Source organism: Parambassis ranga, chromosome 2, assembly GCF_900634625.1.
Source record: "Parambassis ranga chromosome 2, fParRan2.1, whole genome shotgun sequence".
Classification (NCBI taxonomy): domain Eukaryota; kingdom Metazoa; phylum Chordata; class Actinopteri; family Ambassidae; genus Parambassis; species Parambassis ranga.
In genome coordinates, this window is record NC_041023.1 from 17,587,541 (window position 1) to 17,648,488 (window position 60,948).

The 60,948-nt window shown below is 40.2% G+C and overlaps 3 protein-coding genes across 6 annotated transcripts; 1 reads left to right on the forward strand and 2 right to left on the reverse strand.

Annotated features, from left to right (window-relative positions):
* Positions 1–3,708: 3,708 nt before the first annotated feature.
* On the reverse strand, positions 3,709–29,584 carry LOC114448247 (septin-7). 2 transcript variants are annotated; one of them, XM_028425089.1, is made up of 15 exons: positions 29,438–29,584; positions 24,677–24,678; positions 23,581–23,683; positions 18,622–18,728; positions 12,325–12,425; positions 12,114–12,248; positions 10,410–10,527; positions 9,408–9,500; positions 9,156–9,252; positions 6,939–6,990; positions 6,464–6,589; positions 6,061–6,081; positions 4,974–5,109; positions 4,743–4,888; positions 3,709–4,669 (listed from the first exon to the last, which is right to left on the reverse strand). In XM_028425089.1, exons 1-15 carry the CDS (start codon positions 29,565–29,567, stop codon positions 4,633–4,635), a joined length of 1,404 nt encoding a protein of 467 aa, XP_028280890.1. In that variant the 5' UTR covers positions 29,568–29,584; the 3' UTR covers positions 3,709–4,632. The 2 variants fall into 2 exon arrangements, with proteins under 2 accessions (XP_028280890.1, XP_028280899.1); XM_028425098.1 differs by lacking the exon at positions 6,061–6,081.
* Positions 29,585–32,343: 2,759 nt separating this feature from the next.
* asns (asparagine synthetase) lies at positions 32,344–49,268 on the forward strand. Of its 3 annotated transcripts, XM_028399324.1 has the most exons (13): positions 32,344–32,436; positions 33,402–33,657; positions 35,483–35,720; positions 35,799–35,984; positions 37,417–37,518; positions 37,590–37,717; positions 37,791–37,917; positions 38,274–38,380; positions 38,748–38,848; positions 39,281–39,362; positions 39,444–39,599; positions 41,463–41,678; positions 49,157–49,268. In XM_028399324.1, the coding sequence occupies exons 2-12, from the start codon at positions 33,409–33,411 to the stop codon at positions 41,670–41,672; spliced, it is 1,686 nt and encodes a 561-aa protein (XP_028255125.1). In that variant the 5' UTR covers positions 32,344–32,436; positions 33,402–33,408; the 3' UTR covers positions 41,673–41,678; positions 49,157–49,268. The 3 variants fall into 3 exon arrangements, with proteins under 3 accessions (XP_028255125.1, XP_028255124.1, XP_028255126.1); XM_028399323.1 differs by lacking the exon at positions 49,157–49,268 and having other exon boundaries at positions 41,463–42,879; XM_028399325.1 differs by lacking the exon at positions 49,157–49,268 and having other exon boundaries at positions 32,360–32,446; positions 41,463–42,879.
* On the reverse strand, positions 43,493–47,438 carry tac1 (tachykinin precursor 1). Its single transcript, XM_028399326.1, has 5 exons — positions 46,998–47,438; positions 46,243–46,345; positions 46,122–46,145; positions 43,662–43,718; positions 43,493–43,570 (listed from the first exon to the last, which is right to left on the reverse strand). Exons 1-5 carry the CDS (start codon positions 47,115–47,117, stop codon positions 43,524–43,526), a joined length of 351 nt encoding a protein of 116 aa, XP_028255127.1. The 5' UTR covers positions 47,118–47,438; the 3' UTR covers positions 43,493–43,523.
* Positions 49,269–60,948: the final 11,680 nt, after the last annotated feature.

The window sequence follows — 60,948 nt, forward strand, 5'->3', positions numbered from 1 at the left end:
CTGTAATGTTAAACTAGGTACCACTGCCCTGCACTGACAGGCAAGACAGTGTGCAGAGAGTCATCAGTGTAACATGATTCTGTAGTAGTAAAAGGACAAGCTGCTGCCTACATCATAGCTCTATTTACAGGCAGGGTACCCCATGGCATACATACTGGACATTGCCACCTTTGCCACCTCTTATGCAACATGGGTCAAATGGAAATCTCAAGCACAGGTACGATCTATTGAAATAAACAAGAGAGGATCGAAGGAGAGCGAGAATCCTCGCAACAGGGTCAAATGGAAAAGACAAATGACTCTATGATCCAAATCAGTTATGAGGATTCAGATTCTATGATGATAAACCTCCAAAGAGAATGCAAGGATTTGTGTCCTCTGATGGTATCATTCTGTGGCTGTAGTCTAGTAAACAACAGGGGAGGGGTCCTGGGGGTTGCTAGTAAAATTTCATGGTCTCACTTGTCCTGAGTTGTCCTGAGCCCGATAAAAAAAAAAAAACAGCTGATATTTGAGAAGATAGGCCCCTTGATTTTTCCTGTAGCCCACACTAAAACTTGTGATTTTTACATTTACACTTAGATGTTTCAGATCATCACACTAATTTCAATATTAGACAAAAATAACACAAGTAAACACAAAATACAGTTTGTAAACACTAACTGAACTGGGTCAATGTTAAAAATTAAACAAACTTAAAACAAGGGCTAATAAGGAGCAGAATTTGACGGGATCCATACTGCACAATAGAGGCTGGTATATGAAAGGTAGTGCAAACCTACAGAGAACAGGGTGCTTTGGAGGCCCCCCAGGCAGAGTTAGGTTTGTGAACACTTGCTGTCTTGTCATGTGGGCTGATGCAAGAGGTTTGACTGTACATTTTTCCAATTGGCTGATAGTGTCTTCACCTGGTGGAAGCTGGCCAATCAACAGGAAGAGGGGCCCAAAGCAGACAAGCTGTCAGACTGGGAGGGTTGTGGCGTGATGCAGCAGTACAGCAATCCGTGTGTGTGTGTGTACTGCACAAAGCAGCTCTGGGTCCAAAGAGTCCAACTTCTGTTTGAACAAGTCAGGGGAGGAACGCACATTTAAGCCTATGTCAATTGTTTAAATCTTTGAATCTAGAATTGACACAGATTGGTTTGATAGTGTAAGATTCATAATATAGACTTTGAGTGGACCTTTAAATGATCTAAATTGTCAGACTTCCTGATTTGTCCTAACTTCATCTCCTACTGTTTACTAAAGTGAGAAGAATGCAGTTTTTTGCAGACCATGAGGGTTGCACAAAAAGTTGTTAAGCGGTACAGTCTGGGCTGTGAAGAACATCCTGTTTTATCATGACACACTGTTCCTGTTTCCTAGCAACATGCAGATGATATTAATATTTAAAGGTGTCCTCTCCAGTAGCTTTAATTGTAGTTCGGGAGAAAGAAACCAACCATCACTAGTGCATAATGAATCATGGCATAATTAAGCCCACTAAGGATGCACCTTTAGTGAAAGGAAGATGAGTGAAATCAGCCATTCAAGTGACACTAACCTTGTAGAAAACATGATGTCATTGATTTAGTCCTTTGCTTTTTAACTAGCATATGTCCTGCACAATGTAAGGGCGATAGTAATAAATGTACACAATCAATCGAAAAAAGTGAGAGCACTGGGCCAGCCAACAAATCAGTCTCCACCCTAAAATAAATAAAAGGTAGCAATATTAAGCTGCTGAGCACAGCATTAACAATGACACCCTCCCTGCCTCTTCCTTGCTGCAGTACTACAGTTATACCACCTACTCTTCTGGGAGGAATGCTCTGATCTGTACATTGGAGAAACTAAACAACCACCCCACAGAAGAATGTCACAGCACAAGAGAGCCACCTCCATAGGACAAGACTCAGCTGTTCACCTCCACCTCAAAGAGAAAGGACACTCCTCTGAGGACAACAATGTTCACATTTTAGACAGAGAGGAGAGACAGTTTAAAAGAGGTCTCAAGGTAGACGTCTATGTTAAGTTGGAAAAACCTTCTCTTAACAGAGGTGGTGGTCTGAGACATTACCTTTCTACCACATACAATACAGCTTCCATCCATTCCCAGGAAGTTAAACTCACATGTGTCCAGTAAGAACAATGGGCTGTCAACATGTCCCACCACCACAGCCCCCCTGTAGTCACATAGTGGTCATTGGACACACCAGACAGTCAGACCAACACAGGTAACTATGAAGACCTTTAGAGCTATTGTTTGCGGGTTTCACACAGACCCACGCACTGAGGTCCTCCACCCCACATGAATCATGTTTCCCCACCAAACAGTTAGAATTGATGAAGCTGCTGGAGGAGCAGAGAAACATATTCAAGAAAACTTTACAAGTCCAGTTACCTCACTTCAACCTTTTTAATGAAAACCACCTGGATGACTGAGAACAGGACATGCAGACACAAAGCACACCTTTTGTCCAACTTTCATAAATTTGAGATTTGCTTCTTTTTTTAATTACAGACAGAACACAGCTGCCAAGTCAGATCTTACCCTAAACCCCTTCAACACTCACTTTACCATGACCTCTAGTATCTTTTCGTTTTTCATTCACAAAAGCCCACTTACATGCTCTAAAAGCTTCCACATGTGTTTAGGAGCTCTGGAACTTGGGTGCAACACACCTCCAAAGGAACAATCCAACAAGGGCCAACAAGAACTGAAAAGCTTCCCGAAGAATGTCTTGTTAATCCCCACAGACCAACTCCTCCTTAAAAAAAAACTTCCTTTTAAACCCCATTAGGAACCCACAGTGGTCTGTAGCTACCAACCCAAGTTGCAAAACCACTATTATAAACCCATCTGCTGCTGTTTCCTAGATTACACTAAAATCTTCAGTCAGGCCAAGCTGCACTGTATTTCAGCCTCAAACATGGCCTGTTCAGGTTAGAAAGTAGGGCTTTTCAGTGTGTCAAAGGTAATGACAACACACGGCGATGGGGAGTCTATTGCTCAGCATATGAGGGTTTCAAGTTCAGCAGGATAAAAACAGCTGGGTTATGCTTAAAGTCCAGAGACACTGATAAGGAATGCTGTTCAAACAGGCAAGGGAAGTCCCTGTGTCTGTGTGTAGTGTTTTGCTGCCACCTGCAGGCCACAAAAGAAAAGTTCAGTTCAGTGTTGAATTACTCTCACGCTGATGCTTTCCCCGTTTCTACTGCTGCCCTCATCCTACATAACACGTCTTGAATTGTATGCCACAAAATATTGTGTGTTTAGATGTTGTTTCTGGAGCCATCTCACCATCATTCACATGTAATCTTCTCCAGCTGTGCGCAACTCATCCAAATCCTTTAAACATTGCATTGTGGGAATAAAAAAAAATCCTGCATTCCATCTCATTGGAACGCCAAGGGTTTTGGATTATGCTGATGCTTGTTTTGTGTGTTCATTCAAATACAGCTATAAAACACAAAAGTGTGGCAACATTGTGCGGAGGACATTTCTCTTATTTCATGTCTTCGTTAGAAGCCCTGACCTCAACCTCATTCTGCACATCTGGGATGAACTGGGACGCTGACCGAAACCTCACTAATGCCTGGAGCCGGGTTCCAATGTCTAGGTTGTTTTGGGGGCCCTGAAACCAGAAGAGCGGAGGCGGTTAACAGTTTAATCATATGTTTGGCAACTGCATTACAGTCATGTGATGTTAAGTCAGCAAAGATTTGTTTGTTTTTTTCCCATCACAATTTTATTATGTGACTTTGTACAATAAAAACAGAACATGGCAAAAAAAAAGAACAGTGCTAAATGTGATGTTTAAGAAAGCCGATCCAGATCCAGCTTTTGCATCTATCGACATCTAACACGGGTATTTCCGCAAAACACCGACCCTTCGAAGAATATTCTGCTGGGAAACTTTTTTTTGGTACAGATTCTGCAAAATTCATGTAGCAGTTACTGTCTTTTGTTACACTCAGCATGAGTGAGGTCAGGAATATATATTTGGTTTCCAAGAGCAGGGCTAGAAAACACCAGCTATAATAATAAAAAAAATTCTATAAGAGGGCAAGTGTAAAAGAAAGAAGATAAAAACATGTCGCACATACATTTGAAGTTAAACACTGTGGTTTGGAGGTTATACCATTTACATGAAAGGAGTTGGAGGAGCATAATGTTTTGGGGAAGAAACTGATACTAGTACTAAGTAAGTGAACCGAGAGATACTTATATATATATATATAAAAAAAAATACAGTGCCTGAGGTGAGCCTCACGCTGGTCTGACGATGCACAGGGAGATGGCTGACCTTTCTTTGTTTTTTGGCATTAAAAGGATGTAGTACAGAACAGTGCAGCATCCAACATTCCCAAAGTAGAAGAAGAGAAGAGGGCAGCACGACTGGACTCTGAACTTCAGCGTCAATGTACTTGTTTTAACGAGCAGTGACCCCGAGAACAGTCGAGCCAATGCAGACAGATAAAAACTGGAGGTTAAATCCAGAGTCCAGACGAGTGCTGCCCCCTAGTTTCCACTTGATTATTACACAGTAAGGTGGTCAAACAGCAGATGTAGTTGATCCGCAAATGTTCCGACAATCGAAGCTGGCAGATAATATTACATTGTAACATTGGGGAAGTCCTGCAGAGTTATTAAAATATCTTCTTCTTTTTGTTCTTTTCCAAGGTCCTGTGAAAAGAGAAGAGGTGTCAGTGACATATTCGGTTCATCTGTGATCTGTCACGTGTGGTGTTGGGTTTACCTGGAGACGTCTAATTTCTGCTGTTCCAGAATCCTTTGCTGGGCCTCCCAGCTGCTCTTCTCGTCCTCATGCTGACGGCGCTTGTCCTCCAGTTCTTTGTGCTGGGCCTCCAGGTTCTTTTTCATCTGCTCGTGGCGTCTCTGGAGCTGCAAGGGTGGGGAGGTAAAGTCGGAGGTTAACATAGTGTTTAAAAGAACAACAACACTTTAAAAAAAAAAAATCTTAGTTTACCTCAGCCTCAGAGTCTCTGAGCTTCTGGAGCTTCTCTTTGACCTTCATCTCAAACACTTGCTCCATTTCTTGTTCCATCTTCTTCATCTTGGCCACATGATCCCGTCGCTCCTCCTCCATCTGAGCGAGAGGACTCCTGGAGACACACAGCAGTGTTCACACAAGACAGTACACACCATAGACATGCTACACATTGCCTCCCTCCACCCGCTATTACAGCCCTGCAGAGACATGACAAAGGAAAGAGGCAGGATCAGGGGAAGGATGAAAGGTCTGGGTTGTTTTCCTTCTGTGCTGGTCTGACACCTTCATGCTAATCATTTACAGTTATGCTGTGCATGTTTTTCCGCTGCATAAAGTATGGGTCACAGTGTAATCCAGTTATAATCTGTTTTGGCATTAACAAGAGCTGAAGTCATGGTTTTGTTTCCTGTTTGTGGGAAGGGGTGATCAAGGCTGATCACAAGTTCATCTGACAAAAAAGTCACTATCCATGCCAGGGATTTAATATAAAGTTAGTGTTGTAATGTTTCTAAGGGACAAGTTGACCATATATGAACATTATCGCCTGTCCAGTTCCCACATTATCCCTCACGTTACAATTATGGAGCACTACTTAAAAAAAAAAGAAAGATAGAATTTATTATAATTATCTCAACTCAATGTAAAGGCATTATAGTTTTGTTTTCTTTTTTTTCCCCAGGGAGCTGCAGGACTACACAGTGGGCTCCTGTTCTTGTTTTAATAACATTAGTGAATTCATCTTAGCACAGAGCATGACCTTTCCAGTTCCCAAGCTTTTAATCTAGTCTAACTGAAAGATTAATTTGCAGGGCCTGCGTAGTATTTAGCCATTAGCTGCATGAAAACTGCATTGTAAATTCTCCCAAAGAGATGTAACTGCAAAGCAAGTATACACAAAGCAAGGAACACAATGTCACTGATTAGCTGTATCTTTGTATATTAAAATCACAACTTTAAAACAAAAAAGCTTTAATTTTATAAAACGTATGAATTGCAGGAGAACAGGAAAAGGAGAAATGAAACTGGTAAAAGAGAGGTCATGGAGAAGTGAAGTCACACTTACATGCCGTCAGCCGTGTCAGGTCTAAAAACAAACAAATGTACAAACACTTAGCATGCTGCCATAAACCATGCATTAGCTTGTGAGATTGTGCTCGTGGTTACTTGACGGCTGCAGCCAGTGGATTAGGAGTCAGATGGTGCTTCGGTTAGTGCTGTCAGATTAGACACAACTGATACTGGTAGCTAGTTAGTGGAGGAGTGGGGGTTAGAGCTGGCGTGTTTGGGTTTAAAGGTTTGGCCTGCTTTAGTGACAGCTTGCTGGCTTTAATCTGTTGGCGTCTCACTGCGGACTCAAAGGTGAGCCATTTTGGGTTTACAAAAACCAGCAGCCAGATCGCCGTTTCCCATCAGTTAACAATATTTCTGTGTGTGTGCCACTGTGTGTTCAGTGCTGACGAACTCACTTGGTTAGCTGTCCCTTGTTCTTATGGTTGTCCACTCCGTTGTAGGTGACGGCAGCCAGTTTCCTGCTGCGGTAGTTTTCATAGTGAACGTTGTTTGTCACGTCCTTCAGGTCTTGCATGTGAGTCCTAGAAAACATTTATAAATAAATAACCAGATTTACTCTCTAATTAAAAAAATCCATAAAAAAGCCACTGCTATGGATGCAACATACACTGACACTTTGGGCAAAATAATTGATTTCTTTACTGAGTACACATGATGATGTATCGCAGTCCTGCATCACCCTGTTTGGTTTAAAGTCCCTGTACTGATGTTATTACTTACATTTATGTCAGAGGTGGCTTTTACTTCAGTAGAATATACAGGACATCATTTGAATGTAACAGATTAGTGAAAAAATTCTAAAAATAGCAAACCGCATGCATTTAGGCCCATCACATCCTGTTCTGAAGAGGATGTGTGTTTCTTCCTCACCTGATGAGCATGTTGCGGAGGATGGTGAAATCACAGTGCTCCCCGTTTTCCACTGAAAGAAAAGACAAACGGGTCCTCAGAGAGGATAGTGCTCCTAACCTTGCTTTAAATAAACCTAGTATAATCACTGTCACAGTTAGTAACTGATGGGTCAAAAATGAAGCAGGAAGTCAGGCTGTAAAATGTAATGAATGTTTACAATGGAAAGTTGGGGTGACTTTGTTTCCCCTTCAAACTAAGTGTTACTGACATGGTTTGTTCACAACCTCTTTGCCACCACATCATCAATGAAGACCCAATACAGAGATTTATCATGGTAACAGGTGCTGAAAAAGGAGGTCTGCCTACTTTTCCTTTGGACAAGTACAGTACAGTCATAAGGTGAGCTTTAACTTATGTTTTATTAAAAAATGTAATGCAGCTACAGCAGCAAAGAAGAGAGGTTGTGTAGAAGAAAATTTGGTTAATTAATTAACCAAATGTGCATGTGTAACTTTAGTGTTTAATCACTGAAAACTTAAAATATCACTGCTGAAAACTGCTGAAATATTTAACCTAAAATGTATTTTCAGGTAGGTGCAGCTCTTGGTAGTTTAAAAACCTATGTGGCAGCAGCTGATGATGATAAATTATGCAAATACTATTCAAGCAGTTAGACCTTATTTACAGGTAAAAATTACTAGAGTGCCCTACGTTAAACTCCACCATATAGGGAGAGTAGTGAGTGAGTGGGGGATTTCAGACACAGCCAGGGTATCTTGAACACAAACCTGCTCCTCACCAGATCATGTTCACAGCCTAAGTAACCATGGTAACAGACTTTAAGCATAAGTTACCTCACATCAGGAAGTTTTAAAAAAGTCTTAAAAGTTTAAAAGTTATGATTTTTTTAAGTCCATATTTACCCCTAATTTTGGATTTGCCAAAGGACTCTATACACTTAAACTTATTTCCTTCCTTACTTCCTACCTTTGAGCAGCAATGTGTGGATGGCTGTAGTACCACAAACTCTCAGTTGGGGCATCACATGCTGCTTTCTCTGTCCCTCCCATCAGTGAAGCTCACCACACTCCTCTGAGGTTTCTCTGTGGTAGAGTAACTTGCATAGCTTCTCAGGGACCTTGCCCTTTCTCTCTCTCTCTCTCTCTCTACCCCGCCCTCTCCATATTTACGCTGACATGGAGCCAAAAACATTTTTGGTATTCCAAAGCCTGCTCCCCGTGGACAGCAATCCCTGGCAGCCAACCGGTTTAATAGTAGCACTCCTACAAGTTGTCCAATTGGTCGTTCTGTGCTCAGAGCTTTTTTTTTTCTTTCTTAGACAACAAGAGAATCTTTCTGATCTGGAATGTTCCCTGCGATTCATTTGATACAGTATACATGTCTGAGCTCGGCCACAGTCACGGTGTCCTCTTGACTTTAATGTCATTTTTGATGTCTCGCCGCAATGTAACTGCAACTTCCTGTGTCGTGTCGCATGGGGCTTTCATATCCTGTGCTGAAGAAAAGTGTGTTTCTCACTTAGGTTCAATATGTCATCAGTTTTCTGTCATATTATTTGTCTCACTGGCTGTTGTGTTTTCTTCACACAGCAGATGTGATGAGTAGTTTAACTTGGCACTACATGCCACAAAGACGAGCAAAAATGCCTACATTCAAGAAGCTTTTGTTTGCATAAAATTAATCATCTTAATGGAATCATTACACCTGAGGCTCACATGATACCCCACCTTGTCTGACTTTCAATATAAAAGTGGTTGTTTCCACTTGCTATACTGCAAAGAACTACTGCCTTGTTTTAGGCTTGTTGACGACAATGAGAGGTGAACAGATTGGCTGAAGCTAAGGATAGACAGATGCTTTATCCAATTACCTGGTTTGTAGATTTTATTATTATTATTATTATTATTGCTTTATACAAGAAATTGGCATGCCTAGATTAGAGATAATATGGCTAAGACTAGGGATGCATAATATTGTCATAACAACTTTTGCCATTTAAAATGAAACATCAGCCATCAATAAAAAAAACTCACATGAATTGTGTTACTGCTTTCCAAACCATCCACACATGATGCCTGCTCAATAATCTAATAAAACTGTGGAAACAGTTGTGCTATTGCACATGCCTCTGTGTGTGTGTGTGTGAGAGACACAGGCAGTCCGTTGTAGCTGATCAATTTACAGGCTGGAATCAGTTGACCTCTGACCACTCACCTTCAGCCACACCCCAGGGGTACTGCCTCCCACGGACTCGCTTTCCATTGACCTCAATAATGGTATTGCTACCAACCACAGCCAGCGGTAAACGATCCTGCAGAGAGGAGGGAGGGAACTGAGGAACTGTTGCATAGCTCGTGCACAATGGCTAAAAATACACTGTAGGCCGTGGATGTGCAAAAACGTGCACAGAAGCACTGCATGTAACCCTGCTTCATGCTTCATGGATGTTCTGTGAATGGGACTGACCTTGATTTTCCTAACTAACTTCATCTCCTCCTCATCGTCCGTCTCTGGGAACTCGTAGATTTTGATTTTGTGCTCCTGGATTTCTTTCATGATCTACACGTCAGAGGAGAGAGGGAGCACGGTGAAACGGAAAATCAACAAGAGAAGCGAGGACAACTGGGCAGAAACATCAACAGAGAGGAGGTTTGATACACACAAGAGGAGAAATCTACCCGTTTATAAAAACACACATACAGCCAATGACCATATACACTGGAGTGACAGCAAACTATACAACAAAAGCAAGTCTTAAAATAATTACATGTTCTGATTATATAAAGCAAGCGGCTGTATATGAACATTGCCAGTGTACACACATGATTAATGAAGCACATGCATTGTTTCCATCAGTACTTGCTGATGCTGTGGCAAAGCAGGGGAAAATTTGGCTGAGCTTTTGACTGCAAATCAGCATCTTGTTATAGCTGATCACAAGCCTCAATAGATTACTTTGCTGAGGAAACGAGAGCTAAAAGGAATGGGATACTGACATGCAGTTTGGAGAAAACACCAACCCAATGGAAGCCTCTAGTGTCAATGAAACAAACAGAACAGCCCTGGCCTTACAATTCTGATACTGGTATTTGTATAGATGGATATAGACATGATTGAAGCAAGGCATCTGGACTTGTAGAGTCACATCCAAGCAGCTTCATTTCTGAGATGGATATAGTTTCACAAAAGCTACAGTAAAGGCTAACCTTTAATGTTCTGAGACAAAAGAATGTACAATTATTTAATTTAGGATTTGATCATAAGTTAATAATATATACTCCCTTCTAAATATTACAATTAACACATTACTGGTAATAGAAAGTAATTCAATTACTTACTGGAGTAATACAAAAACTGTACATCACCACAGTTGTCATCTAGTTATTCAGTCACAATGAAATAATGCAGTCAATGGTATGTGAACAAACCAGCAAATTTTACGCAGTAACAACACACACGCGCACACACCTGTTTCTTGAACTGTTGGCACTCCTCAGGAGTCATTGTGTCAGCTTTGGCGATGAGGGGGATGATGTTTACTTTTTCGTGTAACCGCTTCATAAATTCAATATCGAGTGGCTTCAGTCTGGAGAAAAAAAAAAGCAGAGAGACAGTTTAGAGGTTAGTGTGGGAGTGAGGGGTAAAGGTTACAATGAAGAGCTCTGGTTCAGGTGGAGCTGGAGGGCTGCTTGACCTCACACTGCACATCTGGATGGACTAAATGGCACTGTAAATCTGTCCATCCTTGCTTGACTGTTCAAAAATATAGCACAACGCTGTCTACTTTGCTCATAGAATGATGCACTCTTTGACATTGAAGCCTGAGATGTGTGTAATCTTCTTTTGTCCTGTGTGAGTGTTACAAGTTATTCTTGGCTATTTTCACATTCATGGTGGTTTATGTAATCTTACTGTACCATCAGTTTCTATTGTTTCCATCTGTGAGGGTTAAGCTGCAGGCAAATATTTGGATTGGGTGGATTTCAGAAGGGTGAGGTCCACTCAACACCAAACCTCTCAGTTATCCCACATATGGATCTTTGATGAAGTCTTATCACACCCAAAAGACAGAAATATTCCGACATGTAGCAGAACAGTGAGAAAATATTTAAACAGTTAATACTATGTTATCATTATTATTAACACATCCACAGGCTACATATCGAGATGTTAAAGGCTGAGTAATGGCTACTATGGTTGCAGTCATATTTACTTGATCAACAATCTACATCAAATCCAAAGAATCAAGATAATATACAGTGCAGCTTCACACATGCTGCACTGTATATTACCTATAATGTAACACTGTCTTTACATTAGGCTCCTCCTGCCTGGTAAAAATACACATCTTAAGAACACATGTCTTTGACTTCACCTCACCTGACTGTGAATTTGTTAAAATGGTGTTTGGATGGTACACACAAACACTCACAGCTTTAGAGCAGATGTTAGAAATGAACAGGACCGTGTGGAGCTATTCATTTGCCCAGAGAGCCGACAAGTCTACCGCACAGGGTCACTGTGAGCCAACAGGCTAAACAAGCACTGGACTGCAAAACCACCAGATCACACAGTGTAGCCAGGCGTGTGAAAAACTCTGTGCGTCTGTTTGGCAGCGGCCGAGACACAGATGGGAGAAATGAGGTCTCCAGGTCAGTCAGCTCAGGGCAGATTATACCAGCGATATTCCTGCCTTGTAGGAGGCGACAGGCAGAACCGGTGAGACCTGGACTACTTAACAGCTGGCCAGAGAGGGGGAGAGAAACGGCTCAAGTCTGCAACAATGTTTAAAGCTGAGCCCAAGACCCAACTTATTTTTGGCACTGTTCGCCTGTCATCCTTCATTTTGCAAAAATATTAACACAATGTGGGCATTATTAGCTATAATAACATGACTCAGCCCAAGCTATGCTGTTGTGAATTGACAGACATTTGAGTAGTAACTGACTCACAACATTAAGGGCTTTTCCGTTTCATGTCTGGGTATATCTATCAGGGTTTCCCACAGTGCTTTACAGTTAGGGCGCCTTGGCAACAAATGCCCTCCACCTTGACTACATCCCTCCGGAAAACAAAATTCTGCTGTATCCACACATGCATAGACAGTAAAATAAGGCTGCATCACGATGATGTCCTATTTCCACAAATCAAGTGATCAGCAGTGGCACCTACCCATGTCCAGAGGGAGCAATAAAATAGAGGCAGCAGTGCACTCTGCTGTCTGGCATCTGTCGTCTGTTGACCCGTGACTCCGCGTTGAGGTAATCCTCAAACTTGCTATCAATGTGATCGATGACTGGCTGCCAGCTGAGAAGGACATAATCGATGTTAAGCAAACAATTAAAAATTCATAGTTTAGTGTATTAACTGCTGTCGAACTTACCAGTTGCTGTTGTCCACAGCGTCACCAAAGCCAGGGGTGTCAACGATGGTGAGCAGAAGCTGTACTCCTCCTTCTTTTATCAGCACCTTTGACTGCTCAACCTGCAACCACCAAGAATGTTGACAGAAATAAGTCAGGGCATGCGTAAGGTCAGTACAGATTAGGGGTGAAACAGTTCACACAATCCACAGTTTTGTTTGCATCACAGGTCTGAGGTCACAGTTCGGTTTAGATTGTTGAGGTTTTTTTCCAATACTGGAAATACCACAGATAAGAAAAAAACATATAGCCTTGCTGCTGTTGCCCCTCTGAACATTTTATTCTGTCACTGTTTGTGTTGTGCTTCAGAGGGACTTCACCACTTAACTAACCATCGATGATCTGGCAACCTAACACTGAGGCCCCATGCTGTTTGATATGTGTGAAGATCAAATATAATAAAAACCCTTTTCAATATAAGGCATGGCTGCTGCCTACTACAAAGACAGCAGGACAGAGATAAAACAGCTCTACAAACTGGACACATAAGGTCTGTTGAAGAGAGGATGTAGTGGAATGGGCTGCAGTTCGAGATGACTTTGAACAAATCAAAGGCAAATATGGCCAAAGCTAGACTTTGATCTGCATGGGGTTAAGGCAGAACTTGTTATGAGCAAATTAACTTTGATTTAATCAGCAGATCTGAACCAGACCCCTGCATCAAAATCTCAGAGATAAGAAGCAGTCAGTATGGCTGAGGTCAATCCATATTCATACAGCAACTAACAGACACTAAGCTTCCAAGAAAAAAAACAGATGGAGTGGAGCCTGACTGCGTGAACATAAATTTTTGAGATGCAGCAACTGTGTGGTGAAGATGTACAGATGTTGAATACTTTCCCTGTGGGTAGGCCACATTTCAGTTAAACTGAGCAGAAACCTTACACTTAAGCAGCACCACAGAACGCCTGTGGTATGCTCGCTGACTGGAGCTGGCATGTCGGTTACTATAGGTTCTCATAATGCAGCAAAAGAGTAAAAGTAAGCTAAAAGTAGACATACAGAGATAGGTAAAAAAACCCCACTGCTCTGATATTATTATCATCCATGACAATAGAGCTCATCCAAGGCACAATCTATTCACTGCAAGTTTATATATTGCTAGCAGACTTGACTCAAACCAAACGGGTTGTTTTAGGCCACAAAATTCAAACAATTCTCACAAGTATAATTTCCGTTTCTCAACTCGGACGCTTTAATTTGGCATAAAATAAAGGAACTGAAATTACATTTTATATCCTTTGCTAAAAATATATAATTATTTACTTATTTAATCTTACTAATTACTATATATAATGTAGTGTAATACTGCATGATCTAATTTCCATGACTGGCAATGACTGCAATATCAATTCTAACATTGCTATTTGAGGGCAGCAGTATGTATGGAATATCAAGTTATGGAATTATGTCACAAGACTTTGTTCACTGTTGTTATTTTTTAAAAAAAAAAATTTTTTTAAATACACAAAATGTTACAGAGCTAAATTCTGCAGCAAAGCCTTTATAGCAGCTCTTAACCCCATGACCCCCACCCACCACTAACCAGCATTTGTCATGGACTGGAATCTGACATGCACTGGCTGGTTGTCTTTAAAATGACCTCTGCCCTCTAGAGCTTGGCTACTGGGAGGCTGCACTGACCAAACAGACTTTGAACAAGTGACCACCTTGCATTTAGTGCAAGTTTAACTGAAACACTATAGTATACTTCTTTAACTTTCAAAATGCATAAACATTTTCTTAGAATATCTGACATCTTGGTTTAATGTGAAATATATAATTATCCATAATCCTCCAAAATTCATAATGTAGCATATAATAATATATTATATTATATAAAGTAAAGTAAAATAAAATAAAGAAAAAAGATGCAGATTGAAAACCTGCGTGTCACATTTCGAGACACCACAACAATGTTTTCTTCTTCTACTGCATAACGAGATGAGTCAAGCTACAGACATTCCTACTACTGAGACAGGCTGCTCACAGACAGTAAGCTCATGGGAATAAGGACATTAATGCTAGCACAGTACTGCAAAATCCTTTAATGTGATACAGCGTGACTGTACTGTAGCAAAACAAACTACATGTGACGCAGTCAGTGTCAACTAATATACTTTACATCCTGTAAATATTTGTTCTGGTCTACAGTCTCATCATCTGCAGCTTAATTAGTGTATTTCTTATTCTGACCCATAGTCATTTGGAGTTAATTGTTTGGCATGAGGATTTCAATGAAGAGGACTGGCGATTGTTTTGGTTTTGTCAGGATCACTCAACTTGATGCTCTCACTTGATGCCCGTCTATGTTCTACTTCCTGCATAAGGGATGTTATCACTAACAAAAAGCGTGAGTTAAAATTATTAACTGAAAATAACCTAGTCTTTATCTGATCCTGTATTTGTATAGCAATCAAAGAAAATAACATGAAGTTATTTCTATTTGTATTCTATTTAATTTAGTGCAGTGCTGTCATTTTAGCACTGCTGGTTCCCTCGTTCTAAAGTAAATAGTTTTGAATGTGTGTCTAGCAGTCAAGTAGATTTTTGGTGAAGCCACTGGGGTCAACTAAGGGTTATGTGTCTTGCTTAAGGACAGATTGGCATGCAGCATGGGGATCGTTCTGCCAGCTTCATGGTCAGTGGGCAACTACTTAACTACCTGAGCCACACTCTAAACCTTTGTTGGTCACAGTTTATTTTCTGCAAAACCTCATTGATATTGATCTTAATTTCTAATGGCAGGAAAATATGAGCAGTAAGGCCAGTCGCTTCTTGCCATCCCACTATCAGGCAGCTGTCATAACTATATCAGACATACCCATAACTGCTGATATTTAAGACCACTACAGTCACTTGTGTACTTTTAACACTGGCGTGTCCACTGATCTATGACAAACTAGAATAAAGCTACACTGCAATGTATGACAACATGTCTCTCTTTTTAATAAAGATAAAAAAAATCCACTGAAGATAAAGTGACTTCCTGATATAAAAAGCAGGGCATGTCTGTGCATTGGCAAGACAAGCCTGAGCCAGCACACATGGCTTATTTCTGGCTAATCACCAAGCCCTTGTGCTCATATGCTCTTAATAACTATGAACATCAGAGACGTCTGCCCACACCTTTATCAGCTGTAGTTAACACGTAGTATCACTCCTTTTTTAAAAAAATCATGACCTGGATTCTGTTACACACAGCATTCTTTAGAGTTTCATCACATTCTTTGGCTCTGCTTGGGAAAAAAAGTGGCCACAATTATTTGAAATTTAATTAGCCTGTGGTTCCTGGAGAGAGAAAGAGGCGCATTCTGTTCTCTGTAATAATCATCTAAATGGTTGCAAGGATAAACAATAAGCAATAGGAACTTCGAGCTCAAGGAAATATTCTAGCCCTGGGAGCCAAGAGAAGCATGTGCACACAGTCTAAATCTCATTTAAACTTTTAATAAGAGCAGAGGAGGTGTAATGGGCAGGAGAACAAATTAGAAGCTGCAGTGGGGTGAGGGCAGACTGAGCCCCTCAGTGTGTTGCCAGGGATTAGAGGATTTAGAGCATGCGGTAGATCAGAGGGAACAGGTGAGGAGAAGATCCTCAACATGCAGCTGATCTGATGCTCTACAACCCAAACTGTACCATTAGAGTTAATCACAACAGGCTCTGTAGAGGATCCAGGAGTCTGCTGGAGCTCCGTTCACACCAACAGTATCGACTTACACTCTTCAAAAGGAAGCTCAAGTGAAACTATGCAGCTGTGCGCTCTATTTGAGAAAACTGCCAAACCCTTATCCTCGACTGTCACTGCAAACAGCATCAAAGTTTAAAGTTTCCTAAACAAAGGCCTCACACATTCAGTGTAAGGCCTGGTAGCAAGCTATGCAAAGTCTTGGCAGTCACACCTGCAGCTTTGATGTCTGGTACTGCTTAATCTGACATGACCATGATTCAACATACAGAGGACTGAGGATGCCTTTAACATATAAGATTGTAAACAGATGTCTGGTAAAGAGAAATCCTCAGACGGTGATGAGTCTGGAACGGACCCGATATCTGACTAATAATCTAAAATATATGTGTGTTACAGGGCTTAGTGATAACTCGTGTTCTTAAGGTATATTAAAATATTTTCACAAGAGAAAAGTCACAAGAGTCACTGACGTTTTATTAACAGTTCGTGTGTTCTCGGAACTTGCTATAAAAAGTATTTCTTCCTTTTTTGCTATCTACGATTTTAATTTCTCTGTTATTTGCAGTGTTTATAAGATTCAAATTTGTGTTGATTTACATATACAGATATGAGACGGCACACAAATGCATTTTAGATTAATCAGATATCAGCAGTGGCAGTTGCACTGCGTTATCAACAAATGTGGACTGGAGACTGAACAGGGTATTCCATGTGCAATCTGAGGGGTGAAATGTCCCTTTAAATTATGTTATGATGTCAAGTGAGCATTGGTTGCTTCACCATTAGATCAGGGGTTAAAATAGGGTCAAAATTGCTATTAAGAAGAGGTGTCAGATTACCACTACCAGAGCATGTATGAAGTTGCAATCTAGTCAAGCTTTCTGCTATGGAATGAGGAGGGGTGGAGCACTGTGCAGGCACGTGCCTTCTTTTATCAAAACATCATCCCAGGAAGTTGTCTACTTGTTTGGAAAGGTACACACACAGCAGACACAGGAAGTACAGCGCCAGTCAATTCTTATCTGGTAAACTGAAGCAGCTCTGAGGCTTACGGTGCATCAAAGCTACGTTTAGTTTAATTTTAAGCATCAGTCATTGTCATGACCTGTGATGTAAGACTGGAGATCATAATTTTGATGTGAATTAGTCCAAAAAAAAAAAAGTAGGGCAGACTAGCCTCCACACTCTGCTTCCTAAAACAATAATACAGGCAAATAATGTTCAGAGAATATTAAAAAAAATGTGATCTAGACAATCTTAGTGGAAGGAGAAAACTGTAACAAGTTTGGCTTTTAGCTTAGGTTTCTCTACATTCTTATAATTTTATCAATCTGGAGACAATCCACAAATAAACATCCAAGTATGGGCTGTGGCTAAGTGGAGAGACTAAGGATGCAAATTATTCTGAGTGCATTAGAGGGCTAATAAGCATTGATAATCAACTATCTCACTTGACAGGGACTCTAAACATGTGGTTAAATGTTTTTAATAGGGTGGAATGTGTGCATGCACAGACAGTTATCTTTCAGATCATGTCCAGTACGTGCAATTCAGGAAAAACACGAGCACCCCTCCCTTTTTCTGAGAGAAAAAAAAATCTCTCACTTGAGAGAAGACACAAGGAAATCTATAGTGTTTACAGAGATGTTTGTATCCAATCAAGAATAACCCCTGGCCATCACAGCTAAACATTATGTTACAACGAGCACACAGTCTTCTATAAAGCTACTTACATATGACACCTTAACTTAAACTCTTTCTCACTGATAGTCCTTTCAATACACAACAACATAGATCAATTAAACATACAAAGAAGAGAGAATTTCTTCTAACTCCTTTGCCAACAGATGTATCCTCTCATACAGAGCAGTCGATCAATGGTATGGTGTTCTACACACAGGCACAGGCATGCTCAAAGTAGCCATCCTGATACATCTATTTAAAATCAGATATGCCCTCAGCGCCTTTGAAGGCACAACATTTCTGCAGATATTGTCATGACATCAGTGGATATTTATTGCATCCAAAATGGCAGTCAAAAAGAATCCACTCAAGAAATTCCATGTAGATGAAGTAATCGCCTCAAAACTTGTTGATTGTGATGGTGTTAACAACAGTGTTAGAGGAACAGATTACAATAAGTAACCTTTTGTGGGCAAGTGTTCCAAATAAGAGCAACATTCTCATAAATCTAATCTAATTGGCTAATTGGAAACTGTAACGCAACACAACAACTATCATTTGGCAAAACAGATAAACTGGTTACACTGTCAACGACACATGGGCGGCGACTGTTCATAGCAACCTCTGACAAAACAAGATCTCACACGGCAATTGCTTAGTTTGTGGCTGTAAGAGAAACAGACTTATGGCACACCTGTGTTATAGCAGCCTCAGGCACTGACACCTGAACTGGCTGGAGTCTGGGTGAAGGACACCCATCATGCTTTAATACACAGGAGAAAGCATTGCTCTTGGTCTGCTAATAATCAATATAATTATACCGAATTCATGAGATTGTGGCGGTGGAGTGTGTATTCTTATAGAGATAGAGAAAAGAATGTTACCTGTACAGTTTTTTTGATTCTGTGAGAAGGACCTGGGTATTCAGGAGAGTACAAGTCTGTCAGAAAGAGCGAGTTGATCAGCGTCGACTTCCCCAGACCAGATTCCCCTGCAAGACAAAGACAGGGGCCAGAGTGAGTGGTTGAGAGTGAGCTCAGGAAATGCATTACACGCTATACTTGTTTTCTAATCCTCTTTTTCATGCAAGACTGAGGTGCAACATGACATAACCTCTACATGTTTATCTCTTTCATTTCCAAAGTTGTCTTTTGCTGTTGGACATTCTTCACATTTTTCAGATTCAGACATTTAGAACAGGAAATGGGTGGAAGTTTTGTCCTCACAAATTCTTTTCCTGTCTACTCAGACAATTGTAGAAAATGGTAGTCTCTGCTAAACAGCAGGTTCAAAAGCAATCAGGCTACATTACTTCCAAATACCAGCAACTAAGGGAAATGCCCATGATCGGGTCAAGTGATCAAATTCAGTCAGTGTCACCAGACCCTCTGCCGCAGGAAAAAAAAAGTAATAACTCCTTGGTGCTTATTGGTAAAAATCAACATTGTGTTTCATTTCCTTTCAAGCTGGGAATGCTGGGATTGTTAATTGTGCCAATGCTAGTCTTGATGACAGCATCAAGTTTGTTTTTGACGTTAGAAGTTTCCTAAATACTAAACTACCTCTTGCCTCTTGCTTACTTTCAAAGATCCTGAGCAGAATGTTGTTCCTAACATGCAATTTTTTGTTGATTGAATGCAGCTTTTGTCATAACCTGCAATGAACTCTTCTGAAAGTGTCGGCCTTGTGCTACGGTGTCATCCCAGATGATTCTGTTTAACAAACCATGTCCATTAGGTTGTTTCGATTTAGAGATAAGCAATCCCTCCGTAGAAAGTTGTTGGCTCCTCTGTGTCCTCCATCATGCATTCGCTCTGACCATAGTAATGCATGAAGTATTCCAGCACTATTAAACAGTCCAAAATGCAGCATAAATCATATATTTGGCACCAAAAATCCACTAAACTAAAAGTTGAGAGATGCATATAATCTGCAACACCAGGGTTTCCTGCAGTGCTGTATAGTTGGGGTGGCCACCCTGACAACAAATGCCCCTCGCCTTAACTCAATCCCCTTGAAAAAAAATAAATCTGGAAGATGCTAATTATCCGGTAACTGGATAACAAAAAACTGTTGTAGACTAAATTCATCTAAACTAAACATTTGAATAGTGTCCTATCAACTGCTTGCCCATATGCTGATTCATTAAGACAGGCTATATGCAATTTGTCTAGTTTCTTGTCAAGGCTACTGGCTACTGGCTTTCTGCTATGTTTGACAACTGCACATGGTTTTCTCTAGTGTACAGTAATAGATGGGATAAAGCAAGCAAAAATATTAGGGTACCTTGTTCAAAGAAGCCAGCCACCCCCAAAACCTCCACCCTCCGGGGTTACACACCAGCACCCACCCGCAGTCACCACCTTGACTAACCAATTTTCTGCAGGGAAACCCAGGACAGTGTGGGTAAAAGAATCTCAACCTGTGTGGTTTCATGAATACTGACTCACAACTGGTTCCAGCTTGTGATTACTGCTTTACATCACTGAAAATGTAATATTTTGGAGAGGGTGTTAGCTAGAATGGCTTAATAGACAAACACTATTGACAAAAACAGACATAGCCAAACAGGAAACCTGGCAAGCCAATACTATAAGCAGTGTGCCTGTTAAGACTGGGGTGAGTGAAAGGCAACAAGGAGCTGCTCAACAAAAGCTCCAGTGTGAGCGAAGAGGCAGTCGAACGCCAGCCTGGCACTAGAGCCAAAAAGCTGCTCCTGACCTTTTGCAAGTGGCCAGGGCCAATATGGGGCACTGCTGCCAACGACTCAGCCACTCAGCGCCCCATGAATAATGAGAAGCACGGCGAGATGAAGAAAACCCTGCACAAAAGGATCCTTCACTCAACACTCTCTCAGAGTCATAAATATTTTCCTAAGATGGCAGAGCCACATTTATCTTGTAACAGAAAGGTTTCAGCGATTATAACTGGACTGTGATGAAAAACAAAAACATTTCTTCAAGGCTAAAAGGGAACAGAGCTCTGTTATGTAGTGGAAGCTGATGAGTACTGAGGGGGGAGGCTGTGGTTTTGAGCTAACTGTGGATGAAATGCATGTGATAAAAATGTCAGCTTGATTTAGTAAAGCTCAGAGACGATAAGAACAGCAGGACTAAAGAGTTGGTGAGTGCCAGGTCCAAGCCCATGGCCATGAGGAGTGGGAAAATAAGGAGCTCCGGTTACACCAAAACACCCAACACATCAAGTTCAACGTTATGATGGAGGTGGTGGTGGGTTGAGTGAAGATGCTGATCATGCTTGGTCCAAGATGTGGGTGTCTGTTTGGATGTGAGGGAGCGATCATGACTCCGAGCAATGGAAATCTGATCAGATGATAATTGGCTTTGACTGACAAATATGACAAATATTCTCTGGCTGCTCTGAGAATCCCGCTTACCCAACACAGGAAATCCCACAACACTGGCTTATAGCAACCAACTGCAAAAAAAAAGAAGCAAAGAGCAAGTTTCATAAAAAAACAAAACAAAAAGAAAGAAAGCTAAGCTGTGTGAGTCATGTGTTTGGTGTGGATTCAGCAGCACTACTTTGAATGTGGCTAGTTGTGAATATTAGTTCTCTTGACATGGCAAAAGAAGTCCATGTGTATTACACAGAATTGGGTGATACAATTGACTGGAAAGCAAATCCTGTTTAATTTAGAGCAAATCATAACAGCTGTTTTGCTTTGCAGAAATGTCTTCTGAAGTTGAAGCTAGCCATGGACTGATTCTTGATATCTTTAAATAGGACAGCGAGCTACTGCAGAGTTTCATCGCTCTCAGTCAGAAGAAGTAGTTTCAGTGATAGTGGTGTTCATGTCTTGTATAGAAATCCTCTAACAACCAACCAGTATGACGGTCTGCTACATGATCAAGAGGGAAGTTGTTTCAGTGGCCCAGTGCTGTTTAACACAACCAGTGTGAGCTACTTTTAGACAAGGGAACTACATGTTTACTCAGTGCCAGCTTCTTTCTTCAGAAATGCTATATGAATCAGGGACTCTACAACTGTTTATATCCAGTTGATTAAGTCTAGTCAGGAAAAAATGGACACCGCCTGAGCTTTATGATATGCTCCCTTCATGGTGAATGCCGGTGGAATTATCTGGCAAACAGAGTTTTAACAGGATGTGCATCTATTACAATCCTTCATGCCAGCTATAATTGAACTGGTATTAATGAAGCTATTCAGCAGCACCAGAGGAGGGCCACTCATGGCGGGCTGGCCCAACAGACCGAGGCCCGTTGGCTCGCTCAGCAGTCAGCTCACTTCCTTTAAAGGAAATTTCCAGCAGCTGTGTAAACCATGGGGGTTTATTCAAAGGCACTTCCCACTGCAAGCAAGAGGCTGGTGGAGGGGAAGCAGCAAGAGTTTTGACTTGTGAGAGGGAGACCGCATTAGGTTAATTCATTTGGCAGGCCTTCCAAGATAGTGGGTTGCTACTGTGCAGGTGAGCTGAAAAGAGGCCTGTTGGTATATGACAGGGATGAAATTCGGCAGGTTCAACATTATGGCCTGAAAGCATTCATCTTCTCCCCAATGCTGTGTTTATGAATGGGGCTTTCCCTTCCAGTAAAAGTTTAACAAGTCTCGAGCATGACTAAATTGTTACATTTATCTGTTAGCAAAGCCATCAATCCTCCACCCCTTTCCCCAACTTTCTGTGGCAGATTCCTCCTGTTGTTTATTCTGTCTTAAAAGATTACAACAGAGCTCATTCAGCGCTCTGTCAGCCAGGCCCTAACACAATGAGCTCCGGCTGCAGTGGCCAACATCAAGGTCACATCCTGCCAACATACAAATCACTACCAAATATTGACTTTGACCAGCAAATGGCTCCGGCCTACTTTCACTTGCCTGCTGACGATCACTATCCCCCCGCAGCCATGCCAGCACTGATGTATACACTCTCCATAGTACAAGACTTCCTTCATCAGAGTCAAAACCACTCTTCAGAAAGCTATGAGCCTGGTCCCTGTCTTACGTTTCATTTCCTGCGAGTGCTGTAACGTCTAATAAAATGGGCCCTAAATTACACTGGAAACAAGTGCCTCTAAATACCTTGATGCCCCATAAATTCCATGACGGTGGGTCCCAAGTGGGTAGATGTGTTTTATAACACACACATCAGTGGCTCAAACAACACAGGGAGAAGCACTGACTATCTGATGCCTACTCCATCATGACAAGTGTGCGACTTTGCAAATAACTCTGCTGTTCTAATTACACGCTGCACAGAAAATTGCTACATAACAGCCTTTTTCCTTAGAGTGCACAGCGGGGGGAAACTCCAGGGCGTGACTGCATGAGCGAAGCCAGGAGGGAGGAGGGCACTGATTTCCATGGAGATGGGCTTTTGAGCCCTGGAGGCAGGTATATAAGCCATGAACCCAGGAACGGATGTGACATCATGAAGGCATTCTGGGCTGCTTCCTGCTCAGGTAGTGCTAGGCAGTGTGTGAGCATGGAAAGGAAGGTTTCCATGCGTGCGCCACCACGCCAATAAGCCACTCAGGCCTTCGACTTTGGCTGCGTAAATGGAATGACAGGAAAACCTCCTCCCTCCACACAGTCCAAGAGACACACACAAGCTACAGTAGCGAGACAAATGTACTGCTGAATGGCAAACATTTGTTTTAAATATGGTTTCCCAGAGTCCCCCATGAATGAAACCAACTCTAATGCATGTGGGCGGCCATGTGCTAGCGCTTTTACATTTATGTGAAATTTAATACATGAACACGTAAGGACAGAGACACAAGATTTAATGCTGCTGGGGTATGTACACATAATATCTTTTGAGACACTTGAACAGAAAACAGCGCTTAAAGAGACTTACTCACCCACAACCATGAGTGTGAACTCGAAGCCTCTCTTCACAGATTTTCTGTAAACTTGGTTGGGTAGATTTGCAAAGCCCACATAGCCCTCCAAGTTCTTCTGTTGCTGCAGACCAAAAATAAACATAGCTGAAACCCTTCTCCAACCAGACTGCACTGGAAAATGAGCACGGATAGTGGCATTTGCTGGTTCAGATCTCAGAAACACTTGAGACTTTTAAGCCACTAAATAATACTGTGGTGCCACAAAAACAAAACAAATACATTGTGGTTGCATGAACGGCCGATGTCTGGTTGTTATGAAAGGCAGAATAAAAGGTCCATTCAAGATTCATGTCTTTAGGGGAAGCAGAATTGTTTCAATATAACAACGCTGGTCAGGGATGATTTAAATAAGAGTGTATGTCCAAAATTAGCTACTTTTTCTCCCCTGTGAAAACATTTTTACCAGACAAAAGAAAATGTATAACGCAAACACATAGGCCTATAAAATCACCACTAAAATCCCTCTTTCCACAATGGAAAGAGTGAAAGCCATCTGAAGAGCAACACCCCCTAACCCCTGTAATTCTCTGCTCTTTTCTTTGAGCTTTGTATCCATTTATTTTGCCAATTTAAAAGAAAACTTATTTATTGGCAGCCCTTCTTTTTCATATGCTCATGGTGTACAGAATGTTTGTTGATTTCCAGACTAATTTGTTTGTCTTTTGGTTTGTTCTGCTAGCTGTTACAGACATTATCCTGTAATTTGAAGAAGATTAAAATCTCTCCCAGAATGATGATTTAAATTACCAAGGTCCACAGGGAATATGTTATCATCCCCCTCGAATCATAATGTTAATTCCAACCACTGGATTCAAAGACTAAAAAAAGATCATAAAGGCAAACAAAAACTGCATTTCTTAAGCATTTGGCCACAAGAGATCTTTATTCAGGGTGCAGAGTAATAAGCAGCAGAGTACTTACAGCTGGGTGGAAAGCAGCCCAGTTGTCAGGATGACAGAATGGTGACATGGGAAGGGAGCAGTCGAAGTAGGTCCAGAAGGCAGGAAGAAATCCAAACAGAAGAGAAAAAGGGAGTTAGCACATTGTAAATGACAGCTGTTTGAATTCAGCCTGCTACCTCGTAATACAGTAGATTGAATAAATTGACCAATTTACACAAAGACAGGAAATATCGATCCGGCTCACTGCGTTACTCATAAGCACAATGGAAATGTCTTGAATAGTCTTCAACAACAGATGTAAAAAACAGATGTGCTATGAATCTTCAACACAGGTTTCACTCCTTTTTTTTTTTTTACAAGTCTCCATTTTCCAGTTAACAGGTAGTAAAGATCCAGCTATATAGGCCTTCCCTAATTAGAACAGCAACCACATAATTCCATTTTAAATTACTTATTACATTGACAAATTTAGTTGGGAGAAGTTAAAACCTCTCTTAACTAATTACTACAGGACACAATCATTTAATAGTTAAAATCCTTTAATGCAATTTCCCCATTGTGGGACTAATAAAGGTTTCTTAATTGAACAAAGCATATAAAAGCAGATCTCTGATTAAGCATACAACTATACATCACCTTTGTGGTAAATGATATTTAAACAAAGAATAACAGCCTAATCTGCCCAATGGAAATATTATTTATTATGTGCTATGATTTAGGGCACATTTAAGTAAAAATGAAGTCTGTTAGGAGTAGTACCAACATGGCAACTTACACTGAAGGCCGTGGAAAACAACATGGAATAAAAACTTCACCAACGTCACTAATTGTTTGGTCAACCGTTGCACTCTGCACTAATGACCTGTATCGCTACAGCATCACTGATGCAGTCAGTGATCAACACAGTTAAGCCTATACTGCATAATATCCTGTCAGCTCTTCCTTACTAAGTACTGTAATGTGTTTTTTTATTATTACAGTCAGCTTACACTTGTTTTGTCATACTAATAAGTGGGAAGACCTATTAAATGTCTGCTCTAGTGAAGAAGAAAACTAAAACAGCAATCTAGAATCATTCTGTAAAACAACACTGATCTTTAATTTTGAGTTATGACTGGTCTGCTTTTGTGGAAAATTTCTGTAAGAAATCCAAAAAAACTGATTCATTGTCCGGTTTGTTTGTAATGTTTTTTCTGCTGCTGTTCTACAGTATGAGTGAAAACATGCACTAGTGTGTGACATGTTCCAGTCGCAGGTTAATTTGCACAGACACATTTTTTAACTTGAAATAATCACTGATGTGACTTTTCTGAACTTATTTGTCCTGTTTAATTTTAATGTTGATATGCTGCACTCCTTTGTGACCTTAAGATAAGAACATTTGAAGGACAAAGTTACTTTAACTTTTTGCTTCATTATTATTTTGAAGCAGTGTGTGCATTGTGCATCTGTTATCAATACATATTTCAAACATGGCTGGTTTGTGCCTAATCACTACTTACCAGCTTAACCTGTTAAAATGAAGTAGTTAACTTGACTGATGATTTGTCGGTATCATTTTAGAACAATGTGGCGATTTAGAGTCAAAAACATGTAAGTGCAATTGTCATCAATTAATCATCAAATTAATCGTTATCGGGTAAATGCCACAATTAACCATGAATTATTTTTTGCGCCCAATCGCCCCACCCCTACTAACCACCTAACTTTCTCAGGGGGAAACCCTGCAAAGTACAAACTCTGATTTGAAGAAAGGCATCATTGCAACAGACTGCTCACACATTACTGCAGACCTACAGTAGATTAATTGTACAGTGTATATATGAGCTGTCATCAGTTAATCTCAGCGTTTAAGATGATGCATCCTAACACTGGTCTTACTGTACACATACATGCACATTTCTGACAGGCTACCGGGCCTCCTGGCTGACATCCCAAGGCCCTTTCCCCAAAGTTTCCTGTTCTGCAGACAGTTGACGAACAGCAGAGCAGTCAAACATGCAGCCTGAAACAATGTGCAAATGCTGAAAGCATAACCTCATCTCTGATGTGAATGGAAAGACGCTGACAGGATATTTTAGTGTGCAAAGCTGTGCACTTCCATATACATTTCATAAAAAGAAACCCACAGACTGTGCTGCTGTCTTCTGGTGTTTTGTGGGCGAGGTGCTGCTATCAGCAGTGAAAATGTCACATACACTCAAATGGATTTCAATTTCTGAGTATGCATACACACAAAAACAGACAATATGCTGAATCACCACAATAAAAACTGGTGGAATTTGTTTGTGCACTAAACATAGGCACTGTAAAAAGTAAGCAAAACCATTGTTTTACAACCTACTGACTAAGAACGAGGTGTTAACCCAGAGGAAGTAAAAGCTGATTATATTGTAGGTACACTATTGTAAGAGCTGGAACGGATGACATGACTAGTGTAACAGAAAAACGAAATCAGGGCAGGAAAAAAAATGCAGCAAAGACAGACAGTAAAATGCACTGTTCACTTAGTTTGTTTGTTGAACTGCCGGAAACAATGTGGTGAACCTCACGGAAGCAGGGGTTACAAAGAAGTCCAACCAGAATTCAACAGCCCTGCTGAGGACAGCACTGCTTTCTGACAACCCCCTTCCCACGACCTTAGGAGAGCTCAGGCATTTCATGCATCATCCCATACTATTATTCTTCCTAAAAAAACATGGCTGTTGATGTGACTTGGCTCTATCCACACTGAAAAATGTCCCAGATTAGATTTTTACCTCACATGGGAATAAATAGAGTTTCATTTTAAGAGAGGAAGATTTAGCAGTAAATTCCAACAAACTTCCCCTAGTAAGTCTAGGCTATGCTTTCAGCTTTGCAATATTTCAAACCATAAATGTAAAGAGGGATATTCCACAAACTTGAAACTATTTTTATTCTAAATGTGTAGCCTCAAGATGTGTGTGTTCTGTAAAGCTCCTTTCAAAAGGCAACTAGAAAATGACGACAGACATACATAAAATCCATTATGCTTTCTGATGAACATTCCTTCTTTCCAAACCATTGTGTGCCATCTGACATGATTCTCCTGTTTATTATGATATGCTGCACCTGTGTGCCACATAAAAACCACTTGTGTGGCAGTGACAGGTGCAGCTATTCAGCAGGTAACGCATAAAACCAGCAGCTAGAAGTTAACTGCTGCTTTGCAAGCAGCTGTTCCTGATGTGATGAATGCTGCTTTTCCGGTAGCTTAGCTAGCTGGGCTACATATTGCAGGCTTTTGTTCACTGCAACGAGTCAGTGGGACAAATGCTGTTTTGCAACTGTGTGTGTTCTTCTATGACACATTAAATATCTAAATCAACATATAAATCAATAAGAAGCAAGATTCAATCTAATTATAAAACAGAACATTAAATCAAATCTAGAATGCATGCATCTGAACAGAAACACAACTTATTTAAATATATAGCTGACACTATTACATTGACTATAAGAGATGGCAAGGTTCTGCAGTCTTTGTCCCATAAACATCTCAAACACCTAAGACATATGTTAACACTAGAACAATTCTCCTACAACCTCTGCTGCTCATAACCATGACTCTATTACACTAAAACAAACTGAGAGCGGACTCAGCTCAGTCATCATAGTTTCTTCCCCCTGGAATTTGACTGCCGTGCCATCTGACACTCTGTCAGACTGGCAGAGTGCCTGACCTGCCCATCTGTGCTATGTCAATGCCACTATGCAAACACCACAGACTAAACGTCACTTGGCTCCAATGTTATTCCCATGGTAGTCTTAGATGTTTAATTACCCATTATGTTAAGGCAATCTAGAGCTCAAAAACATACTTATATGCATAGTGCTTTCCTGCTATGGACCAGAGGCAAACACATTAAGAGAAACTGCATGATCAGACATATAAAAACATATTACTACACCCTGTTTCCCACCCATAAGCCTAACAGGCATTACATCCACACGCATTGCTCAAAGGAAAACTATTCCTGTGCCAGTTGATGAAGTAATGCACCTGACAACCACACTGGGATAAGCTGCTGTTTGTAGGTACAGTATTGCAGACTGACCTGTTTCACCACCTGGTAGGATAATCAGTCTTTCACCTCACAACCAGTTAATCAGCCATATTTCGGGTTAAAAATAAAAATAAATAAAGAATCACTCTAAGATATGAATATTAAAGCTCTTCTCGTGCAACTAACAATCTTAATTATGGGACCATTTACTCATGACAAAACTACAGGAAATGCCAGGCTAGCGTAAACCAACTGTAGTATTGTTAAACGTGTTATGTGCGACTTCCTAGGCAAACTCCATTCATAAATCTAAAGATTATAATGTACAATATTAAAGCTGTCTCATTACAGTGATTTTTTTAGCGTATTCGGCAATATGTTTGTTTTTTCCCCCTAATTAGGCACACTGTTAAAAACCAGACAAAATAAAAACAGTAAACTTTAACTTTTATACATGTTTTCCGTTTAACACGTAACATTTGCCTTGGTTGGAGCATGTGAGCGGTAGCGACCAGCGTGAATTGATTTTATAAAATACGTGCCAAAATTTACAACTAACGAAAAACCAAATATACCGGAAGACTGCAGCAATTTCCGCGGTATGCACATATGGTGGCAGAAGAAGAGTGAAATGTAAAACTATTCGATTTTTTACACGAAGTTTGGTTTGCGCTTCTCCGTGAAAATAAGATACCCAGGCTAGGTTAGCATACCAACACCGACTGACCATTCCCGAGCAGGGTACCAATGTATTTCTACGCATTTTTGTTTTACTTACACAGAAACTCGTTTGCTACTCGTGAGCCAGACTAAAGTTACGTTAGTCCGCGTTCAACTTTTCAAACGGAAGAGGACAATGAAGGTGTAAAAAGTGTAGAAACTCACCCATTATGCCGCCGTTCCCGTCTGCTTCGCTGACCAATGCTTCTCCGCTTGACATTCCCTCTCTCAAACTCGGTACACAACTTTGTGAAGTCGTAATAGTAGTAGTAGTGGTGGTGGTGCCTAGTGGCATACGCACATTATTGGACGTAATGGCATGTGATTGACGCGAGTACGTTAAAGCAAAGTGCGTACGTACTCCTTAGAGAATAGCGCCGGTGAAATGTCGCGAGATTTCACGGGAAACCAAAAACTTGAGGTATCTAAAATATACTTGTAATTAGGACAACGACAACTAAACCAGTATGCTACAAGGAATTGTTTGCAAAAAATAGACAGAATTATTTGAAGATTATGATATTTAATCTTCAAATAATAACACATAAAACATAAGTGCTGGCTTAGTACGGTGACCTATCGTGCTGAATAGAACTGGCGTCTCCTAGGAAAAGAGCAAGTCAACAGTGCCATCTACTGGGTATCTATAATAGTTGCATGTGTGTCGAGCTAATACTGCTTTAAATAATCCTACTTTTCCTACCCTTTTATCACAATTTTATTGTTATATTTCTATACATATAAATTGTTTGTCTAAGGTTAATGCCACAGGAAAAAAAATTTGAAAATAAAATAAAAAGTAATGTAATAAATGACTACCATAAAAAACTCAGTGCAACCCCAACAAATTAAAAGAGAAAATCAATTTCTCCATAGAAACAAACTGTGACAAATATATACAATTAATCATTATGCAAGTGTTTTTATTTGATTTATCAGATGAATCATAATTCTTTTATATTAGCCATTTACTTCAAGACTTGTTTTGGAAGCCTTAATCCAAATTTAGCGACTTTGCTGTAAAATCTAGTGGAAAAACAGCACTCTCTGCTGGTGTATTGCTTTATTGCTGATTATCACTGACAACTCATGCTCAGCTGGTTATATAGATCAGACTTTCTAAAAAAAATTCTAACGTAAATATATTATTGTCCTTTCCCCAGGGTCATTTCAAAATTCATACTTGGCAGTTAATCTTATTCTTTGATAGCAGAGCCTGTTCACTTACAGTCGCACATCAAATTACACAAGAGCAGTCTAAACAGTTAAATAAAACTCATTTTACTGTACTGTAGTCTAAAATGATTTAACCCCCTGTACAGAATTCCTCATAAGGGCACACATTTGTATATCAGGTGTGATCTCAAGCACAGCTGATGTAGACAATGAAGCCCTTGATTGGTTGCATCAGGTGTGCTTGAGACACATCAAATACCAAGACTGTTGACGGTGATGTTTGATTACATGTTAGAAATATGTCAAATATGAGAATTGACTTATTGCCACCAGAGTTCTGGTGAGACAGGTGGTCAAAAATCTTGAACTGACTGCAAACGACCTGCAACAAGACCTGGTGGCAGCAGACACTGAGGTTTCAGTTTCCACAGTAAGGCACATATTAAACACTGAGGGGCTCCGTGCCTGAACTCCATGATGTCCACAACTACTGATCAAAAAGCACAAGAGAAGTCGGCTCCAGTTTGCTGGAGACCTCATGCAGATCGGTCTGAAAGAGTGAAAATGAAAGTTAATAATGTGTTCTCTAAAAGGACAGGAATAGGAAACTAATACATGTTAAATTGATTAGTTTATTATTTATATTAAATAAATTTATTTTTTGAAAGAGCCTTTCAAAACAGTTACACATTACTTTAAAGAACATCAAACAGGAAGAGTACATGACAGTGCATGTGGTGTACAACAGGTTGCCAAGTGATGCAACCTTGCAGTGGCATTGCAGTTGACAAAAGTTGACAGTTAACAAAGAATCAAACTGCCTGCCTAATATCTTTCAAAATAAGTGTTGGCATTAAGCAATTTTTCAATTTCAAATAAATAAATTTTGTGGAATTGGTGATAGAAGCAGAAATGCAAATAATAAACAGTGGACATAACAGTCAGAGTAAATCATTGTTTTATTAAATTTATTGATAAAACAAAACACTAACGAAGTATAAAAAATGCAGAAAATCTAAATTGTATTTTTGACAAAAACCACGTATATTAATATATCATATATTAAGTTTGCATAAAGCATCTTAAAGTTTTAGGTTACACAATGATACTGTATCATAGGCATAGCTACCATTATATCAGATTGCTTGTGAAAAAGTCCACTTGATTCATATGAGAATAACCTCACCGCTGAATCCACTCCACGTTTTCCTGGTTACCACAGCGCTACAATACCGTTACTATAATAACGGAGCTAATAAAGCCAGTGGCTTTCTTCGAGCGAGCGTAACACAGTGCAAAGAGAACCGTCAGTGCTGGTCGAAGCTGGAGGAGGTAACGTCAGTGTCATCCCACGTCCAATTCATGCTAAAGCCTTACTGTTTTGTCACATGGCCCCAGGTGACGTTAACGCCTGCTCGTATTCTTATCAGCAAGAATAAATTAAATGTAATGGACCGTCAGGACACAGTGGTGCATTATATGAACAGGGACACACTGTAATCTGTTAGTGTAGTGCCACCAGTATGGTTGACAAAACTGTTGTTTCACTTGGAATTAGTTTCTATATGTCACTGTTTCTTAAAATCAATGAGTTTTTGTTGAATCTGTCTCTGAAATAGTCATTGAGTTAAGCGTTTACTTCTGTAGGTAAAATAGGTGTTTAACAACCTGTTAAAATCCGCAGGAAATTGCAATTACTTCATATTATTATATTTCACAATATACTATTATACTTTTTTTTCACCACAGAAGACCCCCCCCCACCCCCCACACATTTTTAATGCTTCCTACGCCCCTGTACTGTATATTAATATTGGCAACCTTCTTGCTAGTTGCGGAAAAGCACTTTTATTTTGAAGACGCAATCACTTCCGGTATACGTCTCGCTCGTGAGACTTTACGAGATCAACTGTTGCATCAGTGTCAACTAAACGGTGTATGGTTTCTACCAGCATTTACAAGGAAGTCATTTAAAAAAAACACACACGGTAAGATTTGGTACGATTTTTAATGCTAATTGTTAACACTTAGCTCGGACTAAAAGTCTTTGTTATTCTGTTTACATAATATTTAAGGCGCAGTGGTTATAATTGGGTTTTGGATAAAAAAAAAATCTCTTTTTTTTTAATCATCATTGGTTTTAACATGTGCGTAACTGCAGAATAGAGTTTGGTTCGTACTACAATTTCGTGCTAATATCTACTAAAAATCGGCATGAATTTCCAAACTCCATCTTAGTTCGGAGACAAGAGACTTATCCTTACATTACTTCATTGACGTTGCCAACCTGCGACCGCATCGGCGAGGACCACCATCGTGAACCGGAGGATGCTGGTGTTAAGTCAAATTTGACTCAAGCACTTTTTTAACGTTGTAAAAAACGACACAGGTTTGTGCCGAATTGAACAATATAGTGTAATGACGCGTGAGAGATGTTTAACCACGCTGTTACTTATTATCTGTCCGTTGTGGCTAATCACATTTTTTAATTCTTAGTATATTTAAATGGACCTCGGCTGTAGAAGCATCCATACCGCATTAGCATTCTTTCGCTACTTATAATGAATCGGTGGACGCCTGGTTTGAATTGTAACATGGTTAAATATTTTCACCTTACACGCTTTAGTACAGCGGGCTAGAGGCAAATTTTTTTCTGCTCCATGCTGCACCTGGTGCGTTCAGGGGGACTCGGAAATTACTAGTTCCGGGGTTACTACAGAGCAGAGTATGTAAAACTGATGTAAGCCTGTTTCAACATTACAGTTAAAATATCAACAGCCATTGTTTTTTGTCTGTTTGCTATGGCCCACAGTGGTGACTATAACACTTTTATAATGGCATTTCAACATTATGATATTATTTAGTAAATAGTAATAATTTAGTTAGTGAAAACTAGTATTTGATACTAATCAGATCTGCTTGTTTTCTTTTCTTTTCTGTCCATCCTTCATAGTTGGGAAATGTGTGGTATCTGGGCTTTGTTCGGCAGCGATGACTGCCTGTCGGTTCAGTGCATGAGCGCCATGAAGATTGCTCACAGGGGGCCAGATGCTTTCCGCTTTGAGAACGTCAACGGCTTCACCAACTGTTGCTTCGGCTTCCACCGACTTGCCATTGTGGACCAGCTGCATGGCATGCAGCCACTGCGCATCAAGAAGTTTCCCTTCTTGTGGCTCTGCTACAACGGAGAGATTTACAACCATTACGTGGTGAGACAACTATGTGTGATGTTCTGGACAATTTAACAATATTTCTGTTGATGCTTCTTTGCAGACTAAGGATCACATGATTTGATCTGGTTAGTCTTTTCAAGAAAGACCATGCAAACACAATGTCATTTAAGGCTATTAACATTTGTTTTACTGAAGATACTTGAAGAACGATACAGGAATTTTCTACCCTAAAATATAATTTGGCTAAACTTATGTATTACCACATCATTTAACATCAATATAAATACAGCCAGGGTTCATATATTTTATTTCATCATAAAAGAGTCATTCATATACTAGAGGCATAGTCTACATAGCCCAAGAAGGTTGCTCCAACAGCTGTTAAATTGAGATGTGCACTCAGATGTGCACTCAGTTTATGAAGTCTTTGATCTACTGTACAAGGTACACAACCATCACTGGCATGCAATGCATCCTGGGATATGAGAATCTTTTATTATCACAAGCGCATTTGAAAATAGCTTCTTAATGTCACATCAGTTTTCAAATGCATCCTTTGAAGCTAATATTAACACAAATAACCTGGCTTCTCTCATGTTCACAGTGAAGTACGGTGGTAGATTGTGGACGTATGACTAACTTTAAATATGCCACTCTAGCCTCCACAAGGACCACTCAGTCACTTGCAGGTGTACATAAGCATCATTAGTCTCTCTGTGTTGTTGAAGACTCTCAGTCATCCAGGTCATATTCATTCAGAAGGTTGAAGCAGGGCATCTGGACTTGCTTCAAACAGTCAGACACAGTCAGTCAGACCAACACAGGTAAGTATGGAGACATTTAGTGCTATTGTTTTGTGAGTTTCACACAGACCCACCCACTGAGGTCCTCCACCACATATAAACCATGTTTCCCCACCAAACACTTAGAACTGATGAAGCTGCATGGATGAGCAGCCAAACCTCTCTAAGAAAACTCCAGTGATGCCTTTCTTCAACCTTCAGAACATTAGTCTTTTGAACTTACTCAGACACTCTCACAAGGGTTATTAGGACAAATGCATGTACGCACAGATAACTTGCACATGCAAGATTTGCTTGTGGCACATCTGTCAGTTGTGCAACCGGTCTCATAGCCCACAAACACATCATGTGCTTTGGCAACATAAGTAGAAAACCACTGACAAGTTAGTTCTGATGATTCTCCAACCATTCATGTTTATTAACGCAAACAATTTAAGCATAATACATTATTTTATTCATGTACAAAAAACTCTTAATAGCTTGTGTTAATAAAAAGTCAATAGTACCAAGTCTGTTTATTTTATTGAACTTAATATGAGTAGTTTACACTCTGCAAGATTTTTTTTAAAACTAATCAAAGAGTTGACTTACACAACTGCTACACTGTTACTCAAAACGTCATTGTTACTACTCAGTTCATGTGAGGAAACTGAACTATTTGAGGTGAATTAACACAATATAAATACATGCACAAACAGAGCACTCTTTCTCTATTTATCACGTGCAGAAAAGAGGGAAAATAGGAGAGTGATGATCCTGTGGAATCGACTGTAAAGCTGCGTAGATAACAAAAAAAACAAAGGACTGTATAACTATCAATTTTGAACAATGACTTTAACTTTTTAGGTTATTTACTCACTTGACCCTTACTTTCAGGAAATCAGAGGCTTCCATTGACACTATTTTATAACCCTTAAATGCACATGCAGTGTAACCACACGACACGTTCAGCACAGAAGTCATCTCAGAAACAAGAGGCTGACTACACTCTCTGTGTACATTTTCCACTACGGAAGACACACCGTAATGAAACATAACCCTGTCTTTGTTTCTTTCAGCTGCAGAAGCAGTTTGACTTTGATTGCCAGACTAAGATGGACGGTGAGATTTTGCTGCATCTGTACAACCGCTTCGGCATCAAGAAGATGGCTTCTCTCCTGGATGGCGTCTTTGCTTTCATCCTGTTGGACACAGCCAACAGGAAAGTCCATCTGGGAAGAGATACGTATGGTGTTCGGCCTTTGTTTAAATTCCTTACGGATGATGGAATGCTTGCAGTTTGTTCAGAGGCCAAAGGTAAAAGTGGATATTTCACAATCCTGCTTTTTGAATGTGGCTCTTTATAATCTTAACTCTTTCTCTGTCTGTTCACAGGCCTGATGGACATTAGCCATGGAATGGCATCTCCGGCCAACATTTTCCCCTTTCTCCCTGGACACATTGAGGTGTTTGATTTGAAGCCAAATGGTAAAGTTCAGTCTATTCAGATGGAGCAGTTTCACTGCTGCACACAAGAGCCCGCTCATGCCATCTATGACACTGTGGAGAGAGTACCTACAAGTAAGAAACACTTTTCTTTTCAATAAATTAGAATGCTGTAAAAATGCCATTTGTTTTATTAGTTCGATTCCAAAAGTAAAACTAATATATTATACTGATTCAGTACACACAGTGTGTGTAGTGAAATATTTCAGGCATTTAGTTCTTTTGATTGCGATGATTATGGATTAAAGTAAAAAAAAAAAAAACAGTAAAAAAAAAATGTTGATGAAGATTCTCAGTCATCCAGGTCATCATACGTAGAGAAGATTGAAGCAAGGCGTCTGGACTTGTAGAGTTTTCTAGAAGACGTTTCACTGCTCATCCAAGCAGCTTCAACAGTTCTAACTGTTTGGTGGGGAAACATGGTTTATATGTGGTTACAGACCTCAGTGGGTGGGTCTGGGTAAAACATTAAATAAACAATAGCACTAAATGTTTCCATAATTACCTGTGATGTTCTGGCTGACTGGGCCAGGTGAGTCTAACGACTGGCTAACGACTATGAAACTGCCGGAGGGGGACTGATTGACAGCCCTTTGTTCTTGCTGTGAGTATGTGCAAACTTCCTGGGAATGGATGGAATCACTGCATTGTATGTGGTAGAAAGATGATGTCTGAGGCCACCACCTCTGTTAAGGGAAGGTTTTTCAGCAGACAAAGGAAGATGCACAGTGGTGCTCAACACACAGGACTACCACTCCAAAGTGACAGATCTCCTCAGCGACACAGCCACATATGAGACACTGAAGAGGGACTCCACCGGAAACTACAAGAAGAAACTAGTCAGCTACCTACAAAAACTGGAGAAGGACCAAATCATCAACCGAAAAAAGCTCTACTTTCGACTGTATCCTGGGGAAGCCACTCCACGCCTGTATGGACTCCCCAAGATACACAAGGAAGGAGTCCCCCTCAGACCCATCGTCAGCAGCACAAACTCAGTCACATACAATGTGGCTAAGCACTTGGCTGAACTCCTGACACCACTGGTAGGTGACACACCACATCACATCCACAACTCTCAGGACTTTGTAAACAAGGTGGACAACAAGAGATAAAGGCTATAGTGTCTTAACTGGGCTGAAGAGAAGATGATCTGGACTGGTCCAAAGTTCAGAGTCATGGTAGGGCTGGAGCCTATCCCAGCTATCTACAAGCAATTCATGCAAAAAGAACTCCAACCAAATATTGAGTGCACATACTTCAAAATGAATATAACTTTCAAAATGCCTTTTTTTGTTATTGGAGATACTGATTTTGAATCTTCACAATCAAAAGAAAGAACTTCTTGAAATATTTCACTCACTGTGTGTACTGAGTCTGTATAATACAGGAGTTTCACTATTTAAATTAAAGTTTTCCCAACTTCCAACCATTACTTGGAAGTTATTGAAGTTGATTGAAAGAGCAGTTTTGCACATTATTTTCAAAAGGAGAATGTCCCCTTTAGGTTTCGATGAGGAAACAGTGAAGAGCAACATCAGAGCACTCTTTGAGAACGCTGTGAGGAAACGTCTCATGGCTCACAGGAGAATCGGATGTCTTCTGTCAGGTAACTTCTGGCAATGAATAATGTCAACATCATTTCATCAGTTATGTTCATTTATAATGTTTGATGTTCAGGTGGTCTCGACTCAAGTTTAGTCGCCGCTACACTGGTGAAACTGGGGAAAGAGGAGAAGCTTCAGTACCCCATCCAGACCTTTTCAATCGGGTCAGATGACAGTCCAGACATCCTCGCAGCTCGCAAGGTCAGACAGCCCTTTGTGGCAAAGCTGAAGAGAGTATGGATGATGTTTTAAAAACTTTTTTTTTTTTTTATAGATGGCAGCTTACATTGGCAGCGAACACCATGAAGTGAACTTCACGGCAGAAGAAGGCATCCAAGCTGTGGAGGAAGTCATCTTCCACCTAGAGACCTATGACATCACCACTATCCGCGCATCCGTCGGTGAGAACAAAACGAAGGACAAATCTCTTTGCATGCTTGAATCCATTATTCCAAGATCTCACTGAGAATAGAAAGAATGTTAGCAATGTGCTATGCTAGCACAGCGTTTTGTTATTGTAATTGTACGCATTAGGCATGAAATTGTTATCCGGTGTTTAGCTGACAGATGTGCTCAGTGATGTGACAAATATGTGTCTGAGTGAGTATGCTGCATCACCACATTCCTTTTCCTCCTGGCTGGTTCCTTTGAACTTTAGTTGAGATCAGTAAAAACATCAAAAAGGGGTCAGAAGAGCGGCACAATACATCTGTGTGTGTGTGTTTTTTACTGTGTGTGATTGTGTCTTTCGCTGCAGGGATGTACTTAATTTCTAAGTACATAAAGGAAAAGACAGACAGTGTGGTGATCTTCTCCGGAGAAGGCTCTGATGAGCTGACTCAGGGATACATTTACTTCCACAAGGCAAGTCCTCCAGTATTCTGCAGCTGTTTGAAGTTTGAGAGAGATTCTTATGATAATAGAACAGTTATTATTAGTTCAATAAACATCATTAGGCAGATACAACCATTTTTTCAACATGCAAAAACAAAAAAAGCAATGAAATGCAACAAATGAAGCCAAGTCAGGCATTGATAAAACTAAAGGTCAGAACAGGAAGTAGTTTGTTGTTAGAGTTTCTATTGTAAAAAGAGTGCAAAAGATAAGCTGCTGACCCCCAGTGGACAGAGTTGTTCATTAATGCATTTTTTTATGGATACTCAATTACATTCTGCACTGCCGGGACTACATTAAAAGCTATTTTAAAAACCAAACTGTGTTCCTCCTCCAGGCTCCTACACCCAAAGCAGCAGCAGAAGACAGCGTCCGTTTGCTGAAGGAACTCTACATGTTTGACAATCTCCGAGCCGATCGAACCACTGCCGCACACGGGTGATCCCCTTTTCACCGCACGCACAACCCACATCGTAAACATAAACCAGCAAACGATCTTTAGTCTCTTGTTTTTAACTTATATTCAAGTAACCTCTGCCATAATGGACGAAGATTGAGCAAAAGCTTTTAGGATTGCTTGTTGTTTTGCAGTCTTGATGAAACAATTTAATCTGACCACAATAAAGAGCAACAACAAGGCAAAGAGCATCAACATTTAAATTAAAAATGCACGGTAATTTGAGCTGATTGCTACTGGTTAAACCTTAATGCGTCTCTAAGAAGCAAAGGCAATTAAAGGCATCAAAACAATTAGGGTAATACTGATTATGATGTTAATAAATGGCTGACAAAGAATCAATGGATACATTACTGCTGTATTTGGTATGCTCATACGCCAGGACTATTTGATGAATGCTTTTTATTTTGCAGTCTGGAGCTCAGAGTGCCTTTCCTGGACCACAGATTCACAGCGTACTACCTTTCCCTGCCCGAGGAGATGAGGATTCCTAAGGTCAGTCCATCTGTGCAGTTCAAACCATTAGTGAGGCAGTGCAGTGTGTTAACAGCACCATGTGTGTCCCTGTGAAAACAGCACGGAGTGGAAAAACACCTTCTGAGGGACTCCTTCAAAGGTCTCAACTTGATCCCCGAAGAGATCCTGTGGAGGCGCAAAGAAGCCTTCAGTGATGGTGTGATGTCTTTGAAGAAGTCCTGGTACACCTGCCTGCAGGAGCACCTGGAGTCTATGGTAGGTCTTAACACAGGTGCAAGCTCATTGTCACCTCCCTAATATGAGTATAACGGGTAGCTAAGTGAAGTCTGCACCACAGTTTCAGGCTTACTTACTTTCTAATCTTCTCGACACAGGACACTCTCAATGCTAACATATATTGTATTATAATAATCACACACATTTCACACTACTTAATGCCCATACATATCAGCTGTAACCTTCTACTGACCTCATCTCCATTAGCATTGTATGTGTGAGAGCTTTGTTTAATTAGTTGTCATGGCAACAATACCTGTAGCATCCTCTCAGAGGGAGGCATTTAACTGAGATTTTTGGGGTCTGTGCACTTACCAATTGACTGCTACCTGAACCCAGACTGTCACTATGAACAGGTAAAGTGCACTGAAGCAGTCCGTAGACCTCCATTGTTGGCATGGATATAACCGTTAACCCAATAATGTCTCATGATGTTATGAATAAACCAAAACAATAAAGAACATCCAGGCTAAAAAGTCATCCCAGTTGAATTATGGGTAAGACTGGTAAAGGGTACACATCACATGATCCTTATGAACAGATAGTATTTTCATTTAAAGGATCATTTGTTCAATTTCACACACAGATGCAGAAAAGATAACCTGGCCTTGAGGATGGCTTTACTTTCTCCTCCTACATAGACTGTGTTGGATGTTTTGTTAAGTAAAACACACTCATCACTTGATTCTTGACCCCAAACCTAAACTTAAAAGGAGTGCATAAGTCGTTTTTTTTCTAATGGACTATAATTTTGTAGGATTTAAATTACAGTTCACTCTAAAACAGGTCACTTAAATGACTCACATACACTCTCAGACTGAATTGAAGTCACTGACCAGGCTTGTTAGTATTAAATGTACCCTCTCTCTCTTATATATAAATAGGAGATAAGTGTTTGTTGAGGGGAAATTAAAGTGTCGGCATGTAACAGAGAAAATGTGGATGCACATGTTTGTACTGTTTGCTGATGCTAATTAGAATACGCAGCCATTGCAGTAATATTGCTGCTTTCATGTAACTCTGTTCTGAACAAAAGCAACAACTGACATTTAAAGGAAATCGGATGAAAGAAGGACATGTTAACCATACATCAGCTGCATTTCTAAATTCAACATTTATAAAATAATGGAAAGTAGTGGAGATTGGAGATAATATTGTGTGTTTGTAATATGGATGCATTATGTAGCACCGGTGTGTTGAAACAGCACAGAGGGCAGCGAAACCCGTTAGTGACCTCATCTCCATCAGCTGTGTCTGTGGGCTTTGTCAATTAGTTGTCATGGCGACGGGACTTGCAACCTCTCAGACATGGCATGGATTTGGGGGTCTGAAAACTTCCCAACTGACTGCTACCTGAAACACATTTTGCCACACAAGCTGTGTGGTATTTTTGTGCTCTTAGAGTTCAATTTGACCGAGGACCCAAACACAGACAACTAAGGCTAAGAGTGTTCAACAAAAAGCCATTTTAAATTATTAAAAAAATTGAAAAAAACAAAAAACAAAAAAACAAACAAAAGCCTGAAGAACAGCCAAGCTACACACAAATTGATACAAACCAAACAGAACAAACCACAACACAGTGTAAATCCACAGGGAGTGGGTGACAAGGCACAGGTGGAAACAATTAGGGCGGGGCATGTGATCATTGTGGAGGGAAAGAAGGAGGAAGTAACGCAGACAAAGACACATAAGGAAACTAGACTTTCAAAATAAAACAGGAAACTAAAGACATGCCCGACAAATAAAACCATGACCCAACTAGGAAAAACAGGACAGACTTGTGACCAGAGCCTGAAAAATGGGACCTAGGTATTTGACCTGCTCTGTGCGTTCTCTCAGGTCAATGATGACCAGATGGGAAAGGCTCACAAGACGTTCCCTCACAACCCGCCGCGCACCAAAGAGGCCTACTACTACAGGCAGGCGTTTGAGAAGCAGTACCCAGGCCGAGCCGAGTGGATCTCCCATTACTGGATGCCCCGCTGGATCAACGCCACCGACCCATCAGCCAGGACCCTGTCCATCTACAAACCTGAAAAGGATCAGTGACGGACAGTATGTTAGCCTGTTCTACAAGTATCATGTTTTTTTCTTCTTCTTCTTTTTTAAAATACTGTACTCACAGGTTTATAAACAGAAGCTATAAGCAGAGATGGAATATAGATTTTCTTTGTTAGCTTGTAGTGTGAGGTTGTGTCATCCAGACAGGCTGCCATGTTACTGCAGTAACCCAGAAGAGTCAAACCAAAAATGTTAAATAGCAGGAGTGTACACCAGAAGATGCCACTAAATCCACCATTCAAGTTGATATCATGGTAGCATTTTTCCCTTGTTTTTTGTAAGGCATGCAGACTTTTGTGACCATTTGAAAGCGGCACATGTGTGCCAGCTGCAACCTTTAATCTGCTTTCCATGTCCTTGAAGGACTCTTTATAAGCTTCATCTCCTCTCTATCCACTCACACAAGTCAAAAACACAGAGCCAAAAAAAAGCAAAGGAATGTCTGTTCTATCTGATGCTCATAAGGACAGAAAACCTGAAAGCTCTGTCTTTGACAGTTGACACCCTGGAGAGGCAAAATAACAAGACGTTGAAGTATCCTGATGATCGACTTCAGGCTTTGTTTGTAAATAATAATGCATTCAGGGATTCCTTTTTACCTTATTGTCAGTTAATTTGTGGATCCAGATCCACAACAGTTTACTGCACTTCATACCACGTGGCCTCAAGAGCCACAGCTGGAGGCTCCAATGTGATGATGCATGAAGTGGTAGCATATTAGCATTGCTGCTCGGGGACCCACACTGTGGCCAAAACTCATTCAGATATTATTGGTTTATAGCCAACTCTGATGATGAAGTGCAAATGAACACTTAACAGATGTACTCATAACTTTAGTTTCTTATGTGTTTGCTTTATATCTTCAGAGATCATATACTGTCTCTAAACTTGAAAATCCATACTGAATAGCTCCTAAATCCTCAGCTCTATATCTTTAAGCCAAATGTGTATTTGAGGAGCTTTGGCATAGTTGTTTCCCATTTGAAAATCTGATGCTCCAGTTTGTTGACTGCTAAATTATGCAGTTTGTGCAAAGGACATCTTAACGGTTTGTCATAGGTGAGTCATGTCTTTTACACATATTTTCTCGCTGACTGGATATGCAACAAGTTCATCATGAATGTGTGGCTTTCTCTCATCTTACCATAATTGTCTAACTGATTTACTGCCTAAAATAAAATCCACCTCCTGTCTCCTTTGCGCAAGTACCTCTGTCTGACCACTAGAGTCCGCCCTATCCCTGACCGTTAAGCGAACAGCAGCAAGGAATTCACCAATTTGCAAAAGTGAAGTTCAACCAGTAAAGAAAATAATTTTAATATTTTTGTTAGATCACTAAAACACACAGGAATCCTGTCACTTGAAAGCCAGAATGAGACACTGTCCCAAGTGTGTTTTGTATTTATAGAACAATCAGTGGCAATTAAACAGTTAACGAGGCACTATGCAGTGACTTTGGCAGTGCAATTTTCAGCATACCCCTGGGTACAGCCTTTTGCATTGACGGATTCAACAACAAAAACAACACCGAGTCTTTGTGGCAATGGTGGAGAAATGCTCACAGGAACATAGATAAACAAACCTTCCTTCTCACCTCACCTCACCTCGCCTCACCTCACCTCTGTCTAAACCCTCTGCTGGGACAAATGAAACAGGCACAGGTACAGCACTGCTACATCACTACAACATGGAAACAGAATCTTTTATTTGACTAACAGCTATACACAGTTGGGAGAAAACAAAACCAGCATCGGGTTACTTCCCTTCCCTCCCTTTCCCCCCTCCCTCCCTCCCGCCGGTGAGGAATGGCTAGATGTGAAGCAGGCAGGTGGCGGCGTTTTAGCGGCGCTCGTCGTACGTCTGTATTGTGTTCCACTCGTAGGACTCTGCAGAGAGAATCACACATGTGTTAACACACCTTCTTATGCAAAAATGATATCCAAAATATGATGAATTTCTACTTCTAGTTGAACGTACCTGGCTCCTCTTGGCTCCTCTTGCCCATCAGTCCAACAAATGAGTTGACTTTATGTCCTTCGGACGAAAGATAGTTACAATTTAGACAAAAGATCCCGAATACAGTTAGAGTTATGCTACACATTTTCACACTTTTATCAAGTTACATACACAATGCATGCATAATATGAAGTATATATATTAGGCCCCTATATAAAATATATGGACATATGAAGAGAAAACACATGTGCATATATTAACAAACCCTGTTAAAAATTAGACTAACTATACATGCACACACACACGTATATATGTATATTATATATGTATATATATGTGTATAGAGTAGACATAAGTGTTTAGAGTTTAGGCATCGTGCCATACTGTCTATGTATGTATCTATAAAATTAAAGTTAAAATTCAAAAGCTTTAACTCCTCCTACAACATAAAGATGTTCTCATGACTTTAACTTGCCAAATTTAATCTATTTTACGTAAAAATATATTGTCACTGTATATGTACATGTACAAATGTTACTATTGGTTTCACATATATGTTATAAAGCTTACATTTCATATATCCAGGCACCCTGTGTATCAATATAGGAAACATAGATGACAATATTGACTATTATAGGGGAGTATAGTAGATTTCCATATGGGGTGGTTGCGATGCCTCAACACCAAGCCCTGTCTGCTTCATAACTCTGCTTTCTACTGATTTTGCCTGCAGGCTCTGAGGCTCTGAAGTGTTAACACCGTCTACTAAATCATAAAAAAGAAAAAAAAATCTGACAAAGTCAGAAAAAATAAACCCTCAAAAGTTTTATTTTTTTCTGCTTTCTGACTTCTGACACTTCACTTTGTGTATTATATTGTAATACCACCTGTTTTGCCACACACCCAAACTGAACTGCGGGGATGTAAATGTGACGGACAGCTGCATCACAGCTTGTCAATCAGGGTAATGGATTGTAATATGACCCAGGAGGATTGGACTTGGAAGTGATCTCAAATGAAACCTCCCCTGAGGGGAAAGATATCTTACAATAATATGTACTATACAAACACAGCCTCAGTTATAATAACCATTTCATTCATAGTGCGCTTTATTTACAAGATAGTGGGAAAGAAGTGGCAGTAGGTGAAGGGTGACATGCATCACTTTTCTATCCATCACAAGCGTAAACAATCCAATTTAACTCTCACATGTCCTTGGGGCATTGATTCCCCCCTCCCTTCTCACTAATGATGAGTGACTTATACTCATGCCTGCATCAGAGGCATGAATTAGATGTATACTTATGCATGCTGCTCTGTGTCGCATCACATGAGCGGGTGACTAATTTCCAAACAGTAACAGGGAAAATCCCCTCCTCCTCTTCCTCCTCATCCTTGTTCTCCTCCTCCTCCTTTTTTGTGCTGTTTATCTTGTCCCTCTTTAATGCACAAACACACGCACACACAGAGAGACGTCTGCGGCGGACCACCCTCCGTCAAATGAATGAGCTCAGAAGAACAGAGGGAGGGGGAAAAGAAAAAGCTTTGGACGTACTGTAATCTGTCAATTAATTAAAGCCACAGAAAAGAAACGTTTGCTCTGTCCTTTGCCCACACAATTTCTCCCAAACCACAGATGGAAAAATTCAATTAGTAAAACTGTGGGCGAAATAAAAGACGTCGATGTCTCATTGCTTAAAATCCACCTGCATAGTGCAATTTCCGGGAACATTTTAAGGACCTTGAGTTTATTTAAATCAAACACATCCTCCTCAACATCATCATCAACCTCCTCATCTTCTAGTAAAAACCTACAAGTTCTTCTTCACAAATACACTTCCAGGCTTCGTGATGAAGCTTTGTTTGTTAACTCATTATAAACCTGACTCACGGCAGCGTGGCCGGACCTGTCACTGACATCACATACCCTGCATTTACTTTTGAAATTTTGAGCTTTGGCAGTTGTTCTGCCTATTTCTGTTGTGTCATTGCTAAAATCAATGCTAAAATCCTGTACAGTGCTGTTTTCTGAAACCATTTAAGAACCTTGACTCTGTTAAAACCAAATAAATGACTAATGAACACGCCATCCTTCTAGAGGTGACACTTGTGCATTAGCCTTATATTGAAAATGATGCATATAAGAAATACACCTCTGGTCTTCATGATGAAGCTTTGTTTAGTCATTAATTTTAATTCTGGGTGTTCCTGTTATCTCATTGCTATAATCAATGTTAAAACCCAGATAAATACAGTTTTATTGAGCCATTTTAGGAGCAATGACTCTGTTTAAACTTGACTAGACTTGACTCCGTCACAGAGGTTTTCGGTTTATACCTGCCTATTCGGTTAAACATACATGGTTTTGGTTTCAGTACTGGAGACAAAAAAAATCTGAAGACACCTTACTGGAGAGGTGACACTCATACATTTGCCTAATTTGCCACTACCTTATTATCACCACCAGTCTACTGTACTTACTTTTGCGGGTGATCTGTGCATTTGCTGTGGGAGGAAAAAACACAAATGGACACATGAGGAAACAGAGTTCATAACATAAAAGCAAAGAGAAGCTGCACAAGTGTTGAGATTGGACTCTCACCCATTGAACGCTTTCCCATCAGACCGATGAACTGATGCGGCCGCGGCTTTCTTGTCATCCTCAGGAGGATTTCTCTGAACGGGTTGTTGGACAGCCAGCCGTCCTAAAATAAAAAAAAATGGCAGAAAGAAAAATAATGTTACATTAAATCCTGTAATTACTGAATTTAGAACTTTCTCTTGTTCTATTTCCATCTCAGGATATATATCTACAATATGCATTAGTCTGACTGGGACCTGAGGGGGCCACTAATGTCCCAGCATACTTGAGTTGTAATGATTTATTGTAGGCTCATTCATTTGCAGAATGGCTCCAGCCTATTTCTACTGCTTAGGTTTGGCACTTCTCCAGCTCACAATGTCAAACACAAGGGGGACGTGGCTTTCATGTCAATGGAGCTTCAGGCTTCAGCTACAGTTGATAGTGCACTTAAGGCTTTTATTTAATTTCTGAGCACTGTCTCCATCTTCATCCATCTGCTTTGCTCTGCAGATGCCTGCAAATGTGCCGCGTCTAAATGCTGGCACTGATTTGGAAAAAAAATATAACATGAGTGATTAAATGTTGTAAAATGAAAAAAAAAGTAATCAACTATATTTATTGGGTGTATGTTGATATAAGGCTGATTTACTTCAGGAAATTAACGTCTCCAGGCTATATTAAAACACTCATTTCCTTTCTTACTTTACAGCACTGTTCCAGGATAATGCCTCAGATAGTGTTATTAATAATTTAAATGATAAAATAATCTTTACCTGAATTTGATTACTGCTTGCCCAGTAGTCAGTGTCCTCTTTTGGTTCGTTTTCCTCGCCAAAAACTTGAGCGACGGCGAAAAAAAAAGCCATTAAAACTGGCAAAAGCAGAAACTTCATGATGCTTTTATCTCTTCTTCTTCTTCTAAGCTATAAATATATATATATATAGTCTTACAAGAAACAACCCTTCTCAAGACAGTAAACGAGGTGCGTCTGCGGCTTTTCGCTGTGCGTGCGCTGCGTCTTTTTCTCTCTCTCTCTCTCTCCCCTCACTGCTTAACAGCTAGTTAGTCCATAGCGCGTATACTGCGTGCGTCAGGCGCCACCGTCTCCAAAAAAGCTCTCCGTGCGCTCTCAGCCTCTTGCAAGCCGTCCTCCGGGGTCCACAGAGAGAGCCTCGCATGCGCTCCTATATATAACAGGGGCTGGAGCGATGTTGCTCGGTAACGCCATTACAGTAGTGTGATTACTTCACGTACACAATAAGTAATAGTTACAGTCTGGGCGCTTTTGTCATCGTCAGCTGTAAACTGCGTGAGTCACCGGACACCTTTTGTGGTCTGATTTAATCTTAAAGGCATTTATTATGACATCATTCATTGATACTTTTTTTAGCGCTATATGATGAATGGGTCTTATAACTGCTGGTAAATGAAATGGAGGATTAATGTTTTTGCTTATTAAATTAAATTTAAGATTAATTCTAGCTCATATTGCTTTACTTTAACATTGTATTTATTATTTTTTCTTTTCTTTGACAGGTAAAAACATTGGAAACAAATGTAGAAAGAGAAAAATGCGCAATGATCTCCTCCAGCACCGGGAATCGAACCTGCGACCTTTAAGTACAGCTTTCCTTAGAGTAATTACGCTCACGCCGGCCAACTTGCATGACGCACTTGGGCTTACGTAGTTTAACTCCATTAAAGTCTGTAGGCGCACAGATGTTTCACATGTTTGAGCGTCATATGAAGTGATGCCAAAGTCTTCACTTCGGGGGGTGCGGGTTCAAGTCCAGCTTGCGCCCTCTGTGCAAAATAATTCAAAACTATTGACTAAATTTTGTTTGTTTTTATATTGACTTTAGCAACAGCTTACACACGTACGCAGTGCCCTATATATTATTTTTCTCTGACAATCGAAAATATATGCACAGCTCTCATATCAAAGCCCAGATGAAGCGGAGAAGGACGTGTGACCTGGAGGTGCCACTGATTATCATTAGAAAAGCTGTTTTTTTTTAAGTGGGGCATTCAGGATGAATAGAAGGGACTAAGTTCAGTGTCCACGCACCTGAAAGAGTGTGTGATTTGCTCAAGTGCCTTTATTCCATTAACAACATGTCCATTTTATTTACCCATGTGTTATTTGGCAAATGCAAATGTTTCCCCTCTGTCTGTCTGCACATTAAAAACACATTTTTCTCAGGTTGTAGGAAAACTAAAATATATTCAGTACCTATATATCTATGGTCGCACAGCCACTCCGGAGTGAAATCTAATCATCCACACAACAGTAACAGCTCATCCAATTAACAGACGGGAGGGGGAGGTGAGGAGAGAGAAAGGAGAGAGAGAGAGAGGTGATGGAGGATCAAGAAAGAAAATGTAGGAGGTTAGAGGGAGCATTGAAGTTAGATGTGCAGAGATGGTTCACAGCTGCCTGGATCAGCTGATACTAGGTCACTGTAGCTGCTCTGCAAAGACACAAATTCTCTGATATGCAAGAATATATTAGAGCATGGCGACTCTGCAAATGAATTGAAGCAACAGGGTGTCAGGAGTTAATGAATGAGAAAATCGCTCATGTAAACTAAATTACTAAACTAAATATTCTATTTACATTCAGAGCTGTTCAAATACAATCTCTTTTTTTTTCCTGCAACACTTGCCATGCAGTTGTGTTAACATAAGACATTGTCAAATGAGGAATGGAGGTTATTCATTTCACTGTAATTACACCATCTGGCAATTCATATGCTAATAATCGATTGATGCTACAATGCTCCATACTCTGTGAGTCACAAACAAACTCCGCACAGATCAAAGATGCTGTGATCGTTTTACATGGTTCCGCCATGTGTTTATTTTCTCTGCAGGTAAGTCACGCTTGTCAGATATTGATCTCTCTCTCTCTCTCTCTCTCTCTCAATGGAGAGCTCATGTTGTCCAGGCCTGATGGCGGCCATAGATGTGATGGAGGCATCAAAGGACCCCAACCTGAAGGACCTAACTTCTTCTTAGAATGAGCCAAATGAGCTTTTACACCACTGTTTCCATTTTAAATAAAAAACTTTAACGGAACCTGTCGTCTTTAGGCTTCTGAATAGGACAGACACCTTCTCACCCACTCACTCCCTACTTCCTACTTTATTTCAGTGTGAGCTAATCAGGAAAATACTTCTGGACCATCTTCTTCTTTTGGTTGTTCCTATCAGAGGTTGCCAAGGCGAATCATCTGTTTCCACCTAACTCTATCCTCTGCATCATCTTCTATCACACAACTAACTTCACATCCACACATCTACTCTTTGACCTTCCTCTTCACTTCTTGCCTGGCAGCTCGTCACACTTAAACTCACACATGTATTCTGTCTTACAGTGACTGACTTTCATTGCCCTTCTTTCTACCTTCTCTGTACTCTCCATACAGATCACAATGTCATCTGCAAACATCATTGTCCATGGAGATCCCTGTCTGACCTCATCCGTCAACTTGTCCATCACCATAGCAAACAAAAAGGGACTCAAACCCACTGAGGGCTCTATATAGGGACTAAATATTCTCACTACACATTTAATAAAACTATGGAGGACCCAAATGCAGACAACAAAGGCTAAGAGTGTTCAACCAAAACTAACGCTGAAACAAATCCAAAAATCCAGAACAAACAAAAGCTAGAAGAACAACCAATCAAACAAAAAGAACAATAAATACTGTGAGAAGCACAGGGACCTACAAAGATAAACTCACCAAGACAAAAGTGAAGCACGCGGTTTAAAACCTCAGGGAGTGGGTGACAAGGCACAGGTGGAAACAATTGGGGTGGTGGGCGTGTAAATACATAGAGACACAAGGAAACTAGACTTTCAAAATAAAGCAGGAAACTAAACACACATGACCAAAACCAGGACAAACAGGACAGACCTTTAAAATAAATAAATAAATAAAAACAAGTAGGTTAAATTCTGTACTGACAGCTTATCTATTAAATATTTAGCATCTTTCATTTATTTTTCTAAAAATGTTTGTCATCCTTTAGAACCTGGCTGCTTGCATGTAATCCCCTCTTTCTCTTGCCCTCATTGCTTCCTGTCTTTCTCTACTGTCCACTAAAATAACTTCAATCACATCATCCATTCAGTTGAATCCCTGCAGTGTTATAATTGCAAGCCTGCCATCAGAATTGCCTCCAACATTTTCTCTCTCTCTCACACACAAAAAAGTCTGGGTCAGTAAGTCTACCGTCATTATCTTTTTAAATTCTTTGAACTTAAACAATTTTTGAATGACTTCATTTATTATTTATTAGTGTTGTTTTGCTTCTAATGGATCCTATCCTCCCTTATACAAAGCTTTGGCATCTTTCCTGAGAAGAAAGAATGGCACCGAATAGCAATAACGTCACCATCACGACATCCCCCAGTCATTACCACTACACATTATTGCTATTGTTTCATCTACCACTCTAAGAAGCATGTGTTTAATGTTGGTATAGGAGACAGGAACTGACTGGGGAAACAGCGTCCGAAGATGTTTTCCATTTGTATAATAATATGATTATCTCATAAATTGCTGTGATTGCAGCGTGCCCGCACCGATTCTCGCTGGGTGTGTTTGTTGCTTCTGTCTCTCTCTTTGTTTGTCTTTCCCACATTTGCTGTTGCCTCCCAGTTAAGCACCTTTGTATGAAGGATAAAATGCTGTGACCCTCAAAGGCACCTGATGGAGGAGGATAGCAAAAAATTTCTATTGAAACAAGAGGTCACCCACAGTGCTTGAAAAATTGGCTGCTGTGCAGCATTTTTCTGTTTTTATATCAAGATTTAGGATTTAAGAAAATTGATGCACTCATGCTGAGCGATCAAATTGAATTTTCTTTGCTGTTTTACCAACAATTACCATCATTTTTGTGAGTCTGAGATGTGTGTGCAGGTATTAACCGCAATAATGTATTGTGTGGTGTAAATTTCAGCGCAGGAAACAATACAAAGACCAACGATGATTGCAAATTCCTATACATTCACCCGAGTTTGTGTCTTATGTATCATTACACTCATGGTTTAGTTAAGGAAATAATTGTAGTGATAAACAAATAAAAAAATAGGGAAAGGAACACTAAAATAACACTTCCTAGATGTCAATGGATGAAATATGAAATTCCAGTTGAAAATCCTTATTCGTTACATAGTGGATTATGTTGAGAACAAAATAACATAAAAATTATTTTGGAGGTCTAGATTTGGAACCATACTCACAATAAAAGTGCAAAATCACATTACAGGCTGATCCAACTTGAGTGGACAAGTCAAAATGAGGCTCAGTAGTGTGTGTGGCCTCCACGTGCCTGTATGACCTCCCTACAACGCCTGGGCTCGGATGTGCTCAACTGGATTCAGGTCTGGGGAATGGGCAGGCCAGTCCATAGCATCAATGCCTTGCATTGCCACAGCTCTCATTGATGTGCCATCCTGGATGAGCGGCACTACCTGAGCAAATTGTGTGAGAAAAATGCAAAAGTGAGCAAAACATCAGGCAGAAAGGATGAGAGCAGAGAAATGGTCTGTGGTCAGCACCTGCAGAACCTCTCCTTTATAGGGCTTATCTTGATCATTACCTCTCATTTCCACCTGTTGTCTGTTCCATTTGCACAACAGCAGCTGAAACTGATTCACAATCAGTGTTGATCCTAACTGGACAGGCTGATTTCACAGAAGTGTGATTGACATGAGTTACATTGTGTTGTTTAAGACCTTGTTTACACATACACAGGTATTTTGAAAAACAGAGACTTTTCCCTTCCTTTGTGCCTTTTATTTACACATAAACAGAGTTTTAGCCTCTGTAAACGAATCTTTCTAAAAACTCCAGCAAAAGCAGAAATTTTGGAACAGCAGTATTCGCGTTTCAATGTGAACTGACACAAATGTGTTTGTTGTGCAACCTTTTTTTGTGTAGTACGGCTGCCAGAGTAGGCTGTAGTCTAGTAATGGGTAGCGTTTATATTTCTGTTGGTGTCAGCACTTTTTACGTGTTTGCATTTGCAAATACAGCTCCTCTTACTGTGTAGAGGAGCAGAGACATGTTAGGTCTCCAGGTTCAGCAATTTTGGAACAACTTCTGACAGAGAACCAGACGTCGATGAGGCTTCTGATTGGCTTGCACGGCTTTCTCCTTCTTCCTACACTGCCACCCACAGGCCTGGCGTAGTCACGGCTCTTGGGAGTGTATTTATGCAGGTTAATGTAAACGGAAACTTTTTTGAAAACGATGATGTGTGCACGATGTTTTTTTGACGGAGGGACAAAAATATTAGTTTTTCAAAATACCCGGCTATGTGCAAACGGGGTCTAAGTGTTCCCTTTATTTTTCTGAGCAGTGTATTATTATCTGTTTCTTATACAATTTTAGGCAAAGATGGTCAAGACCAGGATTTTAGGTGTGCGTCTATACAAGGTGTTACGCTATGAGTCCTCAAGGAAGCAAAGAAATGTCTAGACTTCAGTTATTTATCAGCTTTGGAAAAAAAACATATGGAAATATTATTATATTAAGAAATGTTTCATAATTCATATACATTTAATATTAAAACCCTAATGTCAGGTTGTATAAAACTCATCTCATTTGGTTATGTGCCAAAAATCCTTCAGATGTGAGTGGAAATTTTCAATAGATTACTATCACAATTAGTCAAAGTTAAAGGAGAATTTAACTCGAATGCCAACCACAATTCCCTATAGCCCTGAATCTTAAAGTGTATTAAAACTTTACAGCTGATGTAAGCATATTACATTTACTGCCACTTTGAGTGACAGGTGAGTGCAAACACACTAACACAGCTCCAGCTCTTGGTATTTTTTGATTGATTGATTGATTGATTGATTGATTTGCAGTCTACATGGCCTGTAGTAGTAACGGTTAGAGGCAGAGGCGCTATAGAGGTAGTTCTTATCACCTCTCATGTCAAATCAAAGGTGTATATAAAACTATTGATTTGGTCCTTGTGTAGCAACCTACACCATAGAAGTGCCCAAAACTGCAGTTCCTTCAGTGCATACTAGAGGCTGTTAAAATATTTACATAAACATGTTTACAGCCTGACACAAAAAAGTCTTTAGAGAATAATTATTTATGTATTTACATATAAAATGGTTTGAGTGCTTTGACTGACAGGCCACGTCAGATTAAACGCCACCACTGTTGACTTTCAAAGTGGCTCATAAGGTGACCTATAGGTGTCCATCTTTATATACAGTCTACAAGAATCAGCCTAACAACCTTTGGATACATTGTAACATTAAGTATGTACTGTATTCTTTGTATATATACCACATTCATGATCTAATTCTCAGTAAACACTTGCTCCCAGTGTCCTTTGTATAGGCAAATGGACACTGGCCATCAGGAGGTCATGTGCGTACACACAGAATGTGGCTACATAAGGCAATATCAGTGTCAATATTCATCCTCAGGCATATGATGCTACAGCAGTAACACTCACTGTGCTGAGTAATCTGATCCTCAGCTATAAAACTGGGGATCAATGTTTCCTGATTATTTTTTTAACAAGACAGCACTGTAAAAAAACTGTAAAATCAAATGAACAGAGAGAAACTGCTTTTTCTTTTCCACTTGGTTCCTTATTTAGAGAAGCAAACAAAAAAATGTGTGATTATGCAGCCCAAAGACCCCTTGCTAAGACTCACAATATCATTTTGTGTGCGCAAGTTAAAGTATTTTTATTTAGAACCTCATGAGTATTCATGTGGGTCAGTGTGCTGACCGCTCGTACTAATGCATTTTGCTCCAACATTTATTGCATTTAAATTTAGGCAAGAAAACATTAGATCATTCCAGCAGGAGCTTTCAAGCAGGAGGTACTTATTGAATTGAATCTGCTTTATTGCACACTAAAGCTGCCTCAAAGTGTCGGTGGGGCCCCCTACAAAGCCCCACATATCATTGTCTCACATTTTTATAGGTTTGCAAAGCACACATGCTCATTTGAACCATCATTTACATTCATATAACCGTTCAGTTTGCTCAGTGTAATCAGCCTCCTGCTGGTGGTCTCTTTGATTAAAACAAGTAGCGAGGCGCTTTGCTACTGTGGTTTTTCATGCTGGGTTTCTGGGGGTCACCAAGGGCTGCTAATAAGTCTCCTAGCAAAAGATTAATTGTGTTTCATTTCTTACATGTTTGATTGAATTGCACCCTGGGAACACAAATATCAGATAAATTTCACACTTGACCTGGTTTAGGAGTTGTGTGTGTGGTTCACTGTACTCGATTGATCAAATTTGGGACAAGGGTGGTCAGACAGGTCAGATTTCTACTGTAAAAAACTGATGCATTATTTCTAGTATCACTCAGAGCCACAAACCCACAACTGCACCAAAGCTTATGTTATTTGTCATCATTTGTTATGTGTTTGTTTTTAACAGGACCCAAATGCAGACAAAAAAACTAATGTTCAACCTATAGTGAGCTTTTCAACCAAACTCAAACAAGGAGATCCTAAAGGGAGGACAGGAGGACAGGAATACACAGAAGGACTTAGGAACTAGGAGGAACACAACAGAGGATCACAACAGCTTAGGGCTTTGTAACTGAAGTCAACCTATTTATTTTCGGAATGAGACACAATTGCCAAATGGGTTCTTCCACAGGTAACCCTACGCATAGGTGCTTTTAAAAGAACGTTTGATAGGTGGTCACAGTGTATATCACATGCTAAATCCAAACAACTCAGACCAATGAATCGCAGAAGAAACCCAACAAGCTGCTCAGGATATTTTGAAGCTACCAAGTGTAGCTACCAACACTTTGGTGTTAAAATCTATCAAGAAATGTATGACAACATGCTATCTATATCCCATCTGGACATCTGGATTGTGGGTTGCCAGGTTTCAGTGAGACACAGGTGGAAGTAGTATGTAGCATAATGCGTTGATGGGATTCCATAGACGATCTGGCAACTTGTAGACAGTTACATCAATATACAATCAGAGAATATGGCTCAAAGTATGACAATTAATCTAATAGCATTTAAGAGATGTACAAATTATGGGAAAAAAAACTTGGTTGGCTTAAAATACAGAAAAAACTAAAAGCATTAGAACATGGAAATCTGTAGCTGTTAGCATGATAGTAGAGCTTCAAAGTCCAAAAAATTGTTTGAAAACAAAAACTTTGTTTTCTACTTGTTGCCATTATAAGTGCCTTGATTGGCACTACTTTGAGAGAATGTCCTATTGAGATAATCCAGCAGGGTCACAAGGTAAAGTCAACACATTACAACTGCAAATTGTATTGATTATTGGTAATAATGTGTGTGTGTCAGGGGTATTAAAGACTAAGTGAACAGTTTGCTTCTGTTATTGGCCAGTCCAGTCTTTGCAAGTTTGGAAAGTGCCGAACATGCAATGATTCAACACTCTAACGTGGCAGTTCCATTAAGGATCCACCATCCATGTCATTTTGGAAATCACTAGCAATCAACCTATTCTGTCATTTATTTCTAAGGGTGTGTTAACCCTGCTACTATCGACTAAACAGCAATGTTCTCTGGGTGCCACTGGTTAGTAGTGCTGAGAATCTTTCTGAGGTCTACTAAAGTTCTAGAAAGTTGCTGTCTAGTTTTTCCAGCACTATTAATATACAAGAGAAATACTACCTTCTTCTTCTATGGAACAATGATTATTACAATTTTGGCACTCATTCCTTAATTGTACCTTTGTAAAACTCATGGTGATCAACTTTGGATTTGGACCAAATCCTGTATTGCTTTCTGTGCTGAGAGTTTGGTTGCATGAACAATGCTGTGACCTTCTGATGGATTTGGTCCCCTGGGCTCCATCTAGATAATGGATACTCACTTGTGGGCGGGTGGCTGATGTGAAAGGAATATTGATAACTGGCTGTCTGAGGAAACAAACTTCACCATAAATGCTGTTGTTAAATTTGCTGCACTGGACACACTGTAAATCAGATAACACTGTGATATGTTAAAACAGGAAGTGAAGCTGATCAGCACTATAATCCTTACTAAAGAAGAGACAAGGGCAGATGTGTAGCCATTGTGGTGCAACTTAAACATTTGCAATTTAACCTCAGCTTCTGGAAAGTATGTGACTCACAGGTTCAGTCTACCTGCTGCCATTCATACAGCAGGCTTACACCACTTCCCTGAACCTCTGTGCCTGTCTGAGTGAAAGCAAGTGTCAGTGCCAAATCAAATTATAGAAGGACCCAACAATGGGTGGGGCTTCAAAGGGAAAATTTTGGTGTAGTAAAAGTGGCAAGAGTCATGAGAAGCTTTCTTCCCGCACATATCCGTTCACATTTAAATGCATCCGTCCATCTTCCACCACTTATCGGGTCACAGTGGCAGCAGACTTCTGCTCTCCAGCCATGTCCCTCTGTTCTGCCTAGACCAGATAATACATAAAAATCCCTCCCTACAGACCCATTTGGCTCCTCCCATATGGGGAAAAAGCTCCAAAGGGAAGCATCCTTGTCAGGGAATAGAAGGAGGAGAACTGCTCAGAGGCTCTTCTTCTTTGCCCTTTACCCTGTCACAAAGGATCATGGGACCTGATTTTAGCTACTTTAATCTGCAGTAGACATTTAGCGATGATTATATAATTTAACAGAAATTGAGATGGCTTCCTCTTCACCGTTATTGTCTAGTAAACAACTGTATAATTACTTGTATTGGACCAACTTGTCCCTGTGGGTGGCACTAAGTTCATGCAGCAACCTCTAAAGGTCAAGGCTGTTCCATACTTGTTCTTTCTCTCAAAATGACATCACTTTGTTCTCGGAGCCATTCCTCTGTCCCCACTGTCACCTGCTGGTCCATCTCCAAGGCCAATGAAGAGGAAGTGAGGTAGCCCACAATCCTTTGATTGTGAAGGTGCTCTTGAAGTCCTGGACAAAAGGAGGAGTAAGCGGAAAACAGTAATGGAGGCTGGATGGCAAAGAAGGGAGTCAATCCCCATAGACATCCATGTTAAAATATCCAACTTTACAGCAGCAATAAATATATTTACAGCTTTGGTTTCTTCCCTGGGATGACATCATAGGGTGTTCATCTATATTTAGAAGTCTATGGACTGTATATGTATTCTATGGGTACACAACACCATAGAATATGAGTAGCAAACATCCTTGTCAGCCCTTAAGTGCTCTATGTTAGCATGGCTCAATTGCCTGTAGAGAATCATGACATAACTACCTACCTCCCCGCTATGTTATTGAGCCTTAAATAGGCTATTGTTTTCTACTCAACCTGTTTTCTAAAACTGAAATAAACAGACCCAGTATGTGTCCAAGTAATACACAAACACAGCCATTCAAATATTGGTATCATTGATTAGAGGCTGTCTGGAAGTCCAGACTAGGCCGTCAAGCCCTGTTGAGCTACAATAGCAGGTATCCTAATATATCTTCGTCTTAAAGAACCCTCTGAGCACAAAATAATAACGCCCCCTGTGGAAGATGCATTTCAACATATTTACATATTACAAATTTACTCGAACACAAAGTCTAATTAAAACAAAACAAAACAAAAAAAAAACACCCACAAACTGTGATGTTTGTAAGGTGACATGATGCAGAGTGAAGTGGCCACGCTTGGCCATCAAGACTATAATGTGGGGTTTATTTCCAGTGAGTGAGAGGCGTTTGAACAAATCAACACACAATAACTGCATGCACTTCACAGCGCCAACTTCGGGTAGCCATTGTTGCATGCTGAATGTCAAGTGCACCTATGGAACAGTAGGATGAATGCAGAGGTGCCAAATCATGTGGGGGTCTGTGAGTGGCAACAACAATAACTGTTCTTGTGTGTGTGTGTTACACCTCTCTTGCAAGCGAACACACACACACCGCAATAACATAGAACATTTTAATGTTTGAGGGTTGTTTTATTTCTCTTGGATGCAATAACACTGAGCTGTCGCACGACGTGACATCTGGTGGAATCCGGCTCGAACCAATAATCACACACCTGCCCTCCACACACATACACACTCAAAACACCTATGGGAACAAAAGAATGAAACACATTTTGGATGTTATGTGACTGTCTTTCAGGAGCACTTGAAGGCTGACTTTAATCCTGTTCAATGCTCCTCACACCTCCTTCTTCACTTCCTTGATGAGTCCTGCCTTGAGGTGATCCTGGCTTTGTCCCATTGACCACTGCAGCTACAAGCTTAATATGTGTGTCTTTTCCATTTCCAGCAATTAAATAAGGTTTGTAAACAAGAATGCCTGCCAGGTATAAAGCTATGCCATGTATCGATCTTTTTTTAATATTATTTTTTTTACTGCTCTGGATGTTTTATTGTTTCACTGCTGCCAAGTTGCAATTCAGCATCATGTACAAACACAGAGCCTAAAACTCAACTCAAACGTTGACATTCTGAGTGCTGTACACACACAGACACATGGCAATAACAGCTTCTTTTTAACCTGACAGGGTGTCAGGAGTGGGAGAGTCACAATCTGTGCTGGCACCCAGGCCATTGCCAACTCGGCTACATGAGATGCATCTCCAGGATGGGTGCGCATGTGTTTGAACCAAGTTATTATGTGAGGTGGTCGAGGTTGGACTAGCTGTTAAAAAAATGTCAGGGAAGCTTGTTACAGGTGGAAGAAATTGCTTTTGTAACAGCCCTCAAAGGTCATGGTCTTATATATGGAAAACTTCCTGTTTATGACGTGTCACTTGGTCAGGGTTTGAAAGTGTAAACATTAGACCCACAGACTTCAAGACTTGGAAGTGCTTGTAGCAGCAGTGGACCATATTGTTGAAGTGGCCGGAATAGGAGGAGTAACCACCACCTAAACTATGTTCTTGTGGAAGATGTGATCCCTAAACACCGCAAGCTCTCATCAAAAAGAGTGAAAGTCATCTAAATAGACTAAACTGCAAAAACAGTTGACAGCTCATTCGATTCTAACGTCTGTGTCTTCGCTAGCCGCCCTGCTTCCTGTCTTTTAACGATGTCATTGACCCTCTTTCGTGTCCAATATGTGATCAAATAGTTCATCTACCACATCTATCTATGTGGATCTGTTAAGTGAAAGCTAACAAGTGAAACTTGAGCTCAGATTTTTTTTGTCTAATGCCATTAAGTTTTGATGACACAAGCCATTTTTTACAGTAATTTCATAGTGAACACTAAAGCAAGGCACTTATACAACTACTTAGAGATAATTAGAGATGCATGCATAAAAAACTTAAAATGTGTCTTACAAATGCAACTGTAAAGAATGCTGATTGATCATTTGAAGTCTGAAACACTATGTATATATATGTTAGACTGTTAACTGGCAATTTCTACATGTATCTTTGTGTGTCCAGCTGCTGCTGTTGGCTTTCATCCTCCCTGTTCTGCTGTAGAGTATCTCCATGCAATGCTTGTTTGGCCTTATCTGTATTATCTTGTTAGCTGATATCTGTTATCTTCCTGTACATCTGTTTTTCAGCTACTGACAACCAGAAGGCGCATTCTCTGTGTGTCAATAAAATTATGGTATTATGATTACGCCCGAGGAACAGTAGGACCCATATAATAAAATAATAATTTTTTAACATTTTATTAAAATATGTATTATTATTATTAGAGTTGCTTTTGTTATAATAATAATAATAATTCATTCATTCATTAAGTCTGTAATTTTATAATAAAAAGGAACAATGTGAGTAACAGTAAAATCAGTAAAATTATATTCACACAATAGCTATGTTTAGATGCATTTTTGTTTTTTCATTCGCCACAGTTTAAAACGCAACGCTGCCACTCAACAAGCTTATTTGCCACTCAGTCGGTGGAACCGCAGTGACTTCTGCTTCCAGTGACATCACTTGCATACCCTGTATAGTGGAGTATTCCACAATGCATAATGGAAAGCACTACTAATGGCCTCCAATCAAGCATTGTGCTAATGTTATACTATAAGCCACCGTCCACCCCTCAACCTCTATCTGTAACCCTCTGGACCCTCATCTGACCTGCCATTTGTTGGTATGGCAATCCAGTTAAGCCTGACCATGCATCCTTTTAGAAAACAAAGCAAATCAACCCAATTTGGAATTCCTGTGAGAGGATGTACAGCAAGCTGACCAAGCTATTTTTATTCATATACAACACCACACCAACATACAAATGATGGCCTAAAACACATAAGGATGGCAAAAAATCCATATAAATCCAAAAATACTATATAAAAATCCAGTTGAACCTTAAGACACTGATTAAAGTATATATAGTATATATAGTAGCAAAGAAAGGGGCGGAGTCAATGGTCCTAATGGTCCTTAAAAACTACTGGTTAAGCTTGGGCATTGAAAAACAGGGTATAGGAATAGATAAAAATTTTGGTTTGGTGCCATTTTTAGCCACTATCATATCATGATGGATCTCCACCTCCATGGCTGCCTTATGATGGATTAAATATGGATGTTACAGTTTCCTGATGAGGATGGGCTCTAGCATATGTTCTGTGCTTCAGTGATACCATGAGGACAGTAGTATAGGAGTATAAATCCTTGAATGAGTAGGTGTGTCCAAAGGAGTGCCTGACAGCATACATCAGCCTGATTTATGCAGTCCTCCCCTCATCACTGAGTGAAGTCACTCTGCTGTCTGCGTGCCGTGATGTAAAGGACGAAGCCCAGACGCTATCAATCACACTCAGACAGGGAAATACG

Excerpts from the sequence above, each read along its gene's own strand:
- LOC114448247 (XM_028425089.1), bottom strand. The coding sequence starts at position 29,567 with ATGCCACTAGGCACCACCACCACTACTACTACTATTACGACTTCACAA. Across the intron at positions 6,991-9,155 it reads CCCCTGGGGTGTGGCTGAAG|TGGAAAACGGGGAGCACTGT; the intron begins GTGAGTGGTCAG and ends CTTTTCTTTCAG. Across the intron at positions 4,889-4,973 it reads TCAGAGACTCTGAGGCTGAG|CTCCAGAGACGCCACGAGCA; the intron begins GTAAACTAAGAT and ends CCACCCTTGCAG.
- asns (XM_028399324.1), top strand. The coding sequence starts at position 33,409 with ATGTGTGGTATCTGGGCTTTGTTCGGCAGCGATGACTGCCTGTCGGTT. Across the intron at positions 37,718-37,790 it reads ACATCCTCGCAGCTCGCAAG|ATGGCAGCTTACATTGGCAG; the intron begins GTCAGACAGCCC and ends TTTTTTTTATAG. Across the intron at positions 39,600-41,462 it reads AGGAGCACCTGGAGTCTATG|GTCAATGATGACCAGATGGG; the intron begins GTAGGTCTTAAC and ends GCGTTCTCTCAG.
- tac1 (XM_028399326.1), bottom strand. The coding sequence starts at position 47,117 with ATGAAGTTTCTGCTTTTGCCAGTTTTAATGGCTTTTTTTTTCGCCGTC. Across the intron at positions 46,146-46,242 it reads GATGGGAAAGCGTTCAATGG|CAAATGCACAGATCACCCGC; the intron begins GTGAGAGTCCAA and ends TTCCTCCCACAG. Across the intron at positions 43,571-43,661 it reads GAGGAGCCAAGAGGAGCCAG|AGTCCTACGAGTGGAACACA; the intron begins GTACGTTCAACT and ends TTCTCTCTGCAG.